Genomic DNA, 72,089 nt, shown 5'->3' with positions numbered 1-72,089 from the left:
TTCAAAAGGTCATATTAATATACTTTACATTCACTGTGTGTTGGTTACTTCGAGGTAGTCTCACAGATTAATTTTAATAGTATTTTTAAAATCAATATTAGATTCTGCAGGAATGGAAGAGCATGGAGTTTCTCCACAGCTCCCTTTCTCTGGACTTCGTCATCGAATAGTAACATATTTGCTTCAGGCCTGTCAGCCTGAGTGAGCAAATATCAGCATAGTTTTGACTTCCCTTTGCTGCCATTTTAATTATAGGAAATCCATCTCACAGCCATGTCAGCTTAATTCTGAATCTCTTCAAATCTATAGATGACTAAAGGTCAAAAACTAAAACACCAACCTTCTGGGATGCCATTTAGCATCTATTGGCTGAACTTTTATTTTCTTTATACCTTTGTTCTCGATGTGCCTAACATAAGTATAATTCTTCTCGTCCTACGAACAATCCCCTCTCCCCATTTTTATAATTTCTGCAGTTCATCCAAATTTTGTTTTTGTTTTATCACTTCTAAAATTCCTGTTTGACAAGAGATTATTACCATCTTTTCCACCCACCCTCTCATTTTCTCTCATCCTGCATCCCTAATTTCTTTGTTTGTTTCTTTGTTTCTTTCTTTGTTTCTTTCTTTGTTTCTTTCTTTCTTTCTTTCTTTCTTTCTTTCTTTCTTTCTTTCTTTCTTTCTTTCTTCACACTCCATTGCCTTCTTCTTTCCAGCCCTTAATTTCTGTTATTGTTGCACATATGTTTTGTATGATACTTTCTTTCCTTCTGTTCATCACTTTGCTTTTTTCCTCATTTTCCTCTCTTACTTTTACTTATTACTCAACACATTTTTCTTTAAATCTATCCACTGTTTCCCCTTGCTCCTACCTTCCATTTTCAACCTTCAATTTTTGCTCCTATCATTTCAATTATTTTTACCAGAACTTTTTTTTACCAGATCTAAGCTTTTTTGTTTTTCTCTGTTCAAACATTGCACTTTCCTCCCTTTATTTCTGTATCCATCTCATTCTTTCCTTTTCTTTCTTTCTATCCTTTGCTTTCTCTCTTTCTTTTTCTTTCTATCTATCTGTCTGTCTATCTATCTATCTATCTATCTATCTATCTATCTATCTATCTATCTATCTATCTATCTATCTATCTATCTATCTATCTATCTATCTATCTACATACATCCAAATCACCTCACATGAATCCCGAAAGATCAAAAGAATGCGTGAAAGCAATATTTAGTTGGCTGTACTGCACCAAAGCGCTTCAGCTCTGGAACAAGCCTTTTTACATGTTTGAATGAATTATTTCTTTTGTTAAAGTTTTTTAATTTTACTTGGTATGATCCTTCTCGTAAATTACATGTTATACTTTAAAACTAGGGGCTAAATGATTGTCTTCAATGTAAATAAGACATACTCCTAAAAACATGTGAGACAATAAACACGTGTGACTCTCTGTTGTACACATATGTTCACCGATAAGAATCTGCACATCCCCAAATAGTTTTTGGGGAAATGTTGGGGTGTAGGTTTAAGTCTCGAACTATATATCCCAAGTCTTCATTGTTGCATCGTTGTATTACATTGTTTTTTAAACGGCAAGGACGGTGATTGAAGGATTTTGAACAGCATATTCGAGTCAAGATTAAGCAGCAGAGAAGGAGAACAATTAAGCCATTTTATCAAGTTTGATTAATGAAAGGGTTCTTTCGATTTATTTCAATTTTAGATTTTTTGTTACTTAATGTCATAGGTACTTTGTGGTTAGATGAGCGAACAAAGAATGAAATGGTTGTTCCCACTGAAGTAATTTAGAAGGATGAGCGGTTTCAGGCACAGGCTGTAATTAGGTATTGATATTCTTCTAAAGAATAAGAATAGACCCTCTAAAACCTTAAGGGGCAGATTTATGTTCCCTGGCGCGTCCCTGCAAATCAGCATGGATGCGCCAGGGAAGATGCGTCACGCAAGTTTGCCCTTGCGCCACCGCAGATGCGCCGCATTTACAATGCGGTGCATCGTGGCGCAATGACAAGCAGATACGTGAGGCATCTGCCGGCGTAAGGTTGGCGCAGTGCTGAAGTTGCATCGCAAGCAGCACTGTTCCAACCTACCCTATCCCTAACATGGTGCGTCAAGCCTTACGCCTGGGGTTTTGACGCATCAGCGTTGGGAAATTCACTGAGTCACTTTTCAGGGGCGTTCCTGCGACGGAACGCCCCCCCCCCGAGTAGAAACGCCCACATGAAACCTGACGCAGGTTTCATGTGGCGCAGGGCTTTACACCGTGACGCATCTCCTTAGATGCGTCACGATGTAAATGGGGCGCAACATGGCGCAGGGTTTACGCCGTCGCTGCGTCACAAAAGTGACGCAACGGCGGCGTAAAAGTGGCGCAAGTCTGATATAAATCTGCCCCTAAGTTTGGAGAGCGGTGTAATTAGTATGTCTGGTAAGAGCAACACAGTAGTGACGTTTTAAAAGATATATGGTTGGATTACAAAGTGAGTCCTAAACTGGCATGGCATGAGGTTCCTTACGGAAAGAAAGCCGTTTGTTTATTTAATGTCACTCGCTCAGCAACTGGACCCATTGGAGTCGGGCTCAAAAATCCATGGCTGCTCAGAAGCATATATCCGGGTCCTAGGACACCAGTGAAATGGATTATGCCAGCTCGTTGAGAGATAATAAACTCCTGCTCACAGCGTTGTATCCGACTAATGCAGGAGTTGAGATACCGCATTAGCATCCCAGTCTGCAAGGGATCGGTCACTCTAGAAAGGCAGCGTTAAACGTATTTTTTCATGGATAATCAGGTCTCTTGTGTCAGAGCGTGTGCCCATCACTGAAATCTGTCTCTACAAACTCTTTAGCTTCAGGGCCGATCCAATACACTCTGACTGCATTTGAGACCTTCAAACTTCAGCTCTCATGTGCAGTCTGGTAAAAACGATGGGACGGTGGACAGATTCCAGGTTCTGACACCCTCCCTAAACCAGGGAGCTAACAGAGATATATACCCTGTGGACCAAGGGACAAGCAGCTCCAATGAGATGATGCCCCTTTTTTTCTCACTCCATTGCACAGTTATGCATTTTGCTGTCTTAGCAAAGGAGGGGCAATTTTATTTTTAACAATCTTGAAAGAAGCAGTACCAATGGACAAGAGTGAATGTTAATATGCATCACGAAAACATTTTAAAATTGAGTTTAAAAACCTATTTGGGAGCATTGAGTCAAGATACCTTTACCACATGAAAATTAGTTCAACATGTTAAAATTGCATGTACGTTTTTAACATTTATGAATGGGGATTTGTGGATATGTTATATTTACTAAGGTGATCCTTTATTTCGGAATGTCAGTTTTGAAGGTTTTCCAACCTCAGTGACAGGCACACAGGCACCTGCGCCTCGAATTTTTAAGAAGTGGAGCGCCAACTCTTAACCTGCTGACCCCTCAGTCCACACTCCTTGCTCTGGGGAGTTAAAAGGACTGGGGGCTATGTGTACAAACAACTCGAATTAAAATTCCTTAATTGTGATTCTTACCGATTCGCTATTAGGAAATCACAATTCCTCATGCAAGGAAACATACATCTTCTAAACAGTGATTCCTAGTGGGTCGCAAATTGAGCTACCTCATAAATTTGAATGAGTTAGGGCGCAGTTTCCGACCCATTCGAAATTGCAGAAATCACAGAGATTGTGGACTACTGGGGTCAGCAGACCATCATGTCTGCGATTGCTTTTTAATAAAGCACATTTTTTTAACGCAACCCGTTTTCCTTAAAGGAAAAAGGAATGGCTTTCAAAGAATAACATTTTACTTTGAAGTTTCATTTTTTAAGCGTATGCAGTGGTTAGTGGGACCACTGTCTGCTCTTTTAAAAATATTTGTTTCAACATTCATAAAGAGGAAGTGGTCCCTTGTGGACCCCTTCCCGTTTACAAATGGTTATGACCTCCTTTGAGGTCTTGGTAAAATACAAATGTTTTGCAACCATAATAAGGTCACAAAACATTCATACTTACCACTGCGATTAGGTGCTTGGAAGGGATGTCATAAACATGCCCATTCTAACCATCAATTTGCTAAACCAAATTGCAATTTGGTAACAAGTTACAGAACCGTAAGTTGGCTTTTGTACATAGTAAAATGCTTGTTTGCAGTTGCCAATGAGCCAAACTGCGAATGTGCAGTTTTGCTACCGCAAAATAGTTTTGCATATATGGCCCTTTTCTCTAAGCATCTTCACAGCTGACATGCTAGTGGATACATTGGTGTTCTTTTTTTCTTGTCTTTAGTCATTTATTGAGTTTTAACGGCGTAAGATATTTGCAGAGAGGTTCAGTGACTTAATATCGAGAGACAAAATATCGACTACACAAAATATCGACGCCAAAATATAGAAAGACAGAATATCGACTCCCTATCTACAAACAGGTAAGTACTAAAATATCGATTCCAAAATATAGAATGTTAAAATATAGTTAGCTAAAATATCGAATTTTTTAAATGTATTAAAAATAATATAAAAGTAATTAAATATTAAAAACAACTAAATAAAACATACATAATATAATATAAAAAAGCTTAAAATGTACACATAATAAAAGTAATGTAAAAAAAGTAGAGATTTTGTTGGATAGTGAGAGCGTAAAAATTACTGTTCCCACTCCAGTGAGTGCAACAGTAGGGAAAGCGTTGGATAGCGTAGGGGTAAAAATTACTATTCCCACTCCACTGAGTGCAACAGTAGGGAAAACGTTGGATAGTGTAGGTGTAAAAATTACTATTCCCACTCCAAAGAGTGCAACAGTAGGGAAAGCGTTGGATAGCGGGAGGATAACATTTACTATTCCCACTCCAGAGAGTGCAACAGTAGGGAAAGCGTTGGATAGCAGGAGGGTAAAAATTACTATTCCCACTCCAGTGAGTGCAACAGTAGGGAAACTGTTGGATAGCGTAGGGGTAAAAATTACTATTCCCACTCCAGTGAGTGCAACAGTAGGGAAAACATTGGATAGCGTAGGGGTAAAAATTACTATTCCCACTCCAAAGAGTGCAACAGTAGGGAAAGCGTTGGATAGCGGGAGGATAACATTCACTATTCCCACTCCAGAGAGTGCAACAGTAGGGAAAGCGTTGGATAGCAAGAAGGGAAAAATTACTATTCCCACTCCAGTGAGTGCAACGGTAGGGAAAGCGTTGGATAGCGTAGGTGTACAAATTACTATTCCCACTCCAGTGAATGCAACAGTAGGGAAAACGCTGGATAGTGTAGGGGTAAAAATTACTATTCCCACTCCAAAGAGTGTAACAGTAGGGAAAGCGTTGGATAGCAGGAGGGTAAAAATGACTATTCCCACTCCAGTGAGTGCAACAGTAGGGAAAGCGTTGGATAGCGTAGGGGTAAAAATTACTATTCCCACTCCAGTGAGTGCAACAGTAGGAAAAACGTTGGATAGCGTGGGGTAAAAATTACTATTCCCACTCCAAAGAGTGCAACAGTAGGGAAAGCGTTGGATAGCGGGAGGATAAAATTTACTATTCCCACTCCAGAGAGTGCAACAGTAGGGAAAGCGTTGGATAGCAAGAAGAGAAAAATTACTATTCCCACTCCAGTGAGTGCAACAGTAGGGAAAGCGTTGGATAGCGTAAGGGTACAAATTACTATTCCCACTCCAGTGAATGCAACAGGAAGGAAAACGCTGGATAGTGGAGGGGTAAAAATTACTATTCCCACTCCAAAGAGTGTAACAGTAGGGAAAGCGTTGGATAGCAGGAGGGTAAAAATTACTATTCCCACTCAAGTGAGTGCAACAGTAGGGAAAGAGTTGGATAGCGGGAGGGTAAACAATACTATTCCCACTCCTGAGAGTGCAAAAGTAGGGAAAGTAATGATTTATTTTTAAAATAAGATTACATTAATTATCAATACCAATAAAAAGTTAATTAAAAATAATTACTAATTAATAACAATTAACTACCATTGAAAAAAATTAATTAGCAATTAATAAAAATTAATTACCAATTAATACAAATTAATTACCAATTAATAATTATCAATTATCAATACACATAAATAAAAAAAAATATTTTCTTTATTACAATTAATTTACTTCCCACCCAACTCCCCTATAAACCCACAACCCACTCCCAATAATAAAAAATACAATTAATATTATTATCAATTAATCAATTAATAAAAATAATTTTGCAATTAATAAAAAATAATTAGCAATTCATACAAATTATTTACCCTGTAATACAAATTAATTACCAATTAATAATTAATTATCAATTAATTATCAATACACATAAATAAAAAAATATTTATTTACTTTATTACAATTAAATTACTTCCCACCCAATTCCCCTACAAACCCACAACCCGCTCCTAATAATAAAAAATACAATTAACATAATTATCAATTAATCAATTAATATAAATTAATTACCAATTAATACAAATTAATTACCAATTAATAATTAATTATCAATCAATTAATTATCAAAACATATAAATAAAATTAACATTTAATTAACCATAATTAGATTACTTCCCACCCTATTCCCCTATAAACCCACAACCCGCTACGGAATTAAATTCCACAAAAATTAAATTACATAACATTCATTAGTTTAAATAACTTAAACATACATTACAAAAATAATACATAATTTTAACACATATACTACAACACATAACACTAAAAAAAAATCGATATTATGGCAATCTATATTTTTAAATTCGATATTATGGTAATCTATATTTTAAAATTCGATATTATGGAATTCTATATTTCTAAATTCTATATTATGGAAATCGATATTTCGTACCCCAATTTCGATATTCTGACCTATCTATATTTTGATAATTCGATATTCTGTCCACTCTATATTTTAACTTCGATATTCTGGGCAGTCGATATTTTGGAATCGATATTTCGGGTGTTCACCATGCAGAGATGTGATATCAGGAAAATGCGTACAAAAATACACATGCAGTACTGCAGCCCAAAACAATATGAAGGATCTTTAATTACAATGTGTGTTCAAGCTCCTTTGTTCCACCCCCCCATCATTTTCCCCTTGAAGTCAATAAAAAAATCCAAATATGCACACTAAACATGGCTAGAACTCATTCACCCACCTCCATTACTAATGGGGGGACCGGATAGAGACCTGAGGGTCTTCTGTCTAACTTTTTCTCTTCGAAGGAATCTATTGTATCACCTCAATCAACAGTGCATGAGGTAGTAAGTAAGATGGACAACTAATGCCCCAGAAATGTGAGGTGTTGGGTTTGGCCGAGACATTCAAGTAGCAGATTTAGTGCCAAAAAAAGAGTCCACACACTTTGTTATTGGTAGATTTGCAATCGTTCAATTTGTATATTACTTTCTCATCATAGGCTACAGCAAATATTCATTTGAGCCAAGTCTCTGCTGTTTGGACTCCCAGCTTTCCAAAACCAAATAATACATATTTAAGCCAGGTGTGAGAAGGCTCTGGCTGTAGGAGAGTAGGATCTGCTTCACATGGGTACCCCCACTTTTTGCTGGTGTTTCACTGTTTTTCGACCTTAGACTGGCTGTGGCCCTGCTAATCAGGACCACAGCCTAGCTGCTGCCTCTCTAAAATGTTTTCCATGTACATTAGGTACATATCTAATTGGATTCTGGAGTGCCTTATAAGCCCCTAGAATATGGTATACGGTGTACCTAGGGCATAGGTACCTCAGAGGCCTACCAGGGGCTGCAGCATGTATTATGCCACCCCTGGGAAGCACTCCAAAATGGCACCACAGGTCTGCTACTGCAGCCTGGGTAAGGGTGTGCTTGCACCCCTTACTGTGGTATAGGCTACCTATATCACTACCATATACAGACACATATAAACCTATAAGCCACTCCTATGGCAGGCCTTGACAATCCTGAAGGCAGAGTGCTTGGTTTTGTGTGAGAGGGTGCCCAAGCATGAGCTGAGCCCCTCTGCAGCTTTCGGAAATACTTCCTTATGGCTGTTCTGTGATACAAAACACTCAGGACCCTATTTAAGCTCCAATACTGGCAGCACAGCCACTTAATTCAATGAGTCCAATCAATTAAATCTTATTATCCTTATTCTTCTTGTACTCTTTAATTTGATCCATTGCTTTTTTCTGCCATTTTCTTCCCGTTGTCTTCAATTCATTTTACTCATTTTAGTTCAATAAGAGATAGATCACCCAAACACTGGAGGCAAGATGACTTCCAAATGTCACGTGTTTTATTAAATTACCCAATGCATTTCGAGACAAATCCCTTCGTCAGGGGTATCTAAAATGCAAAAATTAATAAATGTTTACATCGTTATTACACATCAACCTCTGTAATACACTTCATGTATTCTATATAATCATTGTATCCATAATTCGTGTCCGGTCATCAACAAGCAAACTATAACCACACCAATTATTAAAAAAACAAAAAACCATTAACAACGGTAACCTCACAAAACCACCAACATCCTGGTAACCTTTGCCTGTCCTCTCAATAAGCCACCTCCACTCAACTAGCACCTTTTCCCTTATTTAAACAAAAATACTTTCCAATACCTTACATAATACTACCTTACTGCGCTTACCGTGACACATGTAGTTAATACTTCAAAATAAGAAAGCAGCACAGCCTCGCTTGCTACCGGCTTAAATTTAAACAAGCGGGTTCCATGTCGTTCACATTTTATAAGTGCAAAAATGCACGTCTTTCTCCCTGTAATGATAAAATCCCCTCCTTCTCAAAAGGTTCTTCTACTAATCACAGCGCACCAATTACCGCCAGGTGCTCAATCGAATGCATCTCAAACAAGATCTACAAATCACTTAACGACAAGCTACCGGTTTTTAGATATTCAACAGTCATTCTTTCTGCCATTGAAAACTACATTGCACAGAATCCATTGTAATGTATCTTTTCATACCTGTGATTCTCCCCAACACCCCCATTGCTCATGCTGTATGCCCTCAACTATAACCATGGATTGTGAACCGGCACATCACATCAATATCAAAGGTACAATCACTAAAGTCCAATAATGCTCATATAATTCAAGTTTTTTAACAGTTGAAGTTCGTAATAACAACTTGAATGCTTCACTGCAATTCAAAAAAACATGACAAAAAAACACGACTCCTGTGTATATCATCTCTGTTTCAGTCCTTTTCTTTAAATCAATAAATCGTTCACTTTTTCATGATTATCCAAGTCTGTTCATGGGCGCAAACTCGCAGGTAGGGCGTCAATTAATACAATACAAAAAATGAGTTGCGAGATGCACACCTTTTTTATGTCCTTAAAAATTATGCTGAAACTTCACATTGTACATTTTAGGCGTGCATGCCAGGTAAGCGCTCCGCCCATTCGCGCCACAATATGAACAAAACACTCCGGACCCTATTTAAGCTCCAATACTGGCAGCACAGCCACTTAATTCAATGAGTCCAATCAATTAAATCTTATTATCCTTATTCTTCTTGTACTCTTTAATTTGATCCATTGCTTTTTTCTGCCATTTTCTTCCCGTTGTCTTCAATACATTTTACTCATTTTAGTTCAATAAGAGATAGATCACCCAAACACAGGAGGCAAGATGATTTCCAAATGTCACGTGTTTTATTAAATTACCCAATGCATTTTGGGACAAATCCCTTCGTCAGGGGTATCTAAAATGCAAAAAATTATTAAATGTTTACATCGTTATTACACATCAACCTCTGTAATACACTTCATGTATTCTATATAATCATTGTATCCATAATTCGTGCTCAGTTCATCAACAAGCATACTAAAACCACACCAATTATTAAAAAAACAAAAAACCATTAACAACGGTACCCTCACAAAACCTCCCACATCCTGGTAACGTTTGCCTGTCCTCTCAATAAGCCACCTCCACTCAACTAGCACCTTTTCCCTTATTTAAACAAAAATACTTTTAAATACCTTACATAATACTACCTTACTGCGCTTACCGTGACACATGTAGTTAATCCTCCAAAATAAGAAAGCAGCACGACCTCATTTTTTGTTCTGTGATACAGCCATACCATATACTCTTAAATGCATTATAACCTCGCGGTAAGTGCTAACTTTGGGATGGCTGCATCAAAACATGTCGTGTTTGGTGTCAAACGCTTTGGAATACTACCCCCCCACCAATTCTGGCGGTGGGGGTAGCATTCCACCCTTCACGGGTCTGGCCTCATGCTGCTGACTGAAACTCCGGCAGGGGAGGCCTGGACAATAGGTTTCCTGTCGAGGGACGGTGTCCCTACCTCCCCAGACAGGCTGATGTGTATTGGGGCTGGGCGGGAGCACTCTCTGGTGCTTTGAAGTCCTGCACTGGGGGCACATTTGGTGTCCCTGTGCATACTATAATAAAGATATCTCAGAAAAGAGTGGGGGTCCAAGGGATAAAGTTTAAAGACTCAAATAGTTGTAATCCCCAGATCCATGAACTATAACAACATAAGCAACTATGAGTCTCGCCTGTATGAAAACCTTGACACAATCGTAAGGGAAATGCTAATGCTGTGAGTTCATGTGTACATGTGTGCGTGTACGCATGGGTGTAAGATTCCCATCATCCACCCAAAGTGGTTTGCTTCATCATCTGGGAATTAGGGACTCATTTGGAGAACCATCTTCTACTTGACAAGTCGTAGATATTGGTCTCTTATATGTCCCAACTTGGTGAATGGTAGTTCTGTTAGATGATGATTGGGTGTGATGGTCGCAGTGCTGGTGTGAGGTGATGGTGTATAAGTGCTGGTTAAAATATGTCTAGCAAGGTACTAAAACAACTTTATTTGGTAGCTACCTTGTTGACAAACTCTAAAAACAGTGCTCTAACAGTTTCAAAATATAATAACTGTGTTAAAAACGGTCTACATGTTTCTGCTAACGGATGAAAGTCATCCTAGCTTTCGTCAGGACCTAGAAGCTACTGCGAAAAGACTGTGCAAATTAATGAAGTGGTTTATACAACCTGGACCCTGATAGGTGTCCAAGAAACTCCGTGGACGGTAGTTTATATTCACTGACCTGCATAAATGGAGAAAAAGAGAAAGAGAACACAACATAGCAAAACACCCTTCACATAGTGTAATTATCAAGGTTTAACAAATAGCATCCAGCACAATGTCCGATATACCAAATACTCTTGGATGTATTAAGACTGTGATAAGTCTATGAACTAAAATCGAAATTTAGACGACTTGAAAGCACTTACCCTATACGTGATGGGTGTGCGCCTCACCTCACCTGGCTACTGCTCAGGTATAAGGAGGCCCCGCTCTGTAGGGAAAATCAGAGGGTTCGACAGTGTTAAAACCTAGTGGTAGGTTAAAGTTTAAACGCTAAAGCCCAGCCGCGTAATGTCAAGATGCGCCTAAACTCACTGAAAATCACCCGACATCTACCACACTGGTCTCTAAAAAGTGCTAGATCTCGGTGATGTTTGTAAAGACTACGGTTTCGGCCTAAGTAGGGGGCCAACTAGTTTCACGAGTATGGTGCGTGTCACGTAGCATCAAGTCGTAGGAGAATGACAGCTCACCTGTCCGTCGGTACCTCTTGTCAGTACTGAGCTCGTAGGGGAGGCAACCTGCGAGGTGTCCGAACTCAGCAGAAATAGAGAATGCCGATCTTCGTTGTCAAGGCAACCAAGGGGAACCGAGGCTGACGTGCGGACGCTGATGTGACGTCATCGCGTTCCGTATTTGAGCCTGGGAAATGTAGTATTAGAATCGATGGTTCTAACGGGCTGCAGTAGATAGAATCATACCTCCAACCAAACTCTCGTATAGGATCGGAGTGAATGGATGTTTACGGATAGTGTTTGCATAAAGCACCAGGTACATGTTACGCCCGTTTCTCATTCTAAACCAGGGTAACTGTTCAAAATTGCGAAACTCCTGGTAACATGGTGTTGATAGCTTATGATAGACAAGAAGGACATTGCCTATAGTATTTTGCGCATCTTTGTGTTTCATTACAGTTCATTTGAACTCAGCAGAAATGGAGAATGCCGATCTTCGTTGTCAAGGCAACCAAGGGGAACCGAGGCTGACGTGCGGACGCTGATGTGACGTCACCGCGTTCCGTATTTGAGCCTGGGAAATGTAGTATTAGAACCGATGGTTCTAACGGGCTGCAGTAGTTAGAATCATACCTCCAACCAAACTCTCGTATAGGATCGGAGTGAATGGATGTTTACGGATAGTGTTTGCATAAAGCACCAGGTACATATTACACCCGTTTCTCATTCTAAACCAGGGTGACTGTTCATAATTGCGAAACACCTGGTAACATGGTGTTGATAGCTTATGATAGACAAGAAGGCCATTGCCTATAGTATTTTGCGCATCCTTGTGTTTCATTACAGTTCATTTGAAGGGTACTCAGGGGTGTCTGCTCTTAGAGTGAGGCCCAAGGAATATCATCATTCAACCCGTTGCGATCACTCCGGAGTCTGAAGACCCATTTCTGTTCCTTGTGGAATAGAAAGTTAGTGATGTCTGTAATGTGTGGTGGGATGAATGGTTGTTCAAGGACTAACCACCTTATGTCTTCTGGTTTATGATTTAGTGTAAGGAAATGGTTAGTCATTCTGGTCGCTTGTTTTTTACGTCTAATAGTACTCTTGTGTTCACTTATTCTCACTTTAATTTTTCGGGTGGTCATCCCTACATATTTCAGTGAGCAGGGACATGTAATCAGATAGATAACTTTCTCTGAATTACAGTTAGTATGTTTGTTGAGAATCCAAGGTTTAGAGGTACCAATGTCAACTGATTTAGTGGGTTCAGTTTGAGGACAAACTGAACAGGAACCACAAGGATAGTGGCCTTGAACAGGTGGAAGGTGCCAGAGTGTTGATGTGGCAGGATTCCTCTTTGCTTTGGGTCGTGTGTGTACCAAATTATCCCTGAGGTTAGTTCCTCTCTTGAACGAGAAGAGTGGAGGAGGGATTTGTTCATTGTTCAGATTGAGAATCCGCCAATGCTTGCGTACCACTCTTTGCACGTCATTTGACAGTGTGCTGAAGGTGTTAACAAATGTTAGTCTCTTGAGTGGTGGTTTGGGTATAGCTGGCGCGATGAGAGCGTCCCTATTGTTGTTAGCTGCTCTTTTTTTGGCTTGTCTAACCAAGTGTCTGGGGTATTTCTTGACTTGCAATTGCTGTGACAGATCGGCTGCATGTTTATCAAAAGTCTCTTTCGTGGAACAGTTTCTGCGTATACGCAGGAACTGACCGATAGGCAGGTTATTCCTTAGGGACTTAGGATGGTGGCTCTGGAAATTCAACAGAGAATTCTTCGCTTGGGGTTTCTTGTATAGTTCACTCCCCAAAGTCCCTTGTGAGGGGTAAATGACGATATCTAAGAAGGGCAATCTGCATTTGTCATGTGTCACAGTGAATCTCAAGAAGTTGTTTTGTGTGTTTAACCAAGCATGGAAATCGAGTAAGGTAGTCACACTGCCACGCCAAACCACCAAAATCTCATCGATATACCTCTTCCATATGACAATTTTGTCACGGAAGGGATTGGTATTGGTCAACACATTGTTCTGTTCAAACAAATGAACGTAAAGATTCGCCAGGCTGGGAGCAAAAATGCTCCCCATCGATGTGCCTGAGGTTTGGAGGTAGATGGTCTCCTCGTACCTGAAGAAATTTTCTTTCATTGCAAGCCTGGCACATTCCATGATGAAATTGATTGGGGTAATCGTGACCAGATCTTTGGTGTCAAGTAGACCTCTGATGGCCTCTAATGTTTCATCCTGGGGAATGCAGGTACACAGTGACTCGACATCGAAACTAACCAGTAGGTCTGTTTCGATGTCAAAGGTAGTTTCAGGTAACAGTCTAAGGACATCTTTGGTGTCCTGAAGGAATGTTGGCATTTCCTTGACCAAAGGCCGGAGGAAAAAGTCTACAAAAGTGGACAAGGGTTCTAAAAGAGACCCGATCCCTGAAATAATGGGACGTCCTGGTGGTGGTCTAGTGGCTTTATGTATCTTGGGGAGAACATAAAAGTAGGGCATGACAGGATGTGTCGTGATTAAGAAATCAGACTCTTGTTGAGTGATCCAACCTGATTCTCTGGCTTCATAAACCATGTCATTGATTTCCTTTGATAATCTTGTGGTTGGATCCTCGGGCAAAATCCGGTAGGAATTAGTGTCGTTTAGTTGTCTAAGACATTCCATTCGATAGATGGATGAGTCCAGAATGACAATGGCTCCCCCCTTATCAGCAGGCTTGATGGTAATGGTATCATCATTAGATAGTGTTGTCATGGCTTGTTTCTCCACAAGAGGAAGGTTACAGTAGCCACTTCTACTTCTAGAGCAGAGAGAGGAAACATCATTGGTCACAGCTTGTTCAAAGACTTTGACATTATCCGGCACTAAATGTGCTGGTGGTGAGAAATTGGAAGGTGGTCTAAGACCTGTGTTGGTCTCTACTGATAGGTCATCTTGATCTATCCTGTCGCCTCCCTTTTCTTTATTCATGAAAAAGAAATGTAGACGTACTTTGCGAAAGAATTTGCCCATTTCACATCTCAATTGAAAGGGGTCACCTATGGAGGTTGGAACAAAACCTAAACCTTTGTTAAGGACCTCTAGTTCTGTTGAAGAGAGTTCACGCTGGCTTAGATTCACCACTAGTTCGTCACGTTCACATGTGTATCCCATATGTTCTAACTGTTCTGTGGTGGCTGGTCTGTTTGCCAGTGTACCTGTTGTGTTGAGCCTCCTCTTCTCCTGCCTCTGCTGCGTCCACGGCCTTGCCCTAAAAAAGGTTGCTGTCCAAAATGGGTAGGTGGTGGTGGCTGGCAAGGAAAGGGTGGCATGGGTGGACCATATGGTGAGGGTTGAAAACCCCACGGTGCGGGGGGCCACCAGGGTCTGGGTTGGTCATAGTAGTTTTGTGTACCTCGTCTCCTGTTGGCCCGTGAGCGCTGATAGTTTTGTCTTTGCGACGGTATCCCTGTGGTGGAGCCCTCTGAATCTGATGAGGGGGTGTCTGTCCCTGATGAAGAATAGTTTGAGCCATACCTCTTGCCCTTTTTGTTATATTCTGGAGGGATGTAGGTGTCGCTAGTATATGGGTAGACTTTATCGAAGGAGAACCTAGCCAGATCTTTTTTTAATTTCTCTATCTTCGTCAATAAGATAGTATCTTTGTGCTCTTTGTTGGCTTTGTTGGTATCCTCAAGATTTCTTTTGAATAAAGCACTAGTGATGGTGGCTTTGATTTGGCCCTCTAAAGTTTGTATTTCTACCAGGATAACTGACTGAAACTCCGGCAGGGGAGGCCTGGACAATAGGTTTCCTGTCGAGGGACGGTGTCCCTACGTCCCCAGACAGGCTGATGTGTATTGGGGCTGGGCGGGAGCACTCTCTGGTGCTTTGAAGTCCTGCACTGGGGGCACATTTGGTGTCCCTGTGCATACTCCAGTTCAAACCGGTTGCAGGGGCTACCTGCCCCTGCTCTGGCGCGAAACTGGACAAATGAAATGGGTGAAACCACCCTCTTTGCTGGCCCACCCATAGGTGGGGTCTTAGAGTTAGTTCATCCCCTAAACTTACTATAAGTATAGGAATCCAGTCCCTAGGACTTTAGATTACCCTGGACGAAACTCTGCAACATATATCCTGGACCTTCGATGTTCTACTTTAACTAGAAGACTGAAGAAATCTCCCTTGGGGTCAAGGAGTGACTCCCCTGCTTGGCAGGCACCAAAGAAGCAACTGACTGGTCTGCAATTCTGAAGCTCCTGCCTGACGCCGAAGTCTCTGCATCCTCAGAAGTAGATTTCCAGACTTCTCCGAGGCTACCCTGAGTCCACAGCAAAGCTGAGTCTCGTGGCTATCGTGGGTGACGTGGAACCATGACCCATGGACACCGTGAACTTTTGCAGCAACACTATCTTCCTGGTCCTCCTCAAAGTTGTGCTTTGGGCTCCGAGTTGCCCCAGCCTTGAGCACCGCCTGCACCGAAGATTGTTGGCCTCCACTCCACAAGTGATCCGTGGACCAGCTTCAAGTGCGACCGTTAAGGCTCCTTCGCGATCACTAGCCCGTTGGCTAGCCGGTCCCCACGAAGGCGACTCCTTTTCTGATTGGGCTTTCCTGGTTTCTCCAGAAGTGCCCCGACTTACCCTTGCTGGGTGAGTCCCTCAGACCTTGCTGGTCTGCACCGCAGTCCTTTCTCTGAATTCCAGTGACTTGCCGTTGCCAAGGCTTGTTGGGTCCATTCTGGTTGCCGACACCGCAGCACTCGACAGACATCATGGGCAGCTCGAATCCGGCTCGTGGACTTCGTCGATGCCTCCTGGACCTCGTGGCTGAAGAGTCAAGACACCCATCAAATCACCTGAAACACGCAACATCTGTGGGCATTGGTCAATCCTGCCTTTGGTCACTGGTTTGTAACACAAACTCTGTCCCCTCTGCTTTCAGGTTCCTTACATCCTATATCCAGGCTTGGATCTCTTCGGACACTTCTCCTCTTCACGGCAGCAGCAGTTCTTTGCATACTTCCATTGAAATCGACAACGCGACCCAACACCAAAAGTCACCTATGCACCCGGCTTCCCTGGGTGAGGTAACTCGAGTACTCCGGTGCTCCCGTGGGTGCTAGACCTAGAACTTCTTAAGTCCAAAAGGGTTTAGTCCAGACTCGATTAGAAGTGTCCCTAATCTTTAAATTTCCAACCGCGACATTGCCCATAGAAGATAATAGGAACCCGCGGTTGTGTTTACACACTGCATACAGTCCCTGTGGGTCCCCTGTGTCACTACCTTGGGTGGTTCCTTGGGGTCCCAGTGATTCTAGAGGCAATAGGCCTAGTGCCTGTTCCAGTCGTGGTTCTTATACCACTTTTTAGGTATATGGTTCGGTACGCCCCTAGGGCCCAAACGTGAATTTGTGCTTTTACTGATGATTGCTATCTTGCAACTTAAGTACTTCGCACTTCAGTCTCATAAAGAGACTAGAGGGGTGTGTGTTAACCTAAATAGATATATTTTAAATATATACCTGGAGTGGTTGTCCTTTCATTTGATCATTCAAGAGATTATAGACTGGTAAAACAAGCTGCTTTACATTCTTTCAAGACTTAGCCTGAAGGCTGCTCTCCATAGCTACCACTAGGATAGCTTTCAATAAAGGTTGTCTTTAACCTATCACCATAAGGGGTTGTTTGGACTGACACAAGGTGCCCACTAGAACTAGTGGACAGCATATATCAGGCCACCTTCTCACAGTGGCGAACTACCATCTCTCAGTTAAGGGGTGATCTTAAGGTAGGGTGCCACATGCAGAAGGGCTGTTGAGTTTACTAAGTCTCCCTCAATCTGGGCCTTGGCTTGCATTAAGCTCCAACCAGCGCTCCAATACTGTCTCAACCACTGGCACTCCCAGTCTACGTAAAGTATGTTGCAAACTGCTTGACTGCATTTCCATCACTCCAAAGGGATGGAGACTTTTGCTTGGTCCAACCTGTGCGGAGACCAGTGCACCAGTGAAGGTTTTTTAAGAATCCTCATTTGAGCCTTATGAAGAAATTTATCATGGCTAACGAGTAACTCTGTCCAGTTCTCGTCAAAGTGTAGACTGTGTTACCACCAGGCCCGCAATTGACATCTAAGCTGGCATGAGTGTACACCTTCTGTTAAGGTGTTCTATGATCCTGCGCTATTTTCACTCCAGGGTGTGCCCCTGCGCACACAACCTTCACAAGCGCCCAGAGATTATCTGAGAACACACATATCATTGGAAGCATTAGGAGAGATTCTGCCTTTTGCCAGCTGCACGTCTTTTTAAAATGACGATCAGTGTGAAAGGTACTGTCTCTCTTGATGCTCTGCAAGGAAGATAAAGTGACCCAGCTAGGAATGGGATCAGGTGTGTCAGACCCCATGGTGAGAATCCTGCACAATTGTTTGGGCATGCAGAGCACCCAAGGGGGCTAGTGGGGGTCTGAGCAGCCGGTTCTAACTAAAACCCCCAGTTTTACAATTAGCTTGGGTGTGGGAGCTGTACAAGAGGGGCTATTGCAAGGCCTGCTTCCTGCCCAACATCTTCATGGCATGAAGCACCAAATACTTTTTGGAATACATTAAAAGGACAGAGCTGTTAAGTGGCAGCATTTATTCACAGGTCTGTTGGCAAGGAGGAGCTGCAATTAAGGTTGCCACCTTTCCAGGAGACAAATAGTGGCCATTTGGTGTTGTTCAAGAGTGTGTGAAGGCCCAGACATGATACTAAATAAGACTGTAAACAAAATGGAATATACTCATTTGTAACATGACTTTTCTGCCTTTGTTTACCTTAATTACTTGTAAGGGATCGTTAACTCCACTCTGGAACACATTTAAAAGTGTTTGCTATTTATAGTTGCTATTTGAAGTTGTACAGATAAGGGCTAAAAATACCAGCTTTAAGTGATTTCCTTCTTTTTGTACCCGCTGGGACTTTAAAATACCAGTGGTGCTGGTAGAAAATTAGCCAGGTGGCAACGCTAGCTGCAGATCATCATGCATCCTACACAAACAAAGTATATAACTTGGAAATTATATTGTCAGTATTTATTAACCCTACCCGAACCCTGACGAGGCACTGAAGCACTTAGATGCTGCTGAGGAATTTGAAGAACCACTGGAATTATGAGGCAGGTAAGGGTTGAATTAAGCGACAGGTTGACTAAATTATGTGGCACAAAAAGCCGAATTATGTGGGATAATGCTGCACATTCTGTGACGAATTACCTCATTATTCTGTCATTTTTATTCTTGTTAACACAGTGTTGGCATAGGTTGCACCTAGTTAGTAGCAGTTTAACACTTACATTTAGCAATAAGCAACAGAAAGGTGACCAGTCAATCACTGCAAAGAGCCTTCCACTGCTCAGCAACACGCATCCCTGCAGTTTTAGTAAATTCTGAACAATGTGAGCTAGCAACTAATTTTTTTAATGTTAAAATCTGCAGATTATGCAGCAGATGATGGATTATGTGGCAAATGCAGCAAATCCATAACTATGCAAAAAATGCCACCGCAATACAATCACATAATTCCAGAGGCCCTGTCCTTGATTTGGAGGTCTGTGACCAGCATCCAGTACAGAGAGGGGGCAGGGCAGGGAGCCCTCTTATCAGCTTGTGAGATGCTAACTTGAAACAGGTGACAACCTAAATTATTCACTGACAGCACTCACTTGCCTCATGTTACTCACTGCCTCCAATACCAACCATTCCTATGAATGCAGATGATCTTTGTTGCTAGTCAAATCATACTCCTTCTTTTTTTAACTATATATGTGTTTATTTTGTTAACTTTGGGCAAAGCAAATGTATTTCAAAAACATAATTTTGTTTCCTGGATTTGACTATACATTGAGATAACAGATGGTATTTTATTATGTAAACATTAGAAAGCATGAGAACAGCCTGGGAGCAAAGGTTTTGAGTTTTCTGAGATTTTGTGGTATTTATAGTAACAGAGAAATTGCATTTTTCCTTAAAACAGCATTGGTTTGAGGTTCAAAGTAAAGCTGTTTTTGTTTCCGGTACCAAGAGTGGTTCCTCTCAGAGTTGGACAGGGACAGAATTAAAGTGGCCACCATAATTGAATTAGATAGCTAAACATGTGGTCCATGTTTGCAAATGGAGTTTTTTTTTACATTTTAGAGCAAGCTGTGTAAGTGGTTTGCATGTATGGAACACTGTATGTATGTGAGCTTGCTGCAGGCAATATTTTTTAATTCTCAGGAAAATCAATATAGTAAAAAACGTCCCATAAGATCATAAAACAGACCCAAATACAGCCCAAACACTGACCTGTCAGGCCAGCCATTCAGGCACTTCCTGATTGCCATATAGGCCAGTCCAACCATGGTCCCCTTTGTAAATGGAGGTAGTTCTATGTATATTTTATTTCAAAATGCAAGATCACCCTTTGCTTGTGGAGCCAGACATTATTACGTTCAAACCTCCAAGCACAGTGTGCAAGAGAATTGGTAATGTAAATAATAGCTGTGCACGAGCTGCATGCCTTCTTGTAACATTGACTGTGCATTATACAGAGATAGAAATATCAATTTAATGGTCATTGGTTGGCACATTACATCCGACCTGAGAGGGGCTGTTGCTGTGTGTCTGTTTAACAGTAAATAGTAAACTTAGAAAGAGTTGGAAGGCTTCCAATACTCCATCAGTGTACCCAGCATGAAGCACCTGTGTTTTGAGAAACAAACACATTGCTTAACATCAGTGTGTCTGGAAAGCATTTGTTTTCAATTTCCACAAAACATTCATTCATAGACGTTTCAAGCTAAAGGTACAGTTGAAAGCTTCGCAATGTGATGTAATATTAGAACCATGAACATCATAATATTGAATAATGCACCCAGAAAACAGAAAGTCCAGAGTTCCAAATGTTATTGCAACAGCAACTGACCCAGTTACTAACTAGTCTCATTTCTTTGAATAAAAAAATGTATCCGGACTATGCTTATTAGCAAAATTGGGGCGTATCTGGTATAAAGTTGTTGTGATGGCTCCCAACATTGGAGAATTACATTTTTTTAAACAACTCTGATGTGAGTTACTGAGGTGTTTTAGTATCTGTTAACCTTTTTCCTCCCTTTTAAAAAGAGATTCCTATCTATGTATGGCTGCGATGTATTTGCGATGATCGCGGAGTTCAAACCTATATCTAGCTTCATTTAAAAAAAATGGGAATACTACACAACAGTTTAATACATAGTCCTGAGTTGTAAATTAAGACTTGCCATTATTAAATTGTGGCATCACTCCTCAACTTTAATAAAATATTCTGTGATCCCCCCTTCCCAGGCCTTATGCGACTCGCTTAATGAGTTTTTCATTGAGAAAATAGTTTGCATTAAAGCCAACATTCCCTCCCCTTCGCCCAATTTCACTCACTTCCAACCACCTGGCAACAACCTGTTTTTCACCTCCATTCCTGCACTGACCAGAGAAACTTTGCCCCCTTTACTCAGGCATGTCAAGTCGGGCTCTCCAACTGATATATGCCCGGCACGCATTCTCCGTCAGATATTTGCCGAGTGCCCATCCCCAGTCTTCACTCTCCTGAATGACTGTTTTTTACATGGCCATGTCCCTGCCACTTTCAAGACTGCTATAATTCTCCCTATACTAAAAAAACCCGGAGCGGACCCGGCCTCCACGGCAAACTACCGACCCATATCCCTTCTTCCCTATCTGGGCAAGGTAGCTGAGTCTCACGTAACCCAGGCGCTCAGCTCCTTTATAGAGGATAGCAATTATCTCTCACCCTTCCAGGCGGGCTTTCGCCCCCGCCGCTCTACTGAGAAGGTGATCATCTCGGTCATGGACCAACTCAGGGAGGGGCTTGACACCAACATCCCCCAGGCCCTTGTCCTCCTCTACCTTTCCGCCGCTTTCGACACGGTCGACCATTCCATTCTCCTGTCCCGTGTCAGGGCGGCGGGCATAGGTGGACGGGTGCTGGCCTGGTTAGGCTCCTTCCTGGCTGACCGCACCCAGGCTGTCCACCTAGCCGAATTCTTCGCTCCGCCTCGTAGGGTACAATGTGGTGTCCCTCAGGGCTCCTCTCTTTCCCCTCTTTTATTCAATCTTAATATTTTCCCCCTCATATCTGCACTGCAACAAATGGAGGTCACAGTCTACAACTACGCCGATGACCTCCAACTCATTTTTAATTTCTCCTCCCCCTCACCAGACATCTCTAGCTTCCAGTCCGTCATGCTGTTTATCCGGGATTGGATGAATGCGAACCATCTTAAACTAAACCCGGATAAGACAGAGCTGGTACTGACTGGAGGCAGTGGCAACCCCTGGTCCCCCTCTTTCTGGCCCCCTTCTCTTGGCCTTCCCCCCACTCCCTCTCACTCAGCCAAGACTCTTGGTATCACACTCAATCATCAGCTGACACTTCATTCCCACATAAGTGCCGTTGTTTCCTCTTGCTTCCTCTCCCTGCGCATCATTAGGAAAGTCTCCCGGTTTTTCTCTCCCTCTGCACTTAAACTGATTGTTATGGCTATGATCCTATCCAAGATCGATTATGGAAACGTTATTTATAATGGTGTTCCCGCTTATGCTCTTCAACGCCTTCAACTGGTGCAGAACCAGGCAGCTCGTCTGGTGCATGGACTATCTAAATCTCACCATTCCTCTCCCCTTCTCATCGCCCTTCATTGGCTTCCCATCAAACAACGGGCCCTTTTTAAACTTGGCTGCCTTACCTTTCAACCTTGGGTGGGCACAGCTCCCGTTTTCATCAACTCTGCCATCACCAATTATCTCCCTTCTAGAGATCTTCGCTCTTCCACTAAATCCCTACTTGTCATTCCCCGTTTCAAGAAACAAAGATCGGGAGGCCTGAAATTTTCAGTCCTCGCGCCTACCTTTTGGAATACCCTTCCGCTCTCCATTCGCCTCTCTCCCTCCTATACGGAGTTCCGTAAGGCCCTTAAGACCCTTTTGTTCCAGCAAGCTTTCAGTCCTTAGTCCCTCAGCTTCCCGTGCCCCCATACCGCCCAGGACTCCCTCTAGCGCCAAGAAACTGCATAGTGTACGTGCGCTTTACAAATTTCCGAAAATTCAAATTCTTTAATACCCTTCCCCCCCCAATACACTCTTAGCTCAGTGTACCTAGCAACCCAGTGGAACCAGTAGGCCACAGGTTCATAGCATATTCTAAAAGGAACATGCTGCTTCCCAATGAGATAGAGCAGGTGTGCTGTACTCCTCAGATTCAAAAGCACAATCATGTCTGTATTACATTTTTTTTTAAACAACAGCCAATAATAACAATTCTTGCTAAGGCATCCAACACACTAGTTAATTGTATTTACTTTCATGCTGACAGCATCTATAGAAATATATCTTTTTTTTCTAAACACCTCCATTTTAACTGCTTTTCCTTTAGAAAACTACCTAATTCAGCTCCAGCCTTCTTATGACTACTATTGCTCCTTCACTTCAAAATTCTTAGAGTGTGGATTGAGGGCCACAACTATATATATTGGGCTAAAGAGGCTGCAAAAAAGAGAGGTATTGACAGAGACTTGGGTTTACCAAATGTGCAGATTACTTGGTTTGGCCAATCCATTGTGGGTTCCCAAGCTCCTCACCTGATGATTGTGCACTGTGTTGGCAATGGCATAAGCACATTGACTGGGGTAGGGCTGGACACCCCAATGATATACATCTTTGCAGAACTGATGTTTCTTTTCCCTCACACTGTCTTAGTGCAGTCTAATAAATGACAAATACGGAAATGGAAGTGGTAAAATCAATTCTGTCCAAAGATTGACAAAGCCAGGAAACATGTTAATAAAACTGTTTCTGCATTCCTCAGAGACCATCCCATGGGCTATACCTATAACAACAATCTGTGTTTTGACATGCATGGAATTATAGAAATGATGGAGTGCACTTTACAGATGAATGCTACAGAGTGTTTCTAAGTAACCTGAAACTCTGCTTCCAGTCTTATGTATAGCAACCATATACACACATCCAACGCAGTCGCTCTTGTCAGAGAAAACACATATATGCACACATATTACAGTATTTTACACACTAGGGGTTTATTACTGTACACTTCAAACTCATGTTTTTCCAGTGTATTTCTAGAACAACCATCTCTAAAACCTATGATCTGTTTTTGCGGTGAGGCCATAGATCATGATGACATTGGTCATTACGAACTCCCCGGTTACACTGCAAAAGAGGAAAGCAAAAGCTCAAATTCAATAGCCACCACCACAGTCAATCTCAATATCGCTATAACAATTTGCTGAAATATTTTTTTATATTTCCACCAATATTCACGACAATGTGGATAGTTACAATGACTAGCAATGATACATGGGTGGCCGCGCTGGGGGTCAAGGTGATGTACTGAATAACGTGCGCGATTAAAAAACTGATTATGAACACATAACTTGTGTTACTAACACCCCCATTCCTGAAACATGGGTCAGAGTACCTCTACTCTGACCCCTTATGTTAGCTTTTTCAGAAATATTCTGCCCCGGGAACCATACTTGAGCAATAAAGTGATGGATGCAACTTTCTGTTCAGGTTCCATCGAGCCAATCAGAGCATTCTTGTTGGCACGATTAATCGCTAAACCACTGCGAAATATCCGCGACAAAGATATCCCTATAATTTTAAACATAAATTCCTCAACATCTACTAAACAGATTTACATCAAATAAGCAAAAGGCACTTTCTTGAACCGGCATTTACCTTCCTGCCAAATTTGGTGTAAGTCTGTTCAGCGGTTCGGACTGAAGCTGTTTCTAGAGGTTCCTATGGGAATTAACATTACAAACATACCCTTATTTTTACAGTAAGATTTCTTGACGCGGCATCTTTAGAGCTGCCTAACTCTCGCTGCACGTCCCGTTGAAGCATTCCATCATCTATCGTGTCAGGGGTTAAGTTGCTTTGTTCGAAGGTCTTCCTCTCTGTTTTTCTTCCCCGGGTAGATTGAGGGCACAGCTTCTTGGTGAGCGAAGGGGGTATTTGGGGGTCGCTCGCGGCGATGTCCTTCTTACTCGATTTAGGCGCGCGATTTAATATCCTTGAGCTGCTGCCAGCCTGTTCCTGTCGTGGTGGGCGCACAGGCATCTTATATGGTAGCAGCAACCCTCTGAGTAGATGATAGAGGGATCTCAGGCTGCAGGTTAACGATTGCTCAAGAGTGGACCAGTATTCAGGCAGAGTTTTTAACCGAGTCTGTGCCCCCACACCAGTAGTAGTCCAAATTTCCAGCTTCAGAGGAGGTAACTTCATAGTTTATGGCATCATTCCTGGTCCGTATGGAGAGGGATTGTAGGCGACTGCTCTCTACAGCCCGTCAGCGGCCATCTTGCCCACTTAATGCAAGGAAGCTGTTTCCAGTAAAAAACCTTACTGTAAAAGACACCGTTCTTCTTCGTCAATCGACGCTGGCTGAACTCTTCACCGGCAGCTCCGTAGGGAGTATATCCTCGACGAGATCTGATCCAAACCGGGAAACGGACGCTCCCGAGCCCCGCGAGGACGCCAGCAACGTTGTTAGCGTGGTTGCCAAGCAACACTCAACCTCGCTGGAAAGTCAGGCGGAGAAACTGCTCGCTCAGCCTCGAGTGGAGGAAACAGAGCTGACCGGCGAGCACAATCGAAAGAGTCAGGTGAGCTTGAAGGGTTCAACAAAGAAGGGCGAGAGGGGAGCAGAGACAGAGGAACATACTGATCACGCAAGGGGCACTGACAACACTGAGATGTTGGACGCTTTGCTGCAGTTAGAAGCAGGGTTGTCTGCCTCTAATCTCTCACTGCCTCATGAAAGAGAGGGGGCGAGTTCCGCTCAAAATCAACACCCCACAGTCACCCATCCTAAGTGCCTTGATAATAGGGGGCCAGGCTCACCAGAGGGGGATCGTTTTTTTTCATTGAACGAAGACTCTGAGTCGACGGAATTCAGTGATGGCAGCTTATCTGGAGGCTCGGACACTGAATCTTCTATGGCAGAAGGGGAGTCTACACAGAAAAAACGGGTTAAGCTAAGGCAGCAGAAATCCCCATCAAGTACGAACAAAAATCTATTATGGGATTACTCAGCCACTCCAAGTTTGGAAGATACCCAGGGTGCAGGCGCAGAAGCAAAACAGCAGACACCATTAGATCTGATACTCAGTACCCTGAAACAAATGCAGGAGGAGGCAAGGGTGGTGAGTCGAAGGACCAGGCAAGACAATAAAAAGATACAATCTTCCCTTAAAAAAATGAATAAATTGTATGAAGAAGTAGCGGATAGAGTAGCGCTGGTGGAAGAAAGGACTGGGAAGCTAGAAGACGACATGGCTGATTGGCGGTCAGCTAAAACCACGCAAGAGAAAGTGGTGGAAGACTTGCAGTGGAAGCTGGAAGACTTTGAAAACCGCCAACGACGGAATAATGTTAGACTTTTGGGACTGGCGGAAGGGTTGGAAGGGCAAGACCCGAGAGGGTTTGTAATCAAGCTGTTGAGAGGGGCTTTTCCTGAGGCTCAGTGGCAATGGGAGCTAGAAGTGCAGCGTGCTCATAGATTCCCTTTTACACAAAGGAAGAAAGGGCCTGATGGGCAAGGGAGCTTGCCCAGGGCTATGTTAGTGTATGTAGGGAACTATTTGTTGAGGCAGGAGATAATTGATGGGGCCCGGCCGGACTCCAAGAGATCTTTTAATGGGGCTACATTCTTTGCTCGACCCGACTTCTGCCATGTGACAGTGGAGAGGAGATGGAAGCTAAGACAGCTAATTGCTCCATTTCAAAAACTAGGCTCAGAAGCTTACCTCTTATTCCCTGCTAGATTGAAAGTAATCACAAAGGGTCACACAAGGATCTTTTTTTCAGAAATTAAGGCTAACCAATTTCTAGAGGAGTTAAAAAGCTAGAATGGGGGGTGAGAGAGAGGGCGGATTAATTGATAAAACGCTAGGAATTTGGCAAATTGGGATTTTTTATTTCTTTTTTGTTATTTGGAGAGGGAGGCGACAACTGCAGCTTAAAAGCAGTCACACATAGGTCATAGCTGACCTATTTGCCTGTACAAGGGGAGGGGGGGTAGGGAGGGCAGACTGGGTGGGGTTTGGGGAGGGTGGGGTGGGTTAGGGGGGAACTGGGGGGGGGGTGAAAATAAGCACGAATGTGGTTTTTATAAATCAGTTCAGAACAGTATAATAAATAAGCACAGCAAACTCATAGAATCTATTGAATTGTTCACAACTCTTTTCCTTTTTTTGCTATTTTTTCTTAGTTGGTTACATGTTTTAAGACATGGCTTGTAGAATCGCTACAATGAACGTCTGTGGGCTTAATGACCCCAATAAGAGGGTTAGAGTTGCAGCCCTGCTAAAGTCACTCCGTTTAGACTTTGTTTGCCTCCAGGAAACGCATATAGAAGGCTCGCGGGTTTATCTATTGGAGCAACTGGGCTTATCACTATTGGCTCACTCTAACCAAAGTACAAGAACGAGAGGGGTTGCAATACTTGGGAGAAAAGGGGGGGGCACTGTCAGAAGGAAACAGGAAGATCAGTGGGGTCGCTGGGTTATAACGGAAATAACCTTCAAGGGAACAAACTTTACGTTAGTTAGTATATATGGCTCAACAGAGGATGATCCTGATATTTTTCAATATCTGGATATAGAGCTGGCACAGTGGCCAGAGCCAATTGTCTGCTGTGGTGACTTTAATATTCATGATTACTCTAGTTCATTTCTGAAACCAGGCGGGCAGTATAATGGTAGGAAGAAGAAGACATACAGGGCTCTTTCAGATATGGTTTACCATAATTCTCTGGAAGATCCATGGATTGAACTACATCCACACCTAGATGGTAGTACATTCTATTCAGCTCCCCATAAAGTCTTGGTTAGGCTTGATTATTTTCTAATTTCGAGATCCATGATACAAGGCTCGCGGATTGATAAATACCCCCGTGCTCTTTCAGACCACGATCCCCTGGTTTTAACAGTGAGTATAGGGACTATGCAAAAAAAGGTCACCCAATGGACTTTTGAAAGGAAATTATTAAAAGACGAGGTATATCGGGAGTTTATGGATACTTGGATCAGGAGCTTTTGGGATGTGAATCGAGGAACAGCACCTCCAGGGGTCGTATGGGATGCGTTTAAGGCTGGGGTTAGGGGCGAGACCTTGAGTTATGTCTTAGCAAGAAACAAAAAGGAGAGACATAAGACCGAAGAAGCCTTAAACAGATTACTTAAGGAGGAAGAACTGATGGCCCTTGATATACAGAATCACCGTCCAATAGAGCAGCATTTGTTAAAAATTTCTATACTCCGTGCTGAAATTACAGAATCTATTGCCAGGAAAGCTGCTGAGGATTTCCTTACTAGGAAAGAAAATGCTTATGAACTAAGTGAAAGGGTGGGCCATATCTTAGCTGTCCGGGCTAGGCAGAAACTAGCTACTACAGAGATCAAGGAGATCACTAACAGCCAAGGTGTCATTTTAACGGAACCCGATAAAGTGAGGGAGGGAGGTTTTTAGGCAATTCTACCTGGAACTTTATACCGCTGACCCAGGAGATTGGTCAAATGAGATAGAGGCCTATCTAGATGGCACTCCTCCTCCCGTACTAACAGAAGAAGCCAAAGTTATGTTAGAAGCCCCCTTCCAAAGGGAAGAATTCAGTATAGCACTGTCTAAACTACCCTCCGGTAAGGCAGCTGGACCGGACCAGATCCCCGTGGAATTCTATAAAGTCTTTCAAACGGTGCTGCAAAAGGACATGTTTGATATTATGGTACAGGCACAGAAAGGGGACGAAAGCCCGGAATCATGGGGAGGGGCAGACATTATAGTGATTTTAAAAAAAGGGAAGCCCGCATCATTGCCAGGCTCGTATAGGCCAATAACATTAATGAACTCGGATGTTAAAATTTATTCAAAAATGTTGGCAAACAGATTGGCTGGCATTATCGAAACTCTGGTAAGCCCAGTACAACATGGCTTTATTCCAGGGAAGGGAACTACCTGTCATGTGAGACAGGTAATCACAGCATTTGATGCAGCGGGTACTCTAGGAGACCCGATGGCAGCTCTTTTTTTAGATGCAGAGAAGGCGTTTGATCGGGTTTCCTGGAGGTATTTGTGGTCAGTTTTAAAATGGTGCGGTATAGGTGTAGGATATTTAACAGCTATCCAAACATTATACAAAGGTCCAGCAGCTAAAATAAAAGTCAACAGGGGAAGTTCACTCTCGGTTAAAATCACTAGGGGTACTAGACAGGGGTGCCCCCTCTCACCCCTTCTTTTTGCCTTATACTTAGATCCTTTATTAAGAAGGTTGGAAGACAATCAGTGCATCTCTCCTATGAAGTGCAATACCGTTGTGGTTAAAACGCTGGCATACGCTGATGATGTGGCCATTTTGACACCCAACCCGACTCTGGCAATTAAGGAAGTGGAAGCGACCGCACAAACTTTTGGACAAATATCAGGCTACAGATTGAACAGACCAAAGACTCAAATAGTCGAGAATAGATATTCTAATTGTATGGACGCACGGGTGGTTGGCTCTGCGGTATATCTTGGGATAATAATTACAGCAGATTTAGATAAATTGGTAGAGAGGAATATGACACCGCTGTTCAATAAGGTAAAACTGGATCTGGGAAGACTGCACAATTTACACCTATCCCTGGTGGGTTGTACTAATATTATTAAAATGTTAATCCTGCCTAGGTTTCTTTACTTTTTTAGATCTATCCCCCTGTCTTTCCCCGCCACATGGTTTAACGCACTGGAGGCAACACTAAACAGATTCATTTGGGCACAAGGGAAGACCCGTAGGGCGTATAGGTTTATTTCACTTCCTAGAGAGAGGGGCGGGTGGGGTGCACCAGATTTTAGGTTATATTATTGGGCAGCAACTCTGCAATATATTCAAGGTCTAATCGGAGGGGGTGGATCTAATTTAAGAATTACATTGAATTCAACAAAAATCTATGCCACCGTGCTCGGGGATGACTCGGAAAACTGTTTTTTGAACTGTACCGAGTTTGGGTATTATAAAAGAACACGGTTTAAGACTATCATTGGGGCTATGAAGGTATGGAAGGCTTTCCTTAAAAATGCTGGTTTGGGAAGATGTAATAGATATACTAAACTGTACAAGAATAGGTCTTTTCCAGCGGAAATCTTTGCGGATAGGACAATGGCGGAATGGGCAGATAAAGGTATAGCCCAGATGGGTGATATCATGGACTCCGAGGGAGTGTTGCAGTTCACAGACTTATTAAATAAATTTGGTATTAACAGACAGGGGTTTTTTAAGTATCTTCAAGTAAGAAGCTTTTTGAAGAATAAAAAGGGGGGACCCGCTGGGTTTATAGAGAATGAAATCCTAGAGAAAATTAAGACATCAGGCGACTGTTCAATCAGGAGTTTGTATGCAATTTTGATAAAGAGGAAATCAGACGACATTGAGAAATATAGCAAAAAATGGGCTGTAGCTATAGGCGGGAAAGAACAGTGGTTTTCGGAGTCACTAGAACTGGGTTACACAATCTTATGCTCGGCTCCCCTACAATCACAACACTATAAAACCCTATATTCATTGTATTACACTCCTGCTAGAATCCTTAAGTGGGGGGGTAACACAGGGACTTCTTGCTGCCGCTGTAATACGGTGGGAGCGGATATTGTACATATTTTCGCAACTTGCCCTCAGCTGTATACCTTGATAAAAGATATAGAGGGATTCATGAATTTATCTCTAGGCATACATCTTACACTTACGCCATTGTGGATCTTAATGGGGATAAGCCCAGACTGTGACGTACCGCAAAGGGAATTCATGTTTGTAGCTATGGCAGTTTTCAGACTTATGATAGCCAGAGCATGGTTGGATAAGAACCCCCCAGCCAGGCATACATGGTTATCCAATCTTCTGCAAGCATACAACCTAGAAAAGTCCATATATGAAAGAAAAGGAAAAAGAAAAAGGCAGCTGGGGTTAAAAATATGGGAACCCATCACTATGTGGAAGGCAGGCCTTATTTAGCCCTAGGCAGTTGAGTAAAGTTGTACTATAAGTATATGGGTAAAACGCATTGAATTTTGTTGTGTATAGATGTGGCTAAGGAATTCTATGAATTTGCTGAAATGTATGTATGGTGTTTATTATATCTGTAATATGGTAAAACAAAAAAAAAGGATTAAACAAAAAAAAAAAAAAAAAAACATACCCTTATTTAGCACCCCAAATTCTCAAACCCCATTGCACAGATCACCCCTAAACTTTCAATGACAACCAGAACCCACCTTGACACTTTTTTGGGATAATTTCATTAAGATTGGTCAAACAATACCAAGGCTATAGGCAAGTCAAAAAATCCTTTTTCTATGGAAACTAGGTCCTAGCTATACCTACCTACTGGCAACTCTGAAATGCGTACAGGGAGAGGTGGATCTAGTCACAGGGCTAGAATATTGGTATAAAGTTGCATGTCTGCTTTCAAAATCCTATACCCCTACACCCCAAAACCTGAACCCACCCTAAACCCTATACTTACATGTAAAACACATATGCCATTACCATTCATGCCTTTACAACAAAATTATTTCTAAAGGCATGCGTGGTAAAGGCATATGCATTGTAATGCCATGCGTTGTAATGGCATTGTGATGTAATGGTTTTTGCTTTGTGTTGGCATGCGTTGTAATGGCATGCATTGTAATAAATTCATTGTAATGGCTCTTTCCCATGCCTGCATACCTGTGGCTTTAAAAGCATCCCACAGTAAAGCATCCCAGAGTGTATGAGGTGATATATCACGATGTGTGTTAAGAGAGAAATATTCTGTACTTGTGGCCTCAATGGTTTTGCCATTTACTGGGCCTCCAAGATTTTGTGGATTCATCCTCCAATGAGGTGGTCATCGGGGCAGGTGTGTGTGATGTCTGAGAGAAGAGCTGAGTCCAATGACCACCGCAGTTTTTGAGTAATAAATACATACTCGATGTAGGAATACTAGCATGGACGTATGAGTAAAAAGAGTAATCTCTGCGATTTGTGAGTAGGTGTGCCAGGCATCCATACATAATACATAATCGATGCAGGAATGCTAGCATGTACGTATGAGTGAAAAGAGTAATCTCTGAAGTCTGTGTTGCCAGGCATCCACTAGACCAAACTAATTGAGTTATTTTTTGAGGCGAGCTGACATTGCTTCCGTCCCATGGTACGTGTTATGACTTCTATCCCTGTCTGGGTCCTAATCTAAATTAAAGTCTACCCCCTTTTTTTAGTCATTACTTAACCACGCTTGTCCATTTATGGCAATCTATTGCTTGTAAAATAAAGGCCTGGGGCTAACTTGCAACCTTGAGCCCCTTTTTCCTTTTTTTCACTAACTTGAACTTTTGTCCATTCTGCAGGGCTGTAACGCCATACCAACTCTAAGCTTTATAACCCCCACTCTCTCCTAGGGTTATTTAGGCTCCTCCACCCCGGCAGACAATGAGGCAAATTTTGATTAACTACTATGTAGGTCCAAACGCCACTATATATTTTTTATGTTGTTTCTGTTATGTCGGATGTCCCATCACGAGTGTAATGTCTTTTCATATGTGTTTTACCAGACTACATTGGATGTGTACACCTATTCTAAGTTACAGGCATGAGCACCATCACCTACGGTTGAAATTGATCTTAGATGAATCACCTGCCCATGACATCGTTGGGCAAGCAGCGTATTAACATGTATGTTTTTTGTATTTCTCCAGATACTACACGTTCAATCTAACCGTATGTCATTGATTAACGCTGACACTAATGTGCGCGTTTATTTTTCCTTTTTACTTTATCAACTTATTATAGGTCTTTGCACGCAGTGGTACACAAGGGGCTGGTCCCCATGCGGTCCTGAAGAAGAGGTTTAGGGGATAACCTCGAAACATGTTTGCTTTCAATATTAGGGATTATTAGCACATTATTACCTAATTCCTCCCTTTTATCAACCCCCCTTTTTATCCTTTACCAACTAGGAGCACGAATAAACTCATTTACGCTCACTAGCTAGGTAATTTTTAATTTAAACCCACACCACTAAATAGTGCTCCTACGTAACTGTCGCAAGTCGCAGCCGCCCCAAGCAGTAGATGCTTGGGATGGCCCCAATGATGAAGCATGTCACCTAGGGGAAACCTTTGGGGAGTAAGGGGACTCAAGAAAAGTATTTTCTTTTCTCTATTTGAGGTGCGTCTTACTCACTAAGTAGACCCCTCCCTTCCCATCTAGCTAGGTTCTCTGATCCCTGATGTTGATTCTGTTTTTGCGTTATTTGTAAAATAAAGGAACAGCCATGGTTTTGCTGACTGTGCGATTGGTTGAGGGTACATTATATGTAAGCATCATGTGGCTCATATTCTAACTCAGTATCTGTTGCTTTTATTGGCAGGCAGCTGGTAAGAAGACTATACTGTGTATATAGAGAGCAATTTGATGCAGACAATTACAGAGTTAGCTATGTGATCCATTTGAATGCCTATTAATAACATCCACCTTTTAAAATAAGGCTATGCCTGCTAACAAGCCTGTCTCCTTCACAATGACTCAAGGTCTGGGATAAATTGTCAGCTAAAAAATATAAACAAAAACTGGTTTTTGGATACAGTGCAGGAAACACATTCAATTCATTTAAAAGCAGGGATTCGGAAATAAATCATAAATATATGATAAAAATCAGTATTATAATCCAAAAGAATATTTGCAGAGTTTGCTCTGTCATCTTTTTGTGAAATGTGAAGTTATAATTAATTTGCCAAAAAACATGGATTGAAAAATATATAAACATGTTGCAAGCATGCTCCATAAATACTATACACCTTGTTTTTGAAACTGGGCTTTAAATGATCACTCAGTGCTTTCTAGCCATTGTAGTATTTTTCATTTAACACAAAGCTCATCATAGTAGTAACATGTAAAGACCAAGGGCCATATTTATCAAGTGGTTGCATTGTGTTTGCCCACACAACATGGTGCAAAAGCAATGCAACCACTAAATGTGATTTTTAAAGCCACGCAGGCCCCCTTGCGTGGCCCTGAGTGTCTTGATAAATGCAGAGTAACACAATGCAGCGCAAATCACTGTGCTGTGTTACTCTGCCCCAGGGAAGCATTACATTGGTGGTGCGTGGATGTTCCCATGCAAAACTCATGGATGTTTACACATTCTGTGAATTTGAAGGGGGGAGTATCCCCACTGGCAATGGGCCAAGGTTCATGCCCCCCCATCCCCAAATGTCTTTCTGCCCCGGGATAGACTAGAGGCAATTACCTTTAATCTGCCCCGAGGGGGGCAGAAAGCCTACTAGAAACCATTGGGTTTTTTTTCTTGAAAAATTGGTAGGGGTGGCTGGCCCAGGCATTAGGCCTAATCCCAAACCCTCAAATGACCGCAACATGGTGGAAGGACGTCAGTGACCAGACAAACATCAGCAGCGGCGACGAGTGGAGGAGAGCCCCGAGGATCATGAGCACACACGAGAAGGAGGCGCGGCGCGGGAGGTAGAGACGGAGAAATGAGAAGAGACACCAGGGTTCTAACATAACTGCACACGCAGAGACTGAATATGATGGTAGTGTAATGCTGCCCGAGTTGCTGGTCGGTGGGGGTCTCATGCGATATTCTATACATGTTAAACGGGCGGACGAGGACCAGCCGGTGCAGGGTACACATGGCGGCCTCAGAACAGTCGCAAAGAACACTGGCCCTAAGGAAGGGGATAGACTGTGGTGAACACCGGACTTCTGACCCCGACACGCAAGTACTGTTACTGGGAACGTGTATAAATCGCTCTGCAAAGTTGGGGTGGCGGGTAGTTGTAAGTCCGTCTAGCAGGTGGGCAGGGTAAATGTAAATGTAAATGTCAAGGTATTTATAGAGCGCACTGTCCCCAGACGGCCACCTTGCTGTGGCGCCTTTGCGGTTTCCTGGCGCTGATACTCATTCCACTTTGGAACCCCTCCTGGCTTTCCCTGTGAAGTGTCCACTCCTGGGCACCCCCAGGGTGAAGCCAGGCATCCTTAGCGCTGTTGGGGCCGGTGTGGAGGCTAAGCAAGCTATTGCCCAGAGTTGCAGCGTGGGGCCCGTGATTAGAATAGGCACCGAGGCGAGAATAGACAGGTCCGAGGAAATTGAGCCCGAGCCCCGCCGAGGCGGGAATCGAACCCTGATCCCTGGCCCGAACTCTGCTTCAGGGTCTGCCGCTCTAACCATTGAGCCACACTCCTCCTCCTCCTCCAGGGTGGGGGGTGGAGGGTTGGGTTTTAGTGTTGTGGTTTGGTTTTATGTTTTCACGTTTTGTAAGCAGGCACTTGGAAATGATATGTCCTCACATGAGAATGGCAGAGACTCCTTACATAAATATCTGGCCCATTGACTATACGTCGTGATGATTATGACAATGTCACACTCGCAGTCAACTGAGCAAGGGCAATGGGCGGACAAAAAGGTCAGTTCCCTAACGCTAATGACGTGGAATGTACGTGGCCTGGGGGATAAAATCAAGAGGGGTCTTGTGCTGCAGTGTATTAAGCGAAGCTCCCCAGCTGTTGTCCTGCTGCAAGAGACGCATCTCATGGGGAGTGCGTGTAAGGCGTTAGATAGATGGGGGTTCAGGATGTTGGTACACTCAGAGTTAACGTCGGGATCCAGAGGGGTGGGTATCTTGATACGTAAACAATCACCGCTTATAATACATAAAACAAAAACGGACATGAATGGCCGCTTTGCGGCGCTGGTGGGACAATGGGAGGGACACTCTATCAACATAGTGTCGGTGTACATCCCCCCGGCGCTACAGACAGTTGCGCTTCCGGCCCTGAGTGACTTCCTCCTTGATCTCCCAGAGGGGGAACTGCTGATTGGAGGGGACTTTAAAGACGTGGTGGACGGAGATATGGATCGGCACCCTGTGAGGGAGCGGGCGGTGGGGGGGACGTGGCTCGGGTTTTTTTTTGAGGCAATGGGGCTGGTGGACGCCTGGTGACATCGGCACCCCACGGCGCGTCAGTTCACTTTCCACTCTGCGGTGCATAATAGCTTGTCAAGAATAGACCACTTTCTGGCCTCCTTGGAAAGCCTCAGACACGTAGACTTAGTGGACATTCAGCCCAGAGGTATATCAGATCACTCGCCAGTGGTCTTAACGTACACGTATCATCAAGGGGGACGGCGGCGAATATTTCCCATATTTCCGGGCTACTTGAAAGTTCCCAAAATTATGAAATCCATAAGCAAATCCACACAACAATACTTCAGGGAAAATGCCGGGTCGGTCGACTGCCCATCCACCCTCTGGAAGGCCTATAAAACTGTGCACCGAGGGCAAGCTATCTCCGCTATATCAGGCTATAAGCAAGAACAGCGGCGAGAACTCACTGCCTTGGAATCAGAACTCCAAAAGGCAGACACACAACATTCACAGGACCCGATTCCCGATACAGCCCGCGCCTTACGCCACCAACAACAATTGCATAGGGAACATCTGAGGGGGGTGACTATACTTAGACTGTCAGCAACAAGACATAAAATATACGAGGCCGGTGATAAGGCAGGGAAGCTGTTAGCATGGCTCAATAAAAGGGAGAGAGATAGGAAATGGATAGCACAGCTTAGAATGACAGATAATGTAATGAACGCTGACCCATGAGCCATAGTCCACAGGCTAGCGCAACACTTTCAGCAGGTATACACGTCACAATCAACGATGACAATGGAAGAGGCACTAACCTATGTCAGGGATATTGCGATGCCCAAGCTCGCCCCAGAGACAGCCCTCACATTGGAGGCGGATCTGACGACTGAGGACCTCCAGGTGGCAATTGGCTCCTCACAGATGGGAAAGGCGTTAGGACCGAATGGAATCCCCGTAGAGCTCCATAAAAAGCTGGCGGGGTCAATGGCCCCACACCTACTTAACATGTACTGTGATAGTTTGACGAAGGGAGAACTCCCGCAGGATCAACGTGTGGCCACAATAGTGGCGATCCCGAAGCCAGGGAAGCCCCCAGAAGAATGTACATCCTATCGCCCCATTTCCCTAATTAATGCGGAGGCTAAAATATTAGCGAAGGTCCTTGCGTTGCGGCTTACTCCGCATCTCACGACCCTGGTTCACCCAGATCAATCGGGGTTTATGCCTAGTAGGAATACGGCGTTAAATCTGAGGCGACTGCATGGAGTGATGGCCTGTGTGCCTTATCTTCAGGAACCAGCAGTTATCCTATCATTGGACGCCCGTATGGCGTTCGATATGGTGGAATGGCCCTTCCTATTTGCGGTGTTGACACACTTGGGGTTTGGCCCACGGTTTTGTGCGTGGGTGCGCCTACTCTACACAAAGCCACTGGCCCACGTAGATGGACACATATCTGAGGACTTCCCACTGTCCCGAGGCACGCGTCAGGGTTGTCCGCTGTCACCGTTATTGTTTGCACTAGTGCTGGAACCCCTGGCGGCATGGATCAGGTGGGACCCGCAGATACGCGGACTGAGATGGACAGCTGACTGGGAAGATCGTGTATCACTTTATGCGGATGACGTTCTGCTTTACCTGGCCTCACCCAGACGCTCCATCCTGGTACTTCTCAATTTATTTGAACAATTTGGTCACGCATGAGGCTACACTATCAATTGGTCCAAATCAATACTTTTTGTACTCCAGGGCCCGCCGCCGCAGCTCCCAGAGGATTGCCCGCTGCAGATCTCGGTGGCGGGATTCCGATATTTGGGAATCTACATCACAGCGGATCCCGATGAATTTTTTAGGCAAAATCTGATGCCCCCCCTGGAGCGTCTCAAAAGAGATACCACCCATTGGGGGACTCTCCCCCTAATGCTGCTGGGGAAGGCAGCACTTTTTAAGATGATGGCACTGCCCCGATTCCTGTATGCCCTCGAAAATGCGCCATACTCAGTGCCGTCCACCTACTTTAAACACATTGCGGCTCAAGTCACGGGGCTGATGTGGGGGAACAAACCGGCATGGATCGCACAACGCAAGCTCAACAACGGGTGGTTTGATGGGGGCATTGCGCTACCAGACATCCAGCTATATTATTGGGCGGCGCATTTGAAAGTCATTAATCAATGGGTGCATGCTCCGCAGGCGAATCCCGCCTATAAGGCAGATAGATGTGGGCTTGGGGCTGAAGGCATGATGTCTGCACTTTATAACAGAAAGCGTACACCGCTGCTACGCGGACCCACTAGGTAGACGATTGACATCTGGCATGAAGCACACGGAAAAATGGGATGGGCAGGAAAACTAACACAGCTCACCCCTCTGTGGGTGACACAGCGGCTGGGCGGCTTGGGGCATTGCAAGGGCTTTGACAAGTGGGATGCAATTGGAATATCAACACGTTCGAGCATCTCAGGGCACAATATGACCTGGCGCCCTCTGAGTGCTTTAGATACCTTCAAATTAGACATGCGCTGCAGGCAGCTATGCCACCCGGCATGGAGGTCCCTGAGGCCACCCCCTTGGAGGATAGACTTTTGACAGATTGTATGTATAAACGAGTCATTTCTTTCACATATAGAAAGTTAGTGAACAACCTCCCGGACCCTCACGGGGCACTCAGGGGAAAATGGTCGCGAGATGTGGGCGATTTCGACGATTATGAATGGCGAGAGGCGCTAGCCTCACCGCGGGAGGTGGGGACACCGTCCAGACTAAAACTTGTGCAACTAAAAATCCTACATAGAACTTACTACACTAGACGTATCCTATACACAATAGGGTCGGCATCACATCCGTACTGCCTGAGACGCTGTGGGGAAGAGGGCACTTTCCTCCATACCTTGTGGGAATGTCCCAAGATAGTGGAATACTGGGTAAAAGTGATGAGGACCATATCGCAAGTGGTGGAAATATCGCTGGCGCCCGAGCCTAGAAGATGCATTTTAAATGTATGGGAACCAAATGACCTCACACGCCCAGCACAGCAGTGGGTAACAATGGGGATAATGGTGGCAAAGCGCAACATCGCACAAAAGTGGGGAGCGAAAGAGACATCGTCACTTACCGCCTGGTGTGGAGATCTCGATTTGGCTATGGTGGCAGAGAAAGCAGTGTTTGTAAGTCGGGGCTGTCCGGGGAAATGGAACAAGATATGGGGGGCATGGAATAAATACAGGGGATACATTTGTGAACCCCCCGACCACGAAGCAGAGGAGGACTCAGATAATGAAAACGGAGGAGAGTTAGAAATGTAATGTGAAGACAGTTACCAGTCTAAGGAAATGTTTACGATTTTATAAAACCAAGTGTCACAATTTTAATTACTGCAAAGGTACTGATTATATGTATATGCTTCAGTGTGTCAGAAATATCTATGCCTTGAACATGAAAATAATAAAAACAGTTTAAAAAAATGACCGCAACATACATTCTTTCCTCCCCGGAGCAGATAAGAGGTCTTGAACCCCACTCTGCCCCCCTGAAGAAAGCACACTAAACACCTGGGAGTTTTTTATTGCTACAAGGTTTAGGGGTGGCCGCTAACACATCAGGCCTAGCCTCCACCTCTAATATGATCCCAACAGCCTTTCTGCCCATCCCGTGGGAAGATAGGAAGTTTTTAGCTCCAATCTGCCCTGTTGAGGAGTAGAATGCCTACTAGAACCAGTGAGATTTTTCTGTGCCATATAAAAAAAGGGATTGGAGAGTGTTCACCAACAATCTGCTCTGCCTGATGCACCTATTCTGGGGTGGCGGCAAGGCAGTATGCCTGGGTGAGCTGCCCCATCTTTTTTGTTTGTTTTTGGGAATATTCTTTCACTGGTGTCTAGTCGCCTTTCAGTCCCCCTTGGGGACAGATTATGGGTAAACACCCTCAATCCACTGTAGGGGGCAAAATAAATCATATACCTATCTTCAATGCTAGGCATTTTCCCCCTAGAATGCGAAGCCCTTTTTTGGCTATTTGGGGTAGTTCACGCTCAGGCCTACCTATCTGGAGTTTGGAGCATGGCATGATTCCTGGGTGAGCCGCCCCACATACCTTTTCTTCCCACTGCACAACAAGTTCATCAGTCTTTCTGCACCCCCTTACCCCTGGGGTGGAGTGAGGGTATTTTCCCAACATCTTCCCCCAGGGGACAGAAAGGGCACTAGACACCAGGGGACCAATGCCCCCCAAAAAGGGGATGGAGAGGCTCACCCAGGCATCGCAATGTGTGCCCTTCTCCAGTGACATAATCTTCCATAAACTACTGAGATCCACAAAATGCTTACCAACTTACCTACCACCACTTGTTCCAATAAAAATGTTACCCCACTTGTGTGGCTGGGCTTAGCATCCAGGATACAAAATACCCCAAAACGCAATGCGCAAAATCAGCAACCAGGGTAGCTCCAGTGTTTGGACCTGGCCTCGGTGACCACGCAAACATCTGGTGGTATGCCTCTCGTGGATCCCACAACATTTTCTTACCCACAATGCTGTGCAAATGTTAAATTTTGACTAAGATTGGACTTTTTCCATGCATGTCTGTGAGATAAACGTCAGGAAACCTCAGGGATCCACACAACTCCTACCACCCAGCTTTTCCCCAGTTGTCTCAATAAAAATTATATCCCACTGAGTGGCTGGGCCTTGTGCTCCCAATGGGCACAAATCAAACCAGGGTCAAGGAGAGTTGCTCCACAAGACTCCCATTGACCTTGGTTTGCTGTGTGACTATCACATACACTGCTCCCAGTCACACACAATATCATTTTTGTTGGGCCAGTTGAGGGAATGCTGGGTGGTAGAAAGTTTGAGGTTTTCAGGGCATTGTGGATAAGAAAACTTTGAGTGGCTGTCGATCCCCAGCCAAAAAAAACACTGCCACGCTTATTGCCAAGTCAGATCATTTTTGTGACAGGAAATAATAATGTCAGCACATTGAATTCTGGGGCCTTTCCCATTGTGGGCACTAAGACTACCCACACAAGTGAGGTTCCATTTTTATTGGGAGACATTTGGAAATGTAAACAAATAGAACATATGCGCTTGTCAAGTGTATTTCTCTGCACTTCTGCCTTCCAAATGTAAGCCAGTGTGTAAGAAAAAAAACATTTAGAAAAATGGCCTTAGAATCACATGCTAGTTTGGGTACCCACAAATTCAGAGATGCACAAATAGCCACTGCTTCTAAACTCAGTGTTTGGTTTCTATTTCATAAATACATTGGTTTCCTTGGTACACATTTTTCACAAATTATATTTTACCATCTGAATTGCGCTTTACCAGGTACAAAATGAAAAAACATTTTAAGGTGCTGCTCAGTTGTTCGCTCAGGGTACCTCAAGTACCTGGAAAACCAACAAACACTATTATATCCCAGCACCTAGAATGGTCAAGCGGACATAATGGTATATTGCTTTTACAAATCGGCTATGGTAACAAGACGTTACAAACGAAAATGATGATTTTTTCATGCTAATTTTTAATATTGTTTTATTGCAACTGTTAAATTATTTGGGAAATCCTGGAGGGAGGGACCCAAATGACCCCAATGCAGAATTCAGAAGTATGTCTACCTTTCAGAAATCTGTAGCTTTTCAGGATCACCCATAGGTTCCAGTGAGGTTTCTAATACAAACTGGAAGTAGTTTGGAGGCACAAAAAATATGAAAAATGGGCTAACTCTTTGAAATATACCAGAACTGTAGTAAAAAAGAGGTTTTTGATTCACCTCTGCATGTGATTGAAAGCTCGGAAGATGATGACTTTAGCACAGCAACTCTTTCACTGATGTCATTTTTAGGGGAAAAGATAGACACTTTATTGCAGAGCACTTTTTCTTATTTTTCCTAAAAAAAAACAGATGTAGCTATATTTTGCCTATTTTCTCAGTCCACTTCAGGGGAATCCATGAACCCTGGGTAACTTTACAATCCCCAGGATGTTGAAAGAAAGGACACAAGGTTGGCATGGATACCTTATGTGGTAAAAAGGTTTTAGAGGCCTGAGCGTGAACTACCCCAAATAGCCAAAAAAGGGCTTCGCATTCTAGGGGGAACATTGAAGGGGTTAAGCACAAGCTCACTGTAAATAGAATTATAATTTGAGGTTAGGTAAATACTTGTAGTTTAATTTGTGTCAAAGCCAAAAATCCTGTTCATTTGTGGCTTTTCATTTGTAATGTAGGTGTGTATTTACAACCTTCAGTATCCTATTGCACTTCAAAACTGTATTGGCAACGCCATGCTTCAAGAATCACGATAACAGGGAGTTAAAGATAAACAACACCATAGAGGCTATTTCAACTCACGACCATTAAAATGAACACACAAGTTTTACATGTTCCTGCTAAACTAAACTACAGGAAGGTGTTTTTTAAAGTGTTTTTAGCTGTTCAATTGATTATTCAAAACTTGATCTTAAAACCACACTGTGAAGTGAAATGATTAATTCCCTAGCTTTACTCACCTCCGATAATGTATTATAAAGCTTTGGCTTTATATCCAACTGTACTTTAAAGCCTGTGCAATTGAATAAAAACTAAAAAATAGGAAATCAGTTTTAATGTCTATAATGAATGCTTCGTGTGTGTGATACTTTTAATGCCACAACCAGGAAGCTCTTGTGAATTAAATATGTATAAATCGATGCTCTATACCGTCTGTTTGAATCTTATTAGATTAAATATAATATCATTAGCCAATAGGTAATTCAATATTTTTTGACACTGCAAGTCAAGGATAATTTAAATCTTCTTTATACTCAAATGACCCTGGATTTGTCCATTTCACCTACCAATATGAATGCAAATTACCTTTTCTGCTTTCTGCAGAGCACAGCAGCCTTTTCATATGCATCAGAAATTTCATTTCTATAAAACACTTGGAATGTTCAGCAACATGGATTAATAATTGCAGAATCAGTCTCTAAAACTTCAGATTGCTGATTGTGTGCTCAAAACCTCAGCAACACACCCAGCCAATGTATTCCTGTATAAAAAGTCAAGCATTATAGATTGACCGCATGTTTAAAATTGCCTAGAAAGAATGCATAGAATAAATAAAGCGCTCACAGGGCTAGTAAGTACAGGGGCGGCGCTGTCTCTTATCAATAGAACAGGCAAAACACATAAATAAATTTTGCCGAAAATATTTATAAGATAAATTCTGTTTTCATCTTATAGTGTATAAGAAATTGAGGGGCATATGTACAAGGAGTTAACGCTGCCACAGTGGCAATTTTCTGATGCTACGGTGGCTTTTTTTTATCGCCGTATCTACAAGTTGCCCCTAACCGCAGTTAGCCAGCAGTTTTCCTGCATAAATGTGTGTGTTTCGGATTGCCACTTCTGTTACCAGGACTTAATGAAAATGAGATGCAAGGTGGGCGTTCTGGTGAAATAATTGCCACTAACCCCACTTTGCGATATTTACAATGATTTATCGGTCCGGCGATACTTCCAAAAAACTGCCGCTAAGGCCAGTTAGCGGCTAGTTTTTAAGACCAGAAAAAAGCTGGTCAAAACATTGTGCAAAAACACCTGTACATAAGGGAGACTAACCCAGACCCTCATTTGCCAACCTAATGACACCATGGAGGTACTATTCTTGCAGCTTGGAGCTCCAAGAAGACCACAACCACCACCACCACCATTGCCTCCAGTACCACTTCAGAGACAACACCGAAGAAGAGAGCGGGTCTACTTCCAACGCATCGCCCTGATAGACCTCCGGCCAGAGGATGTGATAGCCCACTACAGGCTGAAAAGGAACCTCCATCCTACACATACTCACCCAGATAGCACCAAGGCTGCAGGCACCATCACATTCCTGCACAAACACCCCTCCACAGACAAAGCTACTTGAAGTTCTGCAAATGTTGGCCTCTGGTACCTTCCAACCAACCACTGCCAGAGTAGGTGGAGTCTCACAGTCGGCCTTCTCAAGGTTTCTTCCAACTGTCTGGGATGCCCTCATCAGCCTGATGCCGCAGCACCTACACTTCCCCAACACTGCGGAAGAACAACTTGACAACAAGCAAGGCTTCTATGACATTGCTAGGTTTCCGCATGTGTTGGGGCAATTGACTGCACCTTGTTCTACTTGTGCCTCCAGCGGACACCGCACATATATACAGGAACAGGAAGCACACATACTCAATGAATGTTCAGGCAATTGTGGACCACCTGGGCCTGTTCTTCAATGTTGTCGCTAAGTTTCCTTAGAGTGTGCATGACTTTTACATCTTCGCCAATCGATCATCAACCAGCGGTTTCAGAATGGCACATATGGAAATGGACTGCTTGTTGGTAAGTACAAAATGAACACACCACACACCTCAAGTACACAAGCATGTTGCTCAAATATGTGGAAATGCACATGTAGCCAATGTAGTATGACATACCTTGGAACAGGTCCAAACAATATACACAAGCTCACAATACAAAATAATCAAGACATATGTCAGACAGCACAACAAGGGAGTAGCCTACAAAATCTCACACAAACCAGTATGGCACCCATGGAATATGGATTTTGCTGAGCTCATCAGATAAAATGTTAAATAAATCAATGCAGCACATGACACAGAACATATGCTTCTGCTGTGCTGCATACATCTTGGAATAAACACATGTGCCATATGTACAAAAAGATGACAGATCCCCTGCTTTCACATGTGATGGTGCACAATTAGCTGACATGCAAAAACATAGTCCGCCATGCACCATGCAGCAGGTGTTGCAGTAATAAAGTTTATTAAGTATCACTCTGTGTCGTTGCAGAATGGAGCATGCATTGGAAGAGCATGCAAACAATTCAAATCACAATCGCACTACATGTTGTGCATGCATATGACTACCCTGCTGAGGTAAAGCAATCTGATACACAAAATCAGAAATTACAATGTGTGTCGATTGTGAACTGACACACACAATGCAATATTGATGGGTATTACTCAAACATGCATACAATCAGAGTCAAAGTCAACTCATGGACAAGGACATCAATGCATATGTAGGCTCTCATCACATGTCCCATTAAGTTAATTGCACCAAGTAGCAGTGCCACTGTCACTTAAACACTGACCCAACTTGGGGGCAAGGTGAATGTAATTAACCCACAATGAGTTCAATGTTTAGCAGATAATGAATTTCGCTCTCAGCTACCCTCAGCACATCACTCCCAATGAGGTATCTATATGATGTTCCAACATAATAATCATCAAAAAATTAAGGTGGATATTTCAGCAGGCACATGAGCCAATGGTGCACCTCATAACATATGTGCACAGGAGAGGATCAGTTTGTTCAACGGGCCTGCAAAGAAACTGTAATCTCTTTTCTAGTGAAACACACATCCTGACAGTCACAACATAGAGCGAATACACAGGATTCAGACAATGACAACCTCGTGTTGTGTTGGCTGTCAAGTGTAGGCAATTTAATTTCAGTGGTGCTGGTTAATTTTCTGAAGCTCCACTTGACAAACTAGAATGGCCAAAGTTGCACAATGCACACACAGCAAAATAGACACTCTGCAAACAGAGCAGGCACAAATACTAAAGGACACATCTCTCCATTATCTGTTTCAGGTGATGAAGGATCTGCACTCTCGACATGGCTGATGATGCAGGCACAGAGAGACTATAACGTTTCACTGGAACGCACAAGGGCCATTGTTGAACGGACATTTGAAAGTCCTCAAATCCAGGTTTCGGTGCATAGATATATCAGGGTGCAGACTCCAGTACAGTCCTGAACTTGTATGCTAGATCATAATAGCATGTTACATTCTGAACAATATTTCTGTACGCACAAACACGCCATTTGATGAAGACCAGGAGGAACAGGACAATTGAGAGGATGGCCAGGACGAAGAGGCAGATGCTAGACACACCACAGCTTCTGCTGCTGTAACATCAAGGAGGGATCAAATCATCAGAATTGTTTTACATAATCACAATAAACAAGGATGTCATCACATGGTTTCATCTGAAAAAAAGACAGAAGGAAAAAACAAGGACCCCCTGAACAGCAAATAGTTCAATTCCTAGGACAGGGTAATAGTAGTATGGTGAAATAAATTCCTAGGCAATCCTAATATGATGATTACAAATTCTATCTTATTGTGTTATAGGGAAACAAGAAAGAAATTCATAAAGCTACTATGCAGTTTCAGTATTTATTTTTTTCTCATTTGTATTATAAAAAAAAGTTTTTATATAACACATTACATTCAATTTTGTTTAAAAACAGACGAATCGGGGGCGGAGCTTGGCTCGCGACGAACATGGCCGCCTGAGCCCGGAGCTCCTCCGCGCCGGCCTACTATCCTGTATTTATCCGACACCCCCTCAGGCAAAAATCATCTTTGGACGACTGCTTTTGGGTCCGGGGGCCTCGACGTCCCAGATCTGGCCTTTCGACTCTTGGTGGCCCCCCCGTTTCGGAGCTGTGAGGCGAGGCCTCTGGCGCGTTGCTGGGCCTCGCATCCCCGGGGCCTGGTAGACAGGGGGCGTGGCTGCGTCGCCTTGCGTGCGGCCGGGCTCTGTTGGGACGGGCCGGTCCCCGGAGCGACCTGTGGCAGGACTCGGGGGCCCTCGGCGGACTCGCGCCTGGGCGAAGACGGGGTGCTGATCTGGCCCCGCGGAACGATCTGGCCCCGCGGATCGATCGTGTGAGCTGAGCCACCTGCGGCGCCTCCTTGAGTGATAACCCTGGTACAGCCGCCGTCCATCTCCGTGCCTAGAGGGACCTGGGCAGCGGCCCGCGCCTCGAGGCAACCAGCATTGAGGAGGAGCAGGGGTGGACTCGCCGGCTACAGGGAGGTTAGTGGAGATCGGACTTTGGGATTGACCTACGCGGGGCTGGCGGCGCCCTGCCGCTCTGGACTGCGGCCTTCTGAGGGGACTGTGAGCGCCTGACCCGGGTGGTGCCCTCACGCAGACTGCCGGCCAGCACGTGTAGTCCTGGGATACAGTGCATCGCCCCAGTGCCTGCGGCCATACTCTGACCTTTTGCTGTGGTGACCGTCGCTTTGCCTGTGGCTTGCCGGCGCTGGGGCGCCTCGGATATCGGCGGCCGCGCCGTGGGGGCGACCTGGAGATATCTCGGCCCGCTGCGGCACTCGTGGTCGGGCGGCGCCGCCCTTGGGCCTGCCCTGCACGTGGGTCGGTCGCTCCTGCGGTAGCCCTGTGCCTGCACCGGCCGGGAGTGATCGCGGAGACGGCCTGGCACCATGGGGGGGAAGGGCCACCGCAGTGGGGCACAGGCGAAGCTTGAAAAGTACGCGTTTTGTCAGGATCAGAAACGGTCCCCCCCGGACGGGCCTGCGGAGTACACGCCGGCGGACGTCATGGCCACGCTGACACAGATGCAGGCCTCAATTGGCACTATCTCCACAGATGTTGCGCTCCTCCGGGCGGATGTCGCCAAAATCAACTCCAGACTGACTGAGGTCGAGGCCACCACGGAGACCCTCACGCGGGGCACGGCAGACCACCACAAGCGCATACAAGCCCTTGAACTGGTGCAAAAGCAGCTGCTGGCCAAGCTGGACGACCAGGAGGGCCGGTCTCGGCGGAACAACGTGCGGGTCGTGGGTGTGCCTGAGAGTGAACGCGGCCCTGCCTTAGACCTCTTTGTTGAAAAACTGATCACCGAACAGCTCCAGCCCCGCGGGCTCTCCAAGTTCTTCTCGGTCGAGAGGGCGCACCGGGTGCCGGGTGGGAGGCCTAAGCCTGGGGCCCCCCCGCGCCCGATCCTGGCCCGCATTTTCAACTTCCGAGACCGGGATGCGATCCTCCAGGCGGCGCGTGCCGCCCCACCATTGCGGGTGGACAACGCTAAGGTCACCCTCTATCCGGACTACACCGCTACAGTAGTGCGGCAACGTAAGGACTTCATGGCAGTTAAGGCAGACCTCCGCTCTCGAGAGCTAAAATATTCAATGCTGTACCCTGCAAAGCTGCGAGTGGAGGCGGAGGGGCGCACATGGTTCTTCACATCGCCGGCGGAGGCCTCGGAATGGCTCGAGGGGTGGCGTCCAGCAAGAGCGAGGGGCAGGGGAGAGCGCGCCCTGGGCGGCCTTCCCGACTCTCGCCAAACCCTGAACGTTGAGGACTCAGGCGCGGGTGACGAAGTGCCCTGAGGCATGGTGCTGTGATGTGACCGAACTATTGGACGCTTGGCGACCTGGGACCTTGCAGTGGCCGCCGGCCCCTGGGGCCTTGAACCTACAAGGAACGGATGACCCCGGATCCCCCTTTTTCCTTTTCTCTCATCTGACAGTCTGCTGCTTGAGGGGACAAACTAACGGTATGGGGAGTGGCGGCTGTGTGCTGAGCGGCTTTCCCCCGTACGCACGTACCAAGTTTATGGGAACTAAGCACTCTGCTGTGTTGGGGTGGCGGGTAGTTGTAAATCCGCTGGGCAGGGAGGCAGGGAGGGGGGTGGGGGGGATGGGGAGTTCGTTTAAATGTTGATTTTTGTTTTGTTTTAGGTTCACCAACCACTCAGGGGTACATACGGCAGATTGGGCAGGTACAGGTGCACAGGGGTGGCACAGGGCAGGACGCGACTAACACACCCTCCCCTGGAGACGACGTCACATAGCTTGCCTCGAGCGGCCTCTGACTCACTGCCAGACGCCCCTGCTCAGCAGCGTTCTCCTTCCTTTGCGGTCCTCTCCTGGAACGTTAACGGCCTGGGAGACAAGATTAAGAGGGGGCTAGTGCTTCAATATCTCAAGCGCAAGGGGCCCGGGGTGGCGCTCTTGCAAGAAACACACCTAGTGGGTACGTCCACCAAAGCCCTGGATAGGTGGGGGTTTAAGATGGCAACACATTCAGAGTTTACGACAGGATCCCGGGGGGTGGGCATACTGGTGAACAAGCGTGTCCCCCTGATTCTTCTTGATTCCCGTAGGGACGAATATGGCCGCTTCGCGGCACTCACTTGTCAATGGGAGGGGAGGGTTTATAATCTGGTTTCTGTCTACATCCCCCCGACACTACACCAAGCCTCCCTCAGGGCACTGGGCGAATTCCTTTTGGCGCTCCCTCCTGGGGAGCTCATCATGGGCGGAGACTTCAATGCAGCCATGGACCCGGCACTGGACAGGTCTGCACACAGGACTCTTGGGGCCGACGCCTCCACGCTCGCAGACTTTGCTACCGCGCTTGGCTTAGTAGACACATGGAGGGCATACTGGCCTGATGAGAGACAATACACCTTCCTCTCCGGGGTACACCACACCCTCTCCCGTATCGACTACATCTTCACCTCACCGGCCGGGTACAAAGGGGTGACGGAGGTGTCGCACCTACCCAGGGGCATCTCGGATCACTCGCCGGTGGTCATCACGTTTGCGTCCGGTGACCCAGGAAGGCGCACATTGTTCCCGATCCGCCCCGGATATCTTAAAATCCCTAAAATTGCTAAGACCCTCAAAAAGGCGACCAAGAACTATTTTACCGAGAATGCTGAGTCGGTCGAGAGCGCAGCAACCCTCTGGGAGGCCTTTAAAACCGTCCTCCGTGGCCATGCCATCTCCATCATTACGGACCATACTAAGACCCAGCGGCTCGCTGTACTGGAGCTGGAGCGGGCAATAGTGGAGGCGGAAGCATCCCATACACTGCGGGGGGACGGAGATTCGGCGCACACCCTTCATATGGCGCAGCAAGAATATAGGTCCCATCTTTGGGAGGGGGCCCGAGCTCGACAAGTAGCCACCCAGCACACCATCTATGAACTCGGTGATAAGGCTGGCAAACTCCTGGCCTGGCTGGAGAAGGGGGACCGTGCGTCGCGGTGGGTGGCGCGGATTCGCCTGGGCGAAGGAGACTTTACCTCGGAGCCCCAGCGCATAGCCGGGGCCTTCGCGGCCCATTATCAACACATCTATACCCCGGAGGCCTCGGCCACCGTGGAGGACAATGAGCTCTTCCTCAGAGACATCGCAATGCCTCGGCTGGCCGCTTCGGGGGCTGAGGCCCTGGAGGCTGATCTGACGGCGGAGGAGATCACGCTGGCGATTTTGGCCCTCCGCAGTGGTAAGGCAATGGGGCCCAACGGAATCCCAATCGAATACTACAAGCAAAATTCCGCTCTTGTGGTCCCTCACCTATTAGCCATGTATGAGGACGGTCTATCGACGGGGATGCTCCCCCGTGATCAGAGGATGGCTACAATAGTGGTGATCCCTAAACCCAACAAGCCGTCCCACGAGTGCTCCTCTTATCGCCCGATCTCGCTGCTCAATGCCGAGGCGAAGATCCTGGCCAAGGTGATAGCAACGCGGCTGCAGCCCTACCTTTCGACCCTAATACACCCGGACCAGTCCGGATTTATGCCCCACCGGAACACCGCTTTGAATCTGCGGCGTCTCCATGGCATCATTGCCGGCCGCTCCTCGATCGAGGAAGATGCGGCCATACTGTCGTTGGATGCGCGGATGGCGTTTGACAGAGTGGAGTGGCCTTTCCTCTTTGCCGTCCTCCGCCATATGGGGCTCGGCCCCAGGATTTGCGCGTGGATCCAGCTGCTTTACACTAAGCCACTTGCACAGGTGGTGGTCAATGGCCGCGTCTCTGACGCCTTTCCGCTGGGTCGAGGGACTAGGCAGGGTTGCCCCCTCTCCCCGCTCCTATTTGCTATGGCTCTCGAGCCATTGGCGGCGTGGGTGCGACAGGATCCGATGATCCGTGGCCTTAGGTGGACGTTGGAATGGGAGGATCGCATATCCCTCTATGCGGACGATGTGCTCCTCTATCTCGCCTCGCCGGCGCGCTCTATCGCCTGTCTCCTCAACATATGTGAATCATATGGTAGTAGGTCTGGATACGATATAAACTGGGAGAAATCCATCTTATATATGCTCCGAGGCTCCCCACCGCGGCTTCCGTCAGGCTGTAACATTCTTCTAGCTAACGACGGGTTCAAATATCTTGGCATATACGTCACGGCCGACCGGGACAAATTTGTCGCGGAAAATCTAATGAGGCCCCTCCAACGGCTTCGCACCGACGTTAAACACTGGCGCACATTGCCGCTGACATTGCTTGGGCGGGCTTCGCTCTTTAAGATGCTCGCCCTCCCGAGATTCCTCTATGCGCTGCAAAATACCCCCTTCCCCATTGCACCCTCCTACTTCACGGCGATCAACGCTGAGATCACTCGTCTCCTCTGGGAGGACAAGTCGCCTCGCATTGCCCTCCATAAGCTTACCAGTGGCTGGTATGATGGAGGTATAGCCCTCCCCGACATGAAGACCTATTACTGGGCATCGCACCTCATGGTTATTAACCAGTGGCTCCATGTGCCGGGGGATGACCCCGCATACCGTATGGACCGTCAACTACTTGGCCCCGGAGGGGTTATGGGAGCCCTTTACAACCCAAAAAGGGGTCGCGTTCCGGCGGGGCCCGCAGCCCATACCCTCCGGATATGGCACGCGGCGCAACGGGCGATGGGATGGGCTGGAAAGATTACCCAGGCAACGCCGCTTTGGGACACCAGGCAGCTCGGGGTACTTCGCACTACCAAGGGGTTCCACCAGTGGGATCTTATTGGTATCTCCAGGGTGGGAGACCTCTGGCGCAAGGGAGAGGTGATCACTTTTGCCCAACTGCAAGCGGACTACGACCTGGCAGACACCGAGCACTTCCGATATTTACAAGTTCAACACGCTCTTCAGGCGGCGATACCACGTGGGACTCGGCTCCCTGAGTCATCGCCCTTAGAGGACCGGCTCCTCATGGAGCATCTGCTCCAGAGGGCGACGTCCCTAACGTACCGGAAGATACTAAATAACCGCCCCGACCCTTTTTCTGCCCTCAAGGGGAAGTGGGAGGCAGAACTTGGAGAATTTGATGAGACGGACTGGAATTCCGCGCTCTCATCCCCCAGGGAGGTGGGCATATCTTCCAAGCTCAGACTGGTCCAACTCAAAATTTTGCACCGCACATACTACACCCGCACCCTCCTATTCAGACTCCACCGGGTGGAGTCCCCGCTGTGTCTCAGGAACTGTGGCCACGAGGGGACCTTCTTGCATACCCTCTGGGAGTGCCCTGTCGTGGCGACGTATTGGAAAGGGGTGTTGCGTATTCTCTCCCAGGTAACAAAAATTCCCACGCTGCCGGAACCCCGGCTGTGCCTCCTTAATGTCTGGGAACAGACGGACCACAAGAAGGTGACCCAGCTTTGGGTGACTTTGGGACTCATGCTCGCAAAGCGTAACATAGCCCAGAAATGGGGATCGGGGCTGGGGCCTACCCTGACGCAGTGGATCCGAGATATGGACCTTGTAATGGTGACCGAAAAAACTGTGTATGTCCATAGAGGGTGCCCCAAGAAGTGGTCCCAGGTCTGGGGTGGATGGAATGTATACCGGGGAAATATCTGTGAGCCCCCACCAGATGCAGCGGACTCGGATCTCAGTGACCAGGATTAATGGCTCCACTGCTGGAGATGGGCGGGGAAGGGAGCGATGGTGTGTTGTCATTGGGCTGTTTATTTCTCTCTGTGACACCGGTACTGTCATTGCTCCGGTACCTTGTAACCCCTGTATGCCATGCCTTGCACTATACGAGTGGTGTTTGTTTTTCTGTTTTGTTGATAAACCCAATAAAAATATTTCAAAAAAAAAAAAACAGACGAATCAACAATTGTAAAAGCTAATACAGCATAAAATATATAAAGTGGCAGATTTTCAATAATCGACGCGCGTTTCGGCGTTCACAACGCCTTCATCAGGAGTAGCCACAAAAAGAATCTACAATAATAAAAAGACATATAAACAATTACAATTGACATTATAATACTTATACCTCATCAATATATTCATAAAAAATTCTTTCCATGTATTACACACAAATCCAATTCGATTTTATTCTTAGATTCCCTATATAAGAACAGTTTAGTTTATTCTATAATACAATGACTGTAATAATCGAGTGTTTGTTTAAGCTAAAATATTCAAAACCAGAAACCAATCTCTTTGAGGTTAAACTGGACAGAAAGAAAAAAGAAGAAAAGATAAAAGATAAAGATGGAAAACGTTTAGATCAAGATAAGCAGTATTTCTAATTGACTCACTTCGCGTTTTGTTAATTGATCACTTGAAAAAGGACTGCACTTCAGGTTAGTCTTTCCGCTTTTAAAAGATTGCTGTAGGTACGAAAATAACGTTATTAGCTTATATATTTCTATGTATATAGCTGGTGATAACTGTTTTTCTGTACGGTTAATTCCACAATATATATGTGGAACAATGTTGTTGTATATGTTACCGCAGAGGAACTTACTTCCACGAGTAATGTGATCCCGAATTCTTCTAAGAAGCAGCCTGTTTCTGCTGCAAATTTAATAAGGATTCTAAAAACAAAACACCGTATTTTTTATATAATACTCATAACGTTTATGGATAATAATATTTATGTTAATAATATCATAAATAGAGTACCTTCTTTAAAAAGGTCACTAGTCAGGACTGGCAATTGACTAGTATATTTATTTCAGTTCTCTGATAATTAGTACTGATTGAGATAGGATTTCTAAAAAAGAAGGGAGTTACCATAAAAAATGGGATAGCTAACCTTCGTTCACATAAACGGATATAGGAAAAATAATAAATTAGCCGACAGTACCTCAGAAGCGCCGTTAGTAGAAATACCCGCTGTAACTATGATGTATTTGAATTTGAGGGTGCATTTCAAAGGCGACTTTTCTGAAACAATAAAATATATGTCTAAAGGACAGAATTCATACTAGTCCTTTTCGCTAAATCATTCAGAAAATTAGATAATATTTAACTGCTCAAGATACCTGGTTCTGTTCGTGTCAGGCTGAAAATGGCCTCCGGCGTTTCAAGCACAAATTAAAAACAGGATAACAACGCATCCGGAATAGCAATGTGGATAAATACTCTATGGTATATCATGTGACCGATCACATGTCAAGCTTCTCATTCCGAATGATTAGGTCACGTGACAAAGTCACATGTTTTTCCTTACTAATGTGATCTTTTTATTTAAAAACTATATTAGTCAATGTAAAGGAGTAAGCGATTAATTGTCAATGTTTCTGTATATTATATAAAAACTGTGATCGAAAATCGATCACTAACTTTAAAAAGGACGAAAGAATAAACGTAGAAATAAAAAGAGGACTGTTTCTTGTAAACGTCCAACTTTGTTTCTTTAAAGAGAAACCACCCTGCGGTAACAGGGAGGCAAGCAAAATAGAAAGAGGACTGTTCGCAAAGTCTTCAAATCTATCAACAAACTTTATTGATTCGCGAGTTCAATTCTATAGCTCAGAACAATTTCTTATTGAGAGTATTGTTTGTTAGAGACCCATACCATGATTTTAGAGAACTAAAGTTAATTAATCAAATAAATTTATCTATAGTGGAAATTCTTAATCTGATTAACTCAGCAAGGTGGAGAACCAATGCAGTAGAATAGTATGCTGTCGAGCTAAAAAACTATTCAATAAAAAACTAATTATTAATGTGGCTATAGCCAATTCTCTAAATAACAGAAGTAATTATTTATGGCTTTTCAAATAATGGCATTCTCCCAAGGTATCTCACTATTTAATCCTTTTTTGAAGGTATTAAGAGAAAAAATCCAAAAAACTTCGCGTTTTTTGCGTATTTTTTCACCACCCTTATTATTAGGAGTCTTGATTTTTTCCAAAATTCTCCATCGAAGATCTTCAGGTTTATGATTCATTTCGATGAAGTGATTAACAAGAGGTGCTAAGAGTTTAGCTGTCCTAATAGCAGAGCGGTGTTCAGTAATCCTAGTGTGGATAGCTCTAGAAGATTCTCCAACGTATCCAAGATGACATGGACAGAGAATGAAATATATAATGTTCTGTGTTCTACAATTCCACATCTCTGTTGCTTGTATGGTAAAGCCATTGTGCACAAATGTTTCTCCATCTAAAATTGAGTCACATGATTTACATGATGAACACTTAACTGTTCCTTTAATGGGCATGTTACTATTAATAGATTTCTGAATAAAAACTGAACTATGTGTCTTTTTATCAAACCTCGAATGAACAATTAAATCCTTAATGTTCTTATTCCGTTTATGTGCGAATAGAGGTTTGGCTAATTTTTGACGTTCAGGGTTACTATTTAAAATATGCCAATTAGCGTTAATGATTTGTTTCACTTTGAAGTCTAAAGTTGAGTGTCTAGTAATACATACGAGCTGAGTATTTTCACTATTATCTCTTGATTTAAGAAGATGGTCCCGATCATAGAACCTCGCACGTTTGTAGGAATCCCTTACCAGCCGGTGAGGATATCCTCTATCTAAAAATTTCCTTCTCATATCAATTGCCTGTCGATCAAAATCCTTTAAATTAGTACAGTTTCTACGGACTCTCAAAAACTGAGAGAACGGAATACTTTGCTTTTGGTTACGCGGATGAAAACTGTTAAAATGTAAAAGGGTGTTTCTTGCAGTTGGCTTTACAAATAAATCTACTTCTAGTTTGCCTTGTGCATGTCTTATTGTAATATCTAAGAATTCTACTTCTTCAGTACTTTTTTGGGCTGTAAACCTTAAATTCATATCAGCAGCATTGAGCCACTCCAAAAATTCAGAGAGTGAGTCCTCCCCATCGGTCCAGATAAAAAAGATGTTGTCTATATAACTGGACCAAAGGGAGATGGATTCAAAGAATGGTGCAATTTCATTATATATGAATTTAGTTTCAAAGGCAGCCATATAGATATTAGCTATCGATGGTGCAACCGATGCACCCATACTGACGCCTTTCACTTGTCGAAATAAGGTTTCTCCAAATTCAAAGATGTTTTCAGTAAGTACTATATTCAGACAAGCAAGAATGAATGTCTTAGAACACGTTATCGCAAATTCATCAATGAACCAGTTTGTAGCTTTCATCGCTCCATCTAAAGCGATATTACTATACAGTGACTCTATATCTAGAGTCACTAGAATATCTCTATGAGGATTAAATCTGATGTCTTCAACTTTATTAATCATTTCCCTAGTATCCTTAATATAAGATGTAATTTTAGGAATATAAGGACGTAATTGATGATCGATGAATTTAGATAATGGTTCAGTAATAGTTCCAATCGTGGAAACTATTGGTCTATAGGGAGGATCCTTTGAATTCTTATGTATTTTTGGCAAACCATAAATACATGCTGTTTTATTTTTATTGTAATTTAAAAAGTCATATTCTTTATTAGTAATTTCTCCTGCGATCAAAGCATTATGGGTTAAAGTTTGAATCTTTTTGGATATTGTGGCTGAAGGATTGCACAATATCTTAGAATAGAACGTGTTGTCACTAAGCATGGTAGTCATTTTTTGCTCGTAGTCGTGAGTATTAATAACTACTATCCCACCTCCTTTGTCGCAGCTTTTTATGATCAGATCTTTATTCTGAGCTAAGGAATGCAATGCAGAAAATTCATCTCTATCTAAATTGTATAGTGGTTTGGGAATAAAATGAAGAGCTTGTTCTAATCTTTGTAGAATGACTAGTTCAAATGCCGCTACTTCCGGTCCTAATTGTTCAAGAGAAGGACAGAAGGTAGATGGAAGGGCTAGAGATCTGATAGTGGAATACTCAGAATTTGTGTTGGTATCATGTTCAAAATATTTCTTCAGTCTAATTTTACGGAAAAATGAGATAATATCTTGATATAGTTCAAATTTATTAGCATGAGTATGAGGTACATAAGATAGACCGTTAGATAGTAGATTAAAACTATGGTGCCGATCACGATCCGGTAAAAAAATTCCCCGTACGACTCGTATCCGGTCTTTTTACCGTACGAATCGCACAAGTGCCGTACAAACTGCCAATTACGATTCGCATGGGAAAAAGTCCATACGAATCACATTGGGAAGTATTCCCCACACGTCCTCTGGTCGGAAAATGTGTCCGACATGTCCACGGACGATTTACCGTACAAATGTGAAAAGTGAAGTCCGACCGAGGAATTACGATCCATCCCGTGCGTCCGATGTTACAACCGTATCGAAAAAACACCGTCCGCACCGAACTCCCATGGCAACCATGGAGACATGTGGCCGCATACGCGCCGACCCCCCCCAGCCCCCGTACGTACGCGCCGCCCCCCCAGCCCCCGTACGTATGCGCCGACCCCCTCCCAGCACCCGTACGTATGCGCCGACCCCCCCCAGCCCCCGTACGTTCGAGTCGTACCCCCCGTGTATGTACACCCGTGTACGTGTCGAACCCCCCCGTGTATGTACACCCGTGTACGTGTCGAACCCCCCGTGTATGTACACCCTTGTACGTGTCAAACCCCCCCGTGTATGTATATTTAAACAAAATTGAATGTAATGTGTTATATAAAATAACTTTTTTTCATAATACAAATGAGAAAAAAATAAATACTGAAACTGCATAGTAGCTTTATGAATTTCTTTCTTGTTTCCCTATAACACAATAAGATAGAATTTGTAATCATCATATTAGGATTGCCTAGGAATTTATTTCACCATACTACTATTACCCTGTCCTAGGAATTGAACTATTACCCTGTCCTAGGAATTGAACTATTTGTTTTTTCCTTCTGTCTTTCCCACAGCTTGACTGTGCAGGGCCTTTTTTATGCATTTTGCAATTATTCATCAAACCTGTCTGTGCTAATTTGAGTGTTTGTATATTGCATATAATTAATTTTTCATCTCTACGTCTATCTGACTTCTCTCTTTCCTCTTCTTTTTCTTTAGATATTCTATCTTTTAAGCATGGCTCAATTAAAAACCTTTCGCTTCTCAGATGAGGAGTTTGTGTTACTTGTAGGAACTAGTAATTCCTTTGGTAATAGCTCTAAAGAAAATATACACAACAATGAAGATATACAGAAATTAATAGATCTTAAAAAGAAATTAAAACGTATGGAAGCACACGGAGAATTTATGTTGGAATATTTAAAGGCAGGTATTATTCCTACTGGTCTCCGTGTTCGCAACATCCCAGGGCTATTCGTTCACCACAAACCATTTTTGGAAAAGTGGAGTATGATAGCTAATAGGTGTTCCAGAGATTTAATGATATTGATAATTGAAACCGCTAAAGAACTTGCTGCCTCAGTTAAAACGGAGTTAGATGAACTAGAAGAAAAGATTAAAAGAACCAATGATATAGATGAGGCCAAGAAAAAATTAGAGGACTCTAATAAAGAGTTAGAATCCTTTGCCAATTATCTGAATAAACGTAAAAGTGACAAATTCATAAAGGATAAAAGATTTTATTCCCTGGAAAACACCTACCCTTATTTGGGAGAGAATTTTTATAAACAGAATCATTATGTAGATGAAAATAGATCTAAACAAAAACGAGTTACCACATTTTCCGATACTTCCGAATCTGAAGGAGAAGGAGGTGCGACATATTTTGAACCTGAAGAGAATTACAACTCTTTAGCAACAAAACACAATACGCCACAGCCTTTTTTAGCCAATCGAGGGCCACGCAGAGGAAGATCGAGAGTAAGATTTCAGTCCCAGAACAGGGGCAATTATCAACCTCAACATCATCAGCGACAGGATCCTCAATATTTATTGGAGACACGCAACAGACAATATTGGAAACAGGGGATTTAATCCCCATATTTAATTTATCATCCCATAATTTAGACTATTTTATGTACCTCATACTCATGCTAATAAATTTGAACTATATCAAGATATTACATAATTTTTCCGTAAAATTAGACTGAAGAAATATTTTGAACATGATACCAACACAAATTCTGATTATTCCACTATCATATCTCTAGCCCTTCCATCTACCTTCTGTCCTTCTCTTGAACAATTAGGACCGGAAGTAGCGGCATTTGGACTAGTCATTCTACAGAGATTAGAACAAGCTCTTCATTTTATTCCCAAACCACTATACAATTTAGATAGAAATGAATTTTCTGCATTGCATTCCTTAGCTCAGAATAAAGATCTGATCATAAAAAGCTGCGACAAAGGAGGTGGGATAGTAGTTATTAATACTCACGACTACGAGCAAAAAATTACTACCATGCTTAGTGACAACACGTTCTATTCTAAGATATTGTGCAATCCTTCAGCCACAATATCCAAAAAGGTTCAAACTTTAACCCATATTGCTTTGATCGCAGGAGAAATTACTAATAAAGAATATGACTTTTTAAATTACAATAAAAATAAAACAACATGTATTTATGGTTGGCCAAAAATACATAAGAATACAAAGGATCCTCCCTATAGACCAATAGTTTCCACGATTGGAACTATTACTGAACCATTATCTAAATTCATCGATCATCAATTACGTCCTTATATTCCTAAAATTACATCTTATATTAAGGATACTAGGGAAATGATTCATAAAGTTGAAGACATCAGATTTAATCCTCATAGAGATATTCTAGTGACTCTAGATATAGAGTCACTGTATAGTAATATCCCTTTAGATGGAGCGATGAAAGCTACAAACTGGTTCATTGATGAATTTGCGATACCGTGTTCTAAGACATTTATTCTTGCTTGTCTGAATATAGTACTCATTGAAAATATCTTTGAATTTGGAGAAACCTTATTTCGACAAGTGAAAGGCGTCAGTATGGGTGCATCGGTTGCACCATCGATAGCTAATATCTATATGGCTGCCTTCGAAACTAAATTCATATATAATGAAATTGCACCATTCTTTGAATCCATCTCCCTTTGGTCCAGATATATAGACGACATCTTTTTTATCTGGACCGATGGGGAGGACTCACTCTCTGAATTTTTGGAGTGGCTCAATGCTGCTGATATGAATTTAAGGTTTACAGCCCAAAAAAGTACTGAAGAAGTAGAATTCTTAGATATTACAATAAGACATGCAAAAGGCAAACTAGAAGTAGATTTATTTGTAAAGCCAACTGCAAGAAACACCCTTTTACATTTTAACAGTTTTCATCCGCGTAACCAAAAGCAAAGTATTCCGTTCTCTCAGTTTTTGAGAGTCCGTAGAAACTGTACTAATTTAAAGGATTTTGATCGACAGGCAATTGATATGAGAAGGAAATTTTTAGATAGAGGATATCCTCACCGGCTGGTAAGGGATTCCTACAAACGTGCGAGGTTCTATGATCGGGACCATCTTCTTAAATCAAGAGATAATAGTGAAAATACTCAGCTCGTATGTATTACTAGACACTCAACTTTAGACTCCAAAGTGAAACAAATCATTAACGCTAATTGGCATATTTTAAATAGTAACCCTGAACGTCAAAAATTAGCCAAACCTCTATTCGCACATAAACGGAATAAGAACATTAAGGATTTAATTGTTCATTCGAGGTTTGAGAAAAAGACACATAGTTCAGTTTTTATTCAGAAATCTATTAATCGTAACATGCCCATTAAAGGAACAGTTAAGTGTTCATCATGTAAATCATGTGACTCAATTTTAGATGGAGAAACATTTGTGCACAATGGCTTTACCATACAAGCAACAGAGATGTGGAATTGTAGAACACAGATCATTATATATTTCATTCTCTGTCCATGTCATCTTGGATACGTTGGAGAATCTTCTAGAGCTATCCACACTAGGATTACTGAACACCGCTCTGCTATTAGGACAGCTAAACTCTTAGCACCTCTTGTTAAACACTTCATCGAAATGAATCATAAACCTGAAGATCTTCGATGGAGAATTTTGGAAAAAATCAAGACTCCTAATAATAAGGGTGGTGAAAAAATACGCAAAAAACTCGAAGTTTTTTGTATTTTTTCTCTTAATACCTTCAAAAAAGGATTAAATAGTGAGATACCTTGGGAGAATGCCATTATTTGAAAAGCCATAAATAATTACTTCTGTTATTTAGAGAATTGGCTATAGCCACATTAATAATTAGTTTTTTATTGAATAGTTTTTTAGCTCGACAGTATACTATTCTACTGCATTGGTTCTCCACCTTGCTGAGTTAATCAGATTAAGAATTTCCACTATAGTTTTTACATAATATACAGAAACATTGACAATTAATCGCTTACTCCTTTACATTGACTAATATAGTTTTTAAATAAAAAGATCACGTTAGTAAGGAAAAACATGTGACTTTGTCACGTGACCTAAACATTCGGAATGAGAAGCTTGACATGTGATCGGTCACATGATATACCATAGAGTACTTATCCACATTGCTATTCCGGATGCGTTGTTATCCTGTTTTTAATTTGTGCCTGAAACGCCGGAGGCCATTTTCAGCCTGACACGAACAGAATTTTTATAAACAGAATCAGTATCTAGATGAAAATAGATCTAAACAAAAACGAGTTACTACTATTTCCGATACTTCCGAATCTGAAGGAGAAGGAGGTGCTACATATTTTGAACCTGAAGAGAATTACAACTCTTTTGCAACAAAACACAATACGCCACAGCCTTTTTTAGCCAATCGAGGGCCACGCAGAGGAAGATCGAGAGTAAGATTTCAGTCCCAGAACAGGGGCAATTATCAACCTCAACATCATCAGCGACAGGATCCTCAATATTTATTGGAGACACGCAACAGACAATATTGGAAACAGGGGATTTAATCCCCATATTTAATTTATCATCCCATAATTTAGACAGACATAGTGTTAATCTACTATCTAAAGGTCTATTTTATGTACCTCATACTCATGCTAATAAATTTGAACTATATCAAGATATTATCTCATTTTTCCGTAAAATTAGACTGAAGAAATATTTTGAACATGATACCAACACAAATTCTGATTATTCCACTATCAGATCTCTAGCCCTTCCATCTACCTTCTGTCCTTCTCTTGAACAATTAGGACCGGAAGTAGCGGCATTTGAACTAGTCATTCTACAGAGATTAGAACAAGCTCTTCATTTTATTCCCAAACCACTATACAATTTAGATAGAGATGAATTTTCTGCATTGCATTCCTTAGCTCAGAATAAAGATCTGATCATAAAAAGCTGCGACAAAGGAGGTGGGATAGTAGTTATTAATACTCACGACTACGAGCAAAAAATGACTACCATCAGGCAGGCAACTAGAGCCAAATTTTTGGGGGGGCTGAAAAAGATTTGGGGGGGGGGCTAAGTCTTCCAGCCATAGGCAGAATGGCTGTAAGAAGGGGTGAAAACACAACAAAAGCCTCATTAACGAGTAAATGGTCTTTTAAAGACCCGTGAAGTACTCTGGTGCGGCTGCAATTAGACGGACGCCAGCCCGCGAGGCTGTCTCGGACGGGCTGACAAACATGACGGGGGGGGCTGAAGCCCGGTGAGCCCAATGGGTGTTGCGCGCCTGACTACCATGCTTAGTGACAACATGTTCTATTCTAAGATATTGTGCAATCCTTCAGCCACAACATCCAAAAAGATTCAAACTTTAACCCATAATGCTTTGATCGCAGGAGAAATTACTAATAAAGAATATGACTTTTTAAATTACAATAAAAATAAAACAGCATGTATTTATGGTTTGCCAAAAATACATAAGAATACAAAGGATCCTCCCTATAGACCAATAGTTTCCACGATTGGAACTATTACTGAACCATTATCTAAATTCATCGATCATCAATTACGTCCTTATATTCCTAAAATTACATCTTATATTAAGGATACTAGGGAAATGATTAATAAAGTTGAAGACATCAGATTTAATCCTCATAGAGATATTCTAGTGACTCTAGATATAGAGTCACTGTATAGTAATATCCCTTTAGATGGAGCGATGAAAGCTACAAACTGGTTCATTGATGAATTTGCGATACCGTGTTCTAAGACATTTATTCTTGCTTGTCTGAATATAGTACTTACTGAAAACATCTTTGAATTTGGAGAAACCTTATTTCGACAAGTGAAAGGCGTCAGTATGGGTGCATCGGTTGCACCATCGATAGCTAATATCTATATGGCTGCCTTCGAAACTAAATTCATATATAATGAAATTGCACCATTCTTTGAATCCATCTCCCTTTGGTCCAGATATATAGACAACGTCTTTTTTATCTGGACCGATGGGGAGGACTCACTCTCTGAATGTTTGGAGTGGCTCAATGCTGCTGATATGAATTTAAGGTTTACAGCCCAAAAAAGTACTGAAGAAGTAGAATTCTTAGATATTACAATAAGACATGCACAAGGCAAACTAGAAGTAGATTTATTTGTAAAGCCAACTGCAAGAAACACCCTTTTACATTTTAACAGTTTTCATCCGCGTAACCAAAAGCAAAGTATTCCGTTCTCTCAGTTTTTGAGAGTCTGCAGAAACTGTACTAATTTAAAGGATTTTGATCGACAGGCAATTGATATGAGAAGGAAATTTTTAGATAGAGGATATCCTCACCGGCTGGTAAGGGATTCCTACAAACGTGCGAGGTTCTATGATCGGGACCATCTTCTTAAATCAAGAGATAATAGTGAAAACACTCAGCTCGTATGTATTACTAGACAATCAACTTTAGACTCCAAAGTGAAACAAATCATTAACGCTAATTGGCATATTTTAATAGTAACCCTGAACGTCAAAAATTAGCCAAACCTCTATTCGCACATAAACGGAATAAGAACATTAAGGATTTAATTGTTCATTCGAGGTTTGATAAAAAGACACATAGTTCAGTTTTTATTCAGAAATCTATTAATAGTAACATGCCCATTAAAAGAACAGTTAAGTGTTCATCATGTAAATCATGTGACTCAATTTTAGATGGAGAAACATTTGTGCACAATGGCTTTACCATACAAGCAACAGAGATGTGGAATTGTAGAACACAGAACATTATATATTTCATTCTCTGTCCATGTCATCTTGGATACGTTGGAGAATCTTCTAGAGCTATCCACACTAGGATTACTGAACACCGCTGTGCTATTAGGACAGCTAAACTCTTAGCACCTCTTGTTAAACACTTCATCGAAATGAATCATAAACCTGAAGATCTTCGATGGAGAATTTTGGAAAAAATCAAGACTCCTAATAATAAGGGTGGTGAAAAAATGCGCAAAAAACGCGACGTTTTTTGGATTTTTTCTCTTAATACCTTCAAAAAAGGATTAAATAGGGAGATACCTTGGGAGAATGCCATTATTTGAAAAGCCATAAATAATTACTTCTGTTATTTAGAGAATTGGCTATAGCCACATTAATAATTAGTTTTTTATTGAATAGTTTTTTAGCTCGACAGTATACTATTCTACTGCATTGGTTCTCCACCTTGCTGAGTTAATCAGATTAAGAATTTCCACTATAGAAAAATGTATTTGATGAATTAACTTTAGTTCTCTAAAATCATGGTATGGGTCTCTAACAAACAATACTCTCAATAAGAAATTGTTCTGAGCTATAGAATTGAACTCGCGAATCAATAAAGTTTGTTGATAGATTTGAAGACTTTGCGAACAGTCCTCTTTCTATTTTGCTTGCCTCCCTGTTACCGCAGGATGGTTTCTCTTTAAAGAAACAAAGTTAGACGTTTACAAGAAACAGTCCTCTTTTTATTTCTACGTTTACTCTTTCGTCCTTTTTAAAGTTAGTGATCGATTTTCGATCACAGTTTTTATATAATATACAGAAACATTGACAATTAATCGCTTACTCCTTTACATTGACTAATATAGTTTTTAAATAAAAAGATCACATTAGTAAGGAAAAACATGTGTCTTTGCCACGTGACCTAAACATTCGGAATGAGAAGCTTGACATGTGATCGGTCACATGATATACCATAGAGTACTTATCCACATTGCTATTCCGGATGCGTTGTTATCCTGTTTTTAATTTGTGCCTGAAACGCCGGAGGCCATTTTCAGCCTGACACGAACAGAACCAGGTATCTTGAGCAGTTAAATATTATCTAATTTTCTGAATGATCTAGCGAAAAGGACTAGTATGAATTCTCTCCTTTAGACATATATTTTATTGTTTCAGAAAAGTCGCCTTTGAAATGCACCCTCAAATTCAAATACATCATAGTTACAGCGGGTATTTTTACTAACGGCGCTTCTGAGGTACTGTCGGCTAATTTATTATTTTTCCTATATCCGTTTATGTGAACGAAGGTTAGATATCACATTTTTTATGGTAACTCCCTTCTTTTTTAGAAATCCTATCTCAATCAGTACTAATTATCAGAGAACTGAAATAAATATACTAGTCAATTGCCAGTCCTGACTAGTGACCTTTTTAAAGAAGGTACTCTATTTATGATATTATTAACATAAATATTATTATCCATAAACGTTATGAGTATTATATAAAAAATACGGTGTTTTGTTTTTAGAATCCTTATTACATTTGCAGCAGAAACAGGCTGCTTCTTAGAAGAATTCGGGATCACATTACTCGTGGAAGTAAGTTCCTCTGCGGTAACATATACAACAACATTGTTCCACATATATATTGTGGAATTAACCGTACAGAAAAACAGTTATCACCAGCTATATACATAGAAATATATAAGCTAATAACGTTATTTTCGTACCTACAGCAATCTTTTAAAAGCGGAAAGACTAACCTGAAGTGCAGTCCTTTTTCAAGGGATCAATTAACAAAACGCGAAGTGAGTCAATTATAAATACTGCTTATCTTGATCTAAACGTTTTCCATCTTTATCTTTTATCTTTTCTTCTTTTTTCTTTCTGTCCAGTTTAACCTCAAAGAGATTGGTTTCTGGTTTTGAATATTTTGGCTTAAACAAACAATCGATTATTACATTCATTGTATTATAGAATAAACTAAACTGTTCCTATATAGGGAATCTAAGAATAAAATCGAATTGGATTTGTGTGTAATACATGGAAATAATTTTTTATGAATATATTGATGAGGTATAAGTATTATAATGTAAATTGTAATTGTTTATATGTCTTTTTATTATTGTAGATTCTTTTTGTGGCTACTCCTGATGAAGGCGTTGTGAACGCCGAAACGCGCGTCGATTATTGAAAATCTGCCACTTTATATATTTTATGCTGTATTAGCTTTTACAATTGTTGATTCGTCTGTTTTTAAACAAAATTGAATGTAATGTATTATATAAAATAACTTTTTTTCATAATATAAATGAGAAAAAAATAAATACTGAAACTGCATAGTAGCTTTATGAATTTCTTTCTTGTTTCCCTATAACACAATAAGATAGAATTTGTAATCATCATATTAGGATTGCCTAGGAATTTATTTCACCATACTTCATCTGAAAAAAAGCCACATGATCTAACTTTGTGAAATAAAATGATCTAACTTTGTGAAATAAAATATCACCACACAAAATTCTTGTACGCATGGTTAATATCTTCAGAAGTTCATATATCTGTGAAGTAAAAGATAAACAAAAAACTGATCCACACAGCTCTCAAATATAGCAGTGGACATAACATCCATCAAACGAAGTTTGGGGATGGATCAATGGATTGGGCATATGACCTAAGTAATGTGTATGGTTCCTAAGTGAACAGAGAACAGACATGCACATGAGTGAAGTACTACAGGAAAACCAATGAGTACTGCAAAATTTTCCCAGCAACATACTAACAATTACATCATGAATGGACAATGTATTGGGTGAGATGGACATGACAACAAATAGTAGCACCATGAAATCGTTAAAAATGTCTGGGGATGGTCACAACAAGTTTACCAATGTCAATTGCATGATGTGTGTCATTTAGCACTGTATCATAACTACACAAATATACATTCACACATATCTGCAGTCACAGTTGAACACATAGACAAACATGCAACTTACAAAATGTGGCAATGTCACATTTTGTTGTATCACCCCAGGAATGTACAACATACTCTGTAAAATACAATGTTGGTCAAGATGGCCAGAAAACAAATGGAAGGTGTTTTATCCCCTGTGGGTCAACCTGTTCTGCAACTCCAGTCATGTGCATGCTTCCCCAAAACCTATCTTCGGTCAGAACCAAGGGAAATCCACCATAAACACAAGAGAATCATAACATGTGATGATGAAAACAGACACACATGGTTGTCTCCTGGATGACAACTTAAGAAAGCAAATTACATGTGAGACATATCCCTTGTAAGTCATGGTTGTACAAGCTGTGTGAACATGTTTCTGGTGAATATAATATAACATTGCTGTGCCTCATCTGCTCCATATAAAATCATCTCACAACTATGGACAATAACACAAGGCCTCTAAGCACAACTCACTTTCATAATCAGTTGCTCACCAAACTCAATACTTGGTCAACTGTGAGTACGCAAGCATGGGTACAGCAGGGTATTCTGAGTATGCCAGCGGAAACCACAGGTGCTGGGTATGCAAATGTGCAATCTAAGTTACACAGTCATAGGTACCCTGACAAAAAAGATTTCACAAGATCAGGTGTCTCACCTTCACCAGCTAATGCTCTGCACAAAAATATCATGCCAGGCAATGTAAAAAGGGCATGACAAAATAGGATGTCTCCACTGTAAACCCATTGTTGTGTTGGTGTGTGCCATGCAATACAGAGTACCCTTTTGTATATGATCATGTGCACCTTGATTGTTCACCCCTACATGGTGCACCATTACTGCTTCTCTGTCCGCAGTGGGTCTACATCTGGCATACCAGAGTTTGCCAACAGCTAAGTGTTGTTGATGCTATTGGACACAGGCCTAGCCATCAAAGCCAATTTGCATAAACACTGCAGTACCTGTGTCTGTCAATATGGGTCAAATACAAATGATACAGTGTTGAGTCAATTCAATGTGGACTGTATGTGCTTACTGGCATTGGATGTCATGCTGTTGTAAGTAGTGAACTATGTAAAGTGCTGTTTTGTTGTGGCCATCCAACAATGTCCTGTCCTCCTTGGACACTATCTCTTCAACATGTTACCAGATGCCTATGTGTGCTTTATTGCCCTCTACATCATTTACACATGGCTGACACATTCTGCATTCTGGTGCATAGATTTCTGCCAACAACATTTGTGGTGCTACCACAAGCTCATGCTGCCTACAGAGGCTGAAAGATGATGTACTGCAGACTCACATAAAATGGTTTGTGTGTCACCTGTCCAGCATTCATATTGTTATCAACTTAGCTTCAAGCTGGTAGGGCTGTCACACTACACTGATGTGAAATTGTGCCGGATGCAAACAGTCCAGTATGACATGTAAGAATGTATTGCACACATGTAGCAGAAATGACAAATCAAATGCCAAATTTACACAATTTGCTCACATCATCAGACAATTTAAATCCCCATCATGTCCCACAGCTACCTTGATTAAAGCACATGACTGACTTTGCAGCTGCGCATATAAATTGTGCACATCTGCTAATCTAGGCTGAAGAATACCAAGTACGATTCTGTGGTCAAGCCTTCACAGTGTTTGAAGCATCCAAAATATGTTTTACAAGTACTGGATGCTTGATGTTCATGTACATGTTTTTGCAAGCCTGTCAAACAGTTGCAGACATCATAGGAATAAGTACATTGACAGTCACTTATGTTGTCACACATACTAACTATGCCAAACATAATGACTGCGGCTGATGCATGCATGTCTATTATACATGAATCAATGTGGATAGGCTGGCACGTGAGATCCAAGGGCATGTAGATAGCTATGTATAACTGTAATCTTTATATTTCAGAATGACTAAAGTCACATTCACAAGACAGATCACATCACATAAACAAATGGTGTCAGCAGTCATAAAATGGAATGAAATCTTGTACATCTGATGAAAAAAATTCACTTAGCGTCTAAAATTTTGCCGATTAAACAGAAAAGCAATGGTGTTTTGGATGATGTTGGGGGTGGGTAGGGAGGGCAGGATGTCAGAGGGGGCATTGGGGGGCTTCCTCTGGCTTGTGAAATTCTACTTTTTATTTTTTTGGGAAAATATTTTTATTGAGTACTGCATATAATTCACAGATGTACACAGTAAGTTATAAGCGTTTTGGAAACGTTATAAAAGAGCAATTTGGTATATATCTTGTCTACATGTTGTACCAAGCATACTTAAGGTAATAGGACCTTACAGAAAGTTCAACATTTCTTGCATCATAAGTGTATAAACTGTAAATTCAAACAGCTAGTAACCACTCTAATAAATGATATCCAGTGCTTTACCCATTTCACCCCCACCCAAAATACCCCTCCCTAAACATTACCCCAACGAAAAAAGTAACGTAAGTGCCGCTATCTTGACAAAACACTTCGCTGATGTGCCTGCGTCCGGTGTGTGTCAGGTCTAAGAACCCCAACAAGGGGCGTGCACTGAGGGGGGGGAGGAGGAGAGGGGGGGAAAGGGAACCAGGAGGGGAGTACAAGGAAGGAAGAATAAAAAAAGGGGGAGAAGGAGTAAGAAACACAGCCAGGGATATGGGAGTGAAAGGGAGGCACCCAGGTAGAGCATGGACAGACAGGAGCACGCCAGTTCCTAACCAATTGCACCACTCTCCTGCAGGCTGTATTGCGATACCACGGGGTCAACTCCCTCCATCGCCTTGTATTGTTCTACTAGGTGTGCTCAGTCCAGCGAAAGCTGTCGCTTCCGCAGTCCCCTGTATTCTTCTCGGTATAAAGCCTCCCGTTCAGCTACCGCCCATCTGCCCACTTCTTCGCGCCAAGCGACCACCCGTGGCGTTAGGGTAGACTTCCAGCGTTTTGTTATCATACGTTTTGCCAATATCAGAGCCAACCCTGCAAATCTGCGTAGCAACTGTGCTTTCTGAGGGAGGGGGAATAAACCCAAAAGGCAAGCCTCAATGGTGTCCCATGGTGTGCGCTCCGTCAACATCTCCAGCTCCTGGCTAACCTCTGACCAAAACCCCCACAGCAGTGGACAGTACCATATCATATGTAGGAAATCAGCTTCAGGCGCCTTGCATCGCGGACATACCGCGGACGCCGTGGGGAACATCTTTTGTATCATTGCTGGGGCAAGATATGCTTTATGTAGGATAAATAACTGGATCGTTTTTAAGCGGCAATTCTGAGAGACTCGCCAGGGATGCTCTAGCATTTGTGCCCATTCCCTATCTTATAAGTCCCGCCCCAAAATCAAGTCCCACTTCTGCCTAAGATGTATCAGTGGAACATGCAAATGCTCCCTCAAGCCTCGGTAAAGCCAGCGGACCAAGTCTCAGACATGTCCCATAATGTGTAATGATCTCAGCAATTGGAAAGTTGGGGGTTCTGCTCGATCCGTGTACCAATAAGTTCTAATGAAACGCACTACAGCAGCATGCGTAAGAAACAAGGTGTCAGGCACCGAATTGGCGCGCACAAACTCGTCATGCGGCATCAATTGGCCCTCAAAAAAGAAATCCCCAACTGTCCCCACCCCCTCCCGAGTCCACCCCTGTATTTGGATCATTGATAATACCCCACGCCTAGTAGGCAGTCCACATAGGGGGATATTCGGGGCATATGGAAATGGTACCCTAGCTATCCTTTTCTCCTGTGACCAATACTGTAATGCAACGTGCAACAAGTAAGGAGGATCACTTAACTTCTGCGTACCCGGACAGAGCTGCGATTGAAGAAGCCCACGTTTTAACAATTCCGAGGAGTACCCAATTTCAAATAAATTCTTACCTGCCAACCAATATGCCAGCCACTGTAATTGTCCCGCTATGCAATACGTCTTAAAATCAGGTGCCCCCATGCCTCCTACTGCACTGGGCAGCTGCAGCTTAGATAGCGCCAAACGATGCCTGCCCGCACCCCATATCAAAGATGTTAATAACGTATCAAGCAATTTAAAAATCCAAGCCGGCAGGACCACCTGTAAATTCACGAAGTAATAAAGGAGGCGGGGTAGCATAACCATTTTCGACACCGCCAAGCGGCCCACCACCATCAAAGGCAACGAAGTCCAAAAGGCAATCTGGGAGCGTAGCGAATTAATGGCGCGAACTACATTACCTTCTATGGTATCGGCGTTTGATCTATAGATATTAGTCCCAAGGTATTTAAAAGTGACAGGCTCCACTCAGAAATGCATTTGACCAAATTGTAGAGTGGGAGACGCATTTGTATTATAGAAGGCGAAGGCTACCGATTTAGAGGCATTATGACGCAAGCCCGATGTTTCCCGGAATCTAGAGAAGACAGCAGCTATCAGGTGTTTATCAACTTCCAAGTCACGAAAATATAACAGCATGTCATCCGCGTAAAAGGAAACTGAATGTACCACCCCACGCAATGGAATGCCATAGGGGACCATAATCTGACGCAGGTATTGTGCAAGAGGCTCAAGGGCCAACACAAATAACATGGGGGATAAGGGGCAGCCTTGACAAGTACCCCGGGATATTAAATAAGAGGAAGAGATGGTCTTACCCGTCTTAGCGCGCGCTGTGGGACTAGTATACAACAATTTAATCCATGCACAATAGGACTGGGGCAGGCCAAATTTAGACAACACCGCTAGCATATACAGCCAGCTGAGAGTATCAAAAGCTTGGCGCACGTCTAAGGACAAGCAGCCAGCAAGAGGGGAAGAATCAGCTGCCGCGTGCATCAAAGCATAGAGCTGGCAGATATTCAAAGAGGTGCTGCATGGAGTAGAAGGAGACGCGACGCCAAGACCTTACTGAGTATCTTATATTCTGTATTCAGAATAGAGAGTGGTCTATAAGACAGAAGGTCAGTCGGTACCTTGTCCGGTTTCAATAAGGACGTGACTATCGCCTCCCTGGTAGTAGGAGGCAAAACCCCACTCTCCAAGGAAGTAGTATAGAGTTGCATCAACCTCAGAATCAATTTATCGGCAAAAGTGGAGTAAAACTCCACTGGGAGGCCGTCGGAGCCTGGTGTCTTATTGCGGGCCAGCGCCTTTATCGCCACCCGAATTTCTGCAGCAGTAATCGGAGCAGCCATCTCCTCGGCCATCGAAACCATAGGAAGTTGGACCTCAGACAGGAAGGAAAGCGTGGGAGCCTCGACATCTAAACATTGGCGGCATATAAACAAGTGTGGTATTGCCGAAACGCAGCATTAATCTCACCCTGAGATGTTACCAATACATTATTAACCGTATTCACAGCTAGAACTGGAGTAGGACTCAACGTTGGTTGTATCAGTCTTGCCAATAGGGTACCCGCCCTATCTGCCTCGGAGTGTACGCTTTGTATAAGCATCAAAATCTAACAGGCGTAAGCACTCTAACAACTCCGCATACTTAATCCTAGCGGACTGAAGTGGCTCTGCACCATCCACACTCTCCTGAGCCGCCACCTCCAGGGCCTGCAACTCCCACTCCAGGTCAGTAATGTCCCGGATCGTTTCCCTCCGCGACCCTGCCAGTGTCCCCATTGCAACCCAACGTACATTCACTTTGAAGGCATCCCATTCGATAGCCCTGAACGAGGCAGAACCTTCACTCTCCACAAAAAATGTGTCAATAGCTGTAGTCAATATCGCGTGATAGACCTGGTCTTCCAGTTGTAGAGGCAGC

This window comes from Triturus cristatus, chromosome 6 (genome assembly GCF_964204655.1).
Source record: "Triturus cristatus chromosome 6, aTriCri1.1, whole genome shotgun sequence".
Taxonomy (NCBI): domain Eukaryota; kingdom Metazoa; phylum Chordata; class Amphibia; order Caudata; family Salamandridae; genus Triturus; species Triturus cristatus.
This window is presented reverse-complemented; position numbering follows the sequence as displayed.